Source organism: Poromitra crassiceps, assembly GCF_964638095.1.
Source record: "Poromitra crassiceps genome assembly, chromosome: 1".
Lineage (NCBI taxonomy): Eukaryota > Metazoa > Chordata > Actinopteri > Beryciformes > Melamphaidae > Poromitra > Poromitra crassiceps.
In genome coordinates this window covers 10,035,098-10,106,759 of record NC_139623.1, presented here as the reverse complement: position 1 = coordinate 10,106,759, position 71,662 = coordinate 10,035,098, and the positions used below count along the sequence as shown (strand labels likewise).

Here is a 71,662-nt window from a genome sequence, read left to right as displayed (position 1 = left end):
ACTTTCCATTATAACACTTCCAACCACCATCTCCTCCTTTTTTTTTTTTTTTTTTTTTTTTTAGTACAACTCGAAGTTGCTCAAATGTCCTGGAGCCCTTGGCTCTCTCCGTGGCCGTGTTAGTCTCTGTGAATCTGCCGGTGGGCCTGACCCCACCTGCAGTGTCTCTGGTGCTTCAAGTCTCTGAGTGGGGCCCGCCCGGTCATGGCCGGACGCCCCTCTCTGTGGAAACAGATTCCTTCTTTCACTCTGTCTAAGTGAAACCGCTGGGCGGCCGAGATCTGGGGGAAGGGTGCACCCCCCCCGGTATGGGGCCAACCTGTCTCTGTGGAGTACCTTCTTGCCACCAAGTGGCATCTGCACTCGGTACACCACCTCCCCCATTCTCTCCATGACCCTGCATGGGCCTGTCCAGTGACAGTCCAGTTTAGGGCTACGCCCTTTTTTTCTCCGGGGTGTGTACACCCACACCAACTCCCCCCCCTGGAAATGGTTTCCCTTTGCCCTCACATCATAGTTCCTTTTTTGTTTCATGCCTGCTTTCTCTAGCTCAGTGTATCTTAAAGTGTGGGGCGCGCCCCACTTGTGGGGCGCAGTGGTATTACAGGTGGGGCGCGGGTGAAATCCGCGGAACCAATGTTTTAGCCATTTTTAGGTCGGACTTCTTTTCCCCGTGAGGAAATAAACAAACCCCGCGCTTCCGTAGTGACCCGTTCATTCATCAGACAGACTGGAGGCTGTTTAGTTTAGATTAGTGCACAATGAAGAGACATTTGGCTGGGACAAACAAGGAGTCGGAGGGCGGCAGTCAACTAAAAAAACCGAGACGAAAATATGATGACGCCTATCTTGCTCTGGGATTCACAGTCAATGCGGTAGGAGACGAGGAGAGACCAGTCTGTGTTCTCTGTCTGAAAACTCTGGCAGCGGACAGCATGAAGCCTAACAAATTAAAAAGACACATGTACATTGGAGACAACACACCCCACTTTCGTCAATAAGCCACTCGGGTTCTAGAGGAAACTCGGTGAATACCGCAAGCAGGAAAATCGCTTTGTAAAAGTGGCATCAGTGAACAGCAAAGCACAACTAGCGTCATACAAGGTCGCATACAGAATTGCACAGTGCAAGAAGCCGCACACCATCGCTGAGGAGCTCATACTCCCAGCAGCTATCCATATGGTGTCAACTATGCTGGATGAGACCAGCGCTGCAAAATTGAAGACTATCCCGCTGTCCAATGACACAGTTGCAAAACGTATATGTGACATTTCAAATGATCTCGAGGAACAACTCACGGAAAAACTGACAGACACACGTTTCGCCTTACAAGTGGACGAGGCTACGGACAGCAATAAAGACTGCTTGCTTATCGCCTATGTTCGCTTTGTCACGTCGGAGTCACTGAGTGAGGATTTGCTGTTTTGCAAGTACGTTACAAGCAGAGCAACAGCTGAAGAGCTATGCTTCTGGACAGTTACCTGACACAACACGGGCTGAATTGGGAGAACTGTGTGGGTTTTTGCAGCCACTAATACTGAGAAAACTTGAGTCCTCACCATTATTATTATTATTTTCTGCACAGGTTGCACTTTATTATTCTTTTGAAAAGATTTGCAGTGGAAAACAGGCTCATTGCAGCCACTAATACTGATAAAACTTGAGTCCTCACAAATGTCTGCACTTATTATTTTCTGCAGGTTGCACCTTATTATTGTTTTGAAACGATTTGCAGTGGAAAACAGGCAGCCCTTAATACAGTGATAGTGACTTGAACTCACAATTAAGATATTTGAATTTATTTTGTTTTGTAGAGGTTGCACTTTATTGTTATTGTTTTTGAAAAGATGTGCAGGGCAAAACAGCCAGAATATAGAAATGAATGGTCATTATGTCAATAAAAGTTAAACTTGGACCGTTTTGTTTCAATTTTGTTGGGGCGGTGGGGCCCGAAAGATTTTCTTCCTCCAAAGTGGGGCCTGACAGAAAAAGTTTGAGAACCACTGCTCTAGCTGGTCCCGAGCGAAGTTGTGAGCGGACTCTAATCGATCTTGTAGCCTCCTGGCGTACTCTCTCCCCGGGGGAGCGTCCAGTGCATCCGGTGGCTTGCCGAACGCCATTTCTGCTGGTGTCCGCAGTTCTCGACCTAACATGAGCAGGGCGGGTGTGCAGGAGGTGGACTCGTGTGTTGCGGATCTGTAGGCCATGAGGATGAGAGGCAGGTGCGTGTCCCAGTCTCTCTGGTGCTCCTCCGTGAGGATGGCCAACTGCTTTTTCAGTGTCCTATTGAATCTTTCTACTAGGCCATCGCTCTGGGGGTGCAATGCTGTGGTCCGTGTCTTTCTAATGTTCAGTTTCTCGCACATGGTGGCGAACACTCGTGACTCAAAGTTTCTTCCTTGGTCACTGTGTAGGGTCTCTGGTGCTCCGAACCTACTGAACATGCCTGTGACTAGTGCGTCGACCACCGTCCCCGCCTCCTGGTCGGGCAGCGCGTATGCCTCTGGCCATTTTGTAAAGTAGTCCATGGCTACTAGGACGTATCGATTTCCACTCTCTGAGCGTGGAAACGGCCCCATCACGTCTACCCCTACCCTCTCCATGGGGGCTCCTGCTGCTAGCTGTTGGAGCGGGGCGCGAGACTGGTCTAATGGCCCTTTGTACGCCGCGCAGAGGTCGCAGCGCCGACAGAAGTCCTGTACGTCTCTCCTCATCCTCCCCCAATAAAAGCCTTGTCTGATGCGACGGAGGGTTTTGCTCACCCCAAAGTGGCCCGCCCCTACTGTCCCATGGCAGCTCCTGCACACCTCATCTCTCAGTGTCGTTGGCACTACTTTTCGCCACTTGTTTTCTCCCATTGCTGGCTCTTTCCAGCACTTCATCAGCACTCCACTGTTCATTCTCAGGGTGTCAAACCCTGCCCACAGCCCTTTGGTTGTGTCGGTGGCCCCCGCCACCTCCTCCCATTGCGGCTTCTGGCCCGCTTCTACCCACTGCAGCACTGGTGACAGCTCCCTGTCGTTTTCCTGGTGGCCCTTCCAATCTGCTGCTTCTGCCATCCGCAGTGTCTTGCACACTGGCCCATCTCCCGTGTGGTTAGGGCAGACTCTAGCGTCTTCTTGGAGCTCTCTCTCTCTCCCCTCTCTCTTCTCACAGTACACACACCCCCTTTCCGCGCAGGGTCGTCGTGACAGGGCATCTGCATTTACGTGGTGTCTCCCTGCTCTGTGCTCTATGGTGAAGTTATAGTCCGCCATTCTCTCTAACCAGCGGCACACCTGTCCCTCCGGCTCCCGGAAGGACCATAACCACTGCAGCGCTGAGTGGTCGGTCCGTATGGTGAACTGAGGCTGTCCCAGGAGGTAGTATCTAAAGTGTCTCAGTGCTTCTACGACTGCTAGGAGCTCCCGGCGTGTGACGCAGTAGTTTCTTTCTGCCTTATCAAACGTCTTACTGAAGTACCCCACCACCTGCTCCCCCTCCGGCCCTGCCTGGGACAGCACGGCCCCCATACCCCCATTGCTGGCATCAGTGTCTAGTAGGAACGGCAGTGCGGGGTCTGGTGCTCTAAGCACGGGGGTCTCGGTCAGCGCTTTCTTGAGGGTTTCGAACGCTAGGTGGCATTTTGCTGTCCAGTTGAAGTCTGTGTTCTTTTCTTTAAGCCGGAACAGTGGCTCTGCGATGTCAGAAAATCCTTTTACAAACTTCCTGTAGTAGGATGCTAACCCTACGAAGCTCTCGAGTTCACTTTTGTCTCTGGGGGTGGGCCATTCTGAGACTGCCCGTGTTTTTTCCTCTAGAGTGCGGATGCCCCCCTCGCCGATGCCATGTCCCAAGAACTCTACCCTCTTCTTCAGGAAGTGGCACTTATCTGGGTGTAGCTTTAGACCCGCCGCTGCTATTTTCTGTAGGACCTTTCGTAATGCTCCCACCGCTGCCTGAAACGAGCCCCCGTGTGTCAAGATGTCATCTAAGTATACGACGCATTCTGTTTGGGGAATGTCCCCCAGCAGTTTCTCCATTAACCGCTCGAACGTTGCGGGTGCGTTACACAGCCCGAAACTGAGTACTCGAAACTGCCACAGTCCTCTCTCGGTGCGGAAGGCGGTCTTTGGCTTGGCATCGTCGCAGAGGGGCACCTGCCAGTACCCACTGCGGAGGTCTAGGGAGGAGAACCAGGCTGACTCCCCCACTATGTCTAGTAGCTCCTCGATGACGGGCATCGGGTACGCGTCTTTTTTTGTCACTTTGTTCAACCCTCTATAGTCTACGCAAAATTGCATCTTTGCGCTATTTTTCTTTTTTACCAACACTACTCCCGATGCCCATGGGCTCTCTGACGGCTCGATGATCCCTGCCCTCAGCATGTTTTCTACAGCTTCGTTCGCTATATCTCTTCTTGCTGCTGGAACTCGACGGGGATATGATCTGATGGGCCGCGCCCCTTCAGTGTCTATTTGGTGTTCTACCAGGTGAGTGCAGCCTAGTTCATCGTCCGACATCGCGAAAATGTCTTTGTACTCTTCTAGTACTCTCCACAGTTCGTCGCTCTGTTGTGGTTCTAACCCCTCGCTCTGACGTTGGTGTAGTGTCCTGAGCATTTCTAACCTCTCTCTCTCTCCCTCTGCCTGTTGCATTGGCTGAGGGCAAGTGTTTGGAGGTGGGCTAGGGGCGTGGTTTTGGGGGGGGGCTTGGCCTGCTAGGTGGGGTTCATGCTCTACGGTGACGCGGTACACGGTGATGTTGTTAACGTTAGGCCGTTCCCTTGGAACGGTGGGCGGGTGGCTCATTTGGACTACCGTTCCTTCTGCAAATGTCAATGTGCTTTTTCCTAGGTCTACTGTGCATTTGTTCATCGTTAAGTAGTCTTCCCCCAGGATGCAAGGCCCCGCCATTTCTACCACCCACACCGGAAAGTCCACTGTCTGTCCCCCCACTGTTATCATTACGTGTCCCCTCCCCCTCATTGGCATTAACTCACCGGACACTGTTCTTAGCAGCTGTGCTGCTGGCTGCTCCAGGCGCATCCCCTCGGGCATCATGTTGACGTTCACCAGCGTCGCCGTACACCCCGTGTCCACCAGGGCGGCGCAGTATCTCCCCTGTAGGTAGGCTGGAACATGGCAGCCGTTCATCGCGCGCGGCCCGCTCTGCATGTTGACAGCTCCGGCGATGTCGTCTACTTCGGGGCACGGCGGAGCCCCACCTCTCTGTTGCTGTCGGTGGGCTCCCTCCTGCGACGCTGTGGCTACGGGGACTGTGGCATCGTAGACCCGTCTCGCCCCATCTGGACGGGCCCCGTACCGTTTCCCTGGTTCCACGCTCTCCGGCGGCAGTCTGCTTCCCGATGACCGGGGCGCCCACATCCCCAGCAGATCATGCTCCCTCTAGCCCAGCTGTTGTTCCGCTGGGTGGGCTGTCGAGCGGGGTTGGGCTGCAGGGTCGCTCTGCGGAGCAGTTGTTCTTTGAGCTGTTGTACTGACTCGGACAGTTCTTTCACCATGTTGCCTTGTTCTGCCAAAGCCGTCTTCCACGCTGGCTCTTCTTGTATCGGGCTTTCCGCTGCCATTCTCACTACGGGGACAGCTCTCCCCTCTTCGCTGTTCATGGCCCAGCCCTCCACTGTCTCTCTTTCAAACGCCAGCTCTAGCGCTATTTCTAGTGTCTTTGGCCGTTGCAGCATTACTTGCTCTCGTAGCCCTCGCGGCGCGATAGCCTGGACGAAGTAGTTTCGGGCTAGCTCGTCCAGTGCTTCTGGCGGCAGCCGGCTGTATACACGCCGGCTGAGGATCTCAATGTCTGTGGCTAGCGCCTGCAGCGACTCCCCTGGTCGTCTACGCCTGTTACACAGTTCTGCGACCATAATGCCTTCTTCTTTGCATCGTCCGAAACGCCTCCTCAGGGCCGCCATCACAACGTCTAAGTCTTTGGTATCTGCCATTGCTGCTACACATGTTATAGCTTCACCCTCGAGTGACATTACCAGATGACTGGCTCTCTCTCCCCTCGACCAGCCATTCATTTCCGCTGCTACGTTGAACATTGTGCAATATGGCTCCCATTCGCCTTTACCGTTGAATTTTGGCGGGGTGATTTCCTTTCTTCCTCGCTGCCCGCCGTCCTTTGTCTCCTCGACCCGTGTCCCGTCTTTGTCTCCGGTTCTCCGGCTAGCCTCACCGGGCTGTGGCACAGCCTCCATGGCTACAGCGGTGTTGTCAACCCGCTCGATCTTCACTCTCACCGGCCTCGGCTCTTCCGCTCTCTCCGCCGCCTCGTTAGCCTGCCTGCTAGCCTCTTTGAGCCGCGGGGTAGCTTCCGTGGCTACGGGGATATCGCCGTTTAGTTCGGATTTTATCATCACAAACCCCAGGCTTGCTGCTGCTATCCCCGCCTGGATCTCTGTGGTAGCGGCCGCGTCTACCCAGTCTTCTTCCTCCTCGGATGCTTGGTAGTCCGCCCCGGCTCTTTCTCTTCCCGCCTCCCGTTTGAGTCTTTGCTTCTCTTTCTTCAGGAACTTGTTAACCATCTTGCCGATTCTGGAGGTAATTCACCGTTTTAAACTTCTGACGCCAATGTAACGTTCTTAGTACTTCATGAGGCAGAGGCTTCTTGCTGGTACAGGTTCTTTATTCACAGTTATTCATATTTACAACTCTCCGCTGTTGTCATGCTCATAGATAGCAGCTTTCCCTTAGGCAGTGCGCGGAGACTGACGCGCATGCTCAGTCTCCCTCAGGAAGTGGTCCCACAGCATAGTGCTCCCCAACATAACACTCCCCCACACAGTTCCTATCTGTAGCGGAGACACTACCATTGCTCACCACTATGTGTGTACTGCTGATTCGCTACAGTATGTATGTATGTATGTATGTATGTATGTATGTATGTATTGTTTTGTTTTGTTGTGTGTGGACCCCAGGAAGACTAGTTGTTGCTGCGGTGATGACTAATGGGGATCCGTAATAAAGATAAAGAAAGTCTTTTCAAGGCCCGCCTACATCATTCCTCGGGCCCCGCCTTCCCTCTGCACGGTGTGAAAATAACAGGAGAGCTGACGTTTTAAACTGTTGCTCAGACCCGCCGCTGTCACTGCGCCTCTGGAGCTTATGCTGAAAGGACTATTTTGACCGTCGTGTGTTAGGAAGCAAAATGAAACGAAGCCACAATTATAGTTCATCTGATAGCGACCTGGACGACAATGTGGAGGTGGAGAAAGATAGTGGAGACGAAAATGGGTAGGCTAAATTAAATATCATACACATGTTAATCCTGTGTTAAATAGGTATTTTTTCCTCTGTAATTCATGCACTGTCAGTCATATTTCAGCCTTTTCCCTTGTTGGATTGTATAATAATACAATACAATACAATACAATACAATACAATACAATGCAATGCAATGCAATACAATATAATACAATGTGTAGCCTATTGCTGATGAACCAAGAAATAATGTGTAGTTCAAATATCTCAGAATTTATGAAAATAAGAATTGTTTGCTTATCTTCATTCAGTCAACTTGATTCTCCTCACGGCTCGATGTCACCACCCACAACCACTCAAGTCCAAGCTAGGAAACGGCGCAGAGGGGTAAGTAAACTTATTATCTGCGGTGCGCAATTGCGCACGGATATTTGGCACTGCTGATTTGACTTGTGACCTGAATAACGTTGCTTCTTTTCCCATTTATAGATTATAGAGAAACGGCGACGTGACCGCATCAACAACAGCCTGTCAGAGCTGAGAAGATTGGTACCCAGTGCTTTTGAGAAACAGGTAGCCTATGTTTATTATGCTTCCAATACTGCCTCTACTACAGTATAATTTAGACTAGATAGTAGTCGCCTGATTTGCAAAGTACCAATAGCCTATGCTATGGGAAGTGACATTGTTCTATCAAATCTGTCTTTTCTCAGGGATCAGCTAAATTGGAAAAGGCAGAAATATTGCAGATGACTGTGGACCATCTGAAGATGCTTCATGCTTCTGGTGGCAAAGGTAACTCATTGTTGTTCTTGTAGCTACTTGACTTCATTCATGTTCTATCTAAATCATTATCACGGGATATCCGCCTCCATTACATATTTTCCTAACTCTGACCCTGCTTCCTTGCCTGACAGGTTACTTTGAGGCTCACGCTCTGGCCAAGGATTACCGCAGCCTGGGCTTCAGGGAGTGTCTGGCAGAGACGGCACGCTACCTGAGTATCATAGAAGGTCGGGACAGTGCAGACCCCCTCCGGCTGCGCTTGGTCTCCCACCTCACCAACTATGCCTCTCAGAGGGAGGTGCACACTGGACTCGGACACTTAGCCTGGGGCTCTGCCTACGGGACTGCCCCCGCCCATCTAGCCCACCCCCTCCTCCTACAGCACCCTCAAGGCAGGACACCTGCATCCAAAAGCAGCAGTAGCTCACCCTCCTCCACGTCTTCCTCCTCTACTGAGGCATCTGTGACATCCAGAATAAGTGTGATGCCCCCCACAGAGTCCCTCAGGGTAACCCCCGCCGGCTCTCTGCCCCTCAGTCTGGCTGTGCCAACTTCCAAGCTCTCCACGCCGCTCCTCTCATCCCTCTCCTCGCTTTCAGCTTTCCCCCTCTCCTTCGGCGCTTTCCCTCTGGTCTCCCCGACGGCCCTCAGCCCACTGGGCCCCTCCTCCACCCTGTCAAAGCCTTACAGGCCTTGGGGCACAGAGATAGGAGCCTTCTGAAGCTCACAACTGGACTGAAGGCAACAGCTGAGCTGTGCCCAACCCCGCAGCAGACTCGGCATGGACTACCTGGCTCATCTGTTCTTATAGCAATAACAAATGGGGGGGGGGGGGGGGGGGGGGGGGGGGGAGCTGGCAAACCCAGCTGATTTTATTTGATTAAGTATAAAGAACGAGTGGGAGGGGTTGCCTCCTTGTATGTCAGCACTCCCTTTTTCAAGCAAGGAAGACTAAATAATGTTCATTGATCACTTTTAAATGTAGCTAACATGCACTGTCTACAGGCTGAGGAGTGATACATTGTCTCCAGGCTGAGGAGTGATACAATGTCGCCAGGCTGAGGAGTGATACATTGTTTGGCCCATCAATAGATTTACTGTAAGCACAGAGTTAGAGGTAAAGAGGCATTTTGTAGACCAATTTATGATCCTGAAACGTCTACATTTAGAGCAGGGGTGTCTGTATTTAACATCATGTAGCCTAGTACTCATTAACTCCATCTGCTCATTTAGTGGTATGTCAGGACTACATGAGTATTTTGGATATGCATCATATACTGTATGTGCCAACATTGCAAAACTACTTGATAGTTGGATTTGCATTCATTTATGTATTTGTGATATTTTTGTACCAATAAATTGAATTTAAAATATATAAAATATGGATTTACACCAACGTGTTTGCTTCAACTTTTGGATTTTTGTTTGTTTGTTCATAATATCTGATAAACCGTCGAAGCTGAGTGCATGACAGCCCCCCCCCCCCCCCCCCCCCCCGCTGTAATCCATTCTACATTCATGCTACACATTCCTGTGCACAAACAGACTCTCTCCAAGCAGAAGATTAGAAGATTACAGGACTATATCTCCCCATCTGCAGCTTGAACTTTTGTAGGGACCCTTCAGCAGCCAATAATGAGCTAGCTTAATGACTCAGTTATTGACTGAAAGGCAATCCCTTTACTGTGTGCCAGGCAAGTAACCAAATCTGAGGGCATTGTTGCCCTCATGAATACCCAGGAAATCATTAAGAGCCAGAGGAAATCCTTTACAATGTTCCCCTGACCTCGCTAGCATGGGTCGGTCTGAAACGGAGACAATAGTGTGAACAGGATGGGGAGATGGAGGAAAAGGGTAAGAAGTGGGTAGCACACAGACAGCTGAGCCAATAAATCAGGTCAGCTCCAAGGTGTTGTTTTGGTAACACTTTATTTTGATAGTCCCCCTACTAAGAATCTGTATAAAGTTTTTGTAACATTTCAACCGCTTATTAGTTGACATTCAACAATTCAACTGTTTGGCTTTGTCTGTAGATGTTGTTTTAACAGATGAGATTCAACAGATTGTGTTTGCTTCCCGTTCCAAACACCTGCACCTATAGTGTATGTAAGTATGTTCATGAATTGTCACATATACAGATAATCTGTTAAACAGTTCAATTGTTGAATGTCAATGAATAAGCGATTGAAATGTTACAAAGACTCTCTGTAGGCGGACTATTCAAATAAAGTATTTTGTTTTTGTTGTTGTTGCCAAATCTCTGTGACACATTTTGTGGCCTCGCCTGCCCTATTGGCGCGCACGGGTGTGTGTATGTGTTGCTCACTATTGCATCAGTGATGTCACAATGCCTCCTTGTGTGTGTGTGTGTGTGTGTGTGTGTGTGTGTGTGTGTGTGTGTGTGCTCCATTATGATATCACTGATGACATCATCAGTGTGTGTGTGTGTGTGTGTGTGTGTGTGTGCGCGCCCCTATGACATCACTGATCAGTCATGTCACAATTCCGCCTCACGGGTGCCCTTTACACACCCTGAAGGTTTCAGCCCGATCGCACGTAAAACGGCCAAATTTCTTGAAACAGACAGAAAGAGAAACAGAGACACAAGCCCCTTCTAAACAGAGTCCACATTGTCCAGTCCACATTGTCCAGAGTCCACATTGTCCAGTCCACATTGTCCAGAGTCCACGTTGCCAAATTTATATATAGATAGATCGATGGATGTGCCTCCAGTGGAGAAAATGTAATGTGGTGCCATGGGTTAAACTTGAGGTTCCCTATACAGTAGGTGCCTTTCTGATGGAAAACTTGTGAAGTGCTCTCTCAGATGCCCTTCCAAGTGAGAAAACACAATGAAATGATCTTACAATGGAGAGAACAAATGCCAGTGAAGAAAAGCAGTGCCCTACAGTCAGTCTCCCCTACAACGTGCCCTCGTGACGACAGTCTAGGGATGCCAATAAATACTTTGTCTCCTTTACAATAATTCACTAATGTTTACTATCAGGGAGGTAAACTCATTCAAATATGCAATAATTAAGATCAGTGCATATGATGGAATAGTGGCATTAGAATGTGTCACCAAATTTGGACTTTTTTTTTAAGCCAAACATTTTCTCCGGTGGGAGGAAGGGGGGTATTAGGCATCATTGGGAGGATTGCGCATCATAGTCTAACAACAAATTAGGTTTCTTGTGTTTCTTTATACTAAAATATCAATCCGTTTGAAGCCCAATATTTGTCCAATAGCTACATCTATATTTGACAAACCAAGAGTTGGTATGTGATACACCCCCCCCCCCCCCCCCCCCTCAATCTGAGTTTTCAATACCAGACCATGCTTCCTCATAGATACAACTTTAATACTCAACAGCATTCTGTCACTATTTGTGAGATTGTGTTTCTTGTTATTTGTATTTGCCACATTGTGAAGTTTTGGCCTTACTGTAGGATCTACTTTAGCTTCGGGCCAAATAAATCTTTCACTGCCACCTACTGGAGAAACCTCACTTTGTATTCAGCTTCCCCATGCCTGACGACTAACCCTGGATTTATGTTCTTCATATGTTTATTATGTAACAGTCTTTAGGGTAACCCCAACTAGGGAGATATATTGAATTATGCCAAAACATAAGCTAATGTTCCAAATGAATAGCACAATAGGCTATTTACATGACCACGCTAGATTGAAACAAGTCTGGATACAATTTTAAAAAATCAACTAGTGGAAGACCATACTTCTCAGAATGTGTAGGTAATTGGTTCTTTTATTTGGCAGTTTACATTTTTCCTCATCTTTTAGCACAGAAAATGATTAGATGATGCATGCCATGTTCACAGAACCCCAAATCTTTATTGAGCAAAGCTTTCACAGAAAATATGGAAGAGAAACACAGGCAGCAGAGGATGCAGGCAGATATCTGTGGTACTGTATATTAATAAAAAGAGACTATTTCAGTGTGCTGAATGTATCCAATGCATCCATTCTCTATCTAACCCCCCCCCTAAAGAGGGAAGACGCTAGTGATGCCTCACCTTAAGTACGCATTCACACACACCCACAGACATACTTTATGTTCACACTGCCAATATCAAGGTGGGAGCAACAGCACATTCCACTGTCCAAGACACTATCTAGTACAGAGCCAGTGTGGTGTCATAACATTCAAGAGATTCCTCTCCACATACAGTGTACATAATTAATTAAGCTAAAGACGGATTTGTATAGGAAATGACACTGTCAGGGATAAGTGGGAATCTGCAAGTGTATAAACAGTTGCTCCCAATGGGCAAGGACATTCGTAATCACAATAAAGCACCTATACCAAGTTCACTATCAAGCTCGTTTCAGAGGAGGTGGACACTTTTCAATCTGTGTTTGGCATATTGTTAACATGAGTTCCAAGCGTGCGTGTCGAGAGTGTGTTTGTGTGCGAGGAGATACGGATGGGCTACGTTGATATCTCGAGGAGTCTGTAGTCTAGGTACACCAACCAGCATTCTTCACAAAGACACAGAAACATCGTCATGACATCATCAGGAAACACCGCAAATGTCAGTCTAACAACCAACCCACAACACGGAAAGGCTTTCACAAGAAAACGAATCAAATTTCAAGAACCAAAACATTAATAACAAACAAAATGTTTGAAATTGTACAGTGCAGTACATGAGATTTGTATGCACGTCACCTGTCTACCATCAGATAGATAGATAGAGAGAGAGAGAGATAGATAAAGAGATAGATAGATAGATAGATAGATAGATAGATAGATAGATAGATAGATTAAAAACAAAAGTATTTACAAAATAATAGCCATATTCTCATGTTTTCTCTCAAATCAAGAAATCCATTCAATTCTCAGAGGAGTGTTATCCATGTGTGTATCCACTCAATACTGATAGAGGTGGTGAGCATAGTGGTGTGGGGTAGTGTGGTGTGATGGTGAGGTCCTCCACCTCTCGGCCTCCAGGGTTAGGTGTCTGCTCTGGAGGGGGTGAGGGTGGGGCTAGGGAGGGGGCTGGATGGAGGAACGTAGATGGACTGTGGAAGTCAGGACTCAGGCTCATGCTGTCACCTCTTCCCTCAGCTCTTTGTTCCTGCGCACTACGAGCGCATGTCTCTCCTGAAAACAGCAGAGGACAGATTTAACAAAGCCACACAAACAGTTATCAGGACAACGCCTAATCCAGCCATCCCCAACCTGCGGGCCGGGGCCCAGTGGTGGGCTGCAAAAGTATTGCAAGTGGGCCGTCAAATCATTTGCAAAACATTACTTTTTGTGAGGGGAAAAAAAGTATATAATTATGTATGAGAATGCATTTCTCCATTGTTGAGTGAAGAATGATAGTTTTAATTTGTAATCAATTATTCAGCCTATTGCAGACTGCAGGCAGCCCCTCACTTTTAGTTTCTGATTTCTGTGTGGTGCTGATGGACAGCTCCTTTTATCGTTAAAATAAAAAAGTGCTGTGAGAATACATTATTTGGCCTCCATGCTGCTTACTGTTGTATGTGGTCTGCAAACATTTTTTAGATTTTCAAGTGGGCCATGAGTTGGAAAAGATTGGGAACTGCTGGCCTAATCGTTGACTGACACATCACAACTCATGCTTCAGAGGTGAACACGTTAATTCCGTTTTTTTGACATTTTTGGAATGGTCCCTGCTAGAATGGATTGGTCAGAGGGACATGATGAGCGATGATTGGGTGGTTTAGAGTTAGGTTTAGGCATGAGGAGTGATGATTGGGTTAGCGTCAGAGCAGACTCATAGAGTTGCGTCATCTCCATTCACTCCAATGGACCAGTTTTTTTTATCTCGCAATAGTTCCCGGAAGTAAGGTTCTGGATTAAGCAGTGCTGTAGAGTTGCAGCAGAATGGAACGTTTGTGATGTACTTTGAAAGGCTAAGACATTTAAAAATCAATAAAGATACAAATGGGAGTGCTGCATTGGGTCAAGAAGACATCAATATAGGTTAGCAGAGTAAAAATCAGGTGCTCTTCCAGGATGGGGCATATATAGATACAAGATAAAAAAAAGAGGTAGCTGTCCAGTGTGGTTGCAGGAAGTTCCCCAGGTGTTGAAAGCAGCAAAAGAAGACATCTGAGGCACTCTGAATTATATTAAAAATCCTTTATTCTAGCAGGGATACCAATGCGTTTCCACTCAAAGAGTCTTCATCAGGGTAATGAAGCCTTAATGAAGACTGTTTGAGTCGAAACGCATTGGTATCCCTGTAGAATAAAGGATTTTTAATATAACTCAGAGTGCCTCGGATGTCTTCTTTTGCTGCTTTCAACACCTGGGGAACTTCCTGCAACCACACTGGACAGCTACCTCTTTTTTTATCTTGTATTTAAAGAATCAAATTCAATAGTATCAGCTTTATTTTATGCGTTCAAACATATTATATTTCCTGGAACATATTCCCCCGCACAGACTAAAGCTACGTGAGTCACGTGACTATCACCATTTTGGACCTCCGTTGGTGCCACTCTCTCTTTAAATCACTCTGTGACAGAGGCTGGGTTAGGTCCCTCCGGGCGATCCATTCTAGCATCAACCTTTTGGAAATTCTGCATTCTCACCTTCTCTTGCAGACGCTCCATCATGGCCGCCATATGGGCATCACGGTTCTCCTTGATCTGGTCCATCTTTTGCTGGAGCTTCTCTTCGGCCATCTTGCTGAAGTTGCTGTTCTCCTCCATGGCCTTAAGCAGCACATCCCTCTCATGCTCTCGCTTCTCTGCAAGGGCACTCAGCACATGGGCCTCCTGGGACTGAAAACACAGATTCATTCAGGATGTGTGTTTTTTTTTTATTAAGCACCCAAAGCCATTTGGTGAACTACTCACCCTCCTCCGTTCCTCAGCAGCCTCCAATTTCTTCTGGATGTCCTCCAGGGAGATATCCCTCTTAGGGGGCGAGGGCAGGCTGTGGGCTGCATCTGATACTGGGGATAGAGGCTTAAGGATCACCTCAAAGGCCTGGCCAGACGCTCGCTTGTTTATGGGCTTCACCTCCATGTCTGTAAATCAAGACATGATAAAAAAGAATATTGCCAAAAAAATCTGTTCAATCATGTATCAGTCTATTATTACTAATGCCTGTTTTTAAACAGAAGATAAAGCTTCCAAACGGAGGAGTTTGTTCGCAAAGTAAGAGTTGATCCATACCTTCAAACTCACAGACTAGCTTGCGCTTCTCTGGGTAGAAGCAGGAGCAGATGAGGGAGAGAACAGACAGCTCCTTCATCTTCTCTTTGTATGCTGTGGAATAGAAACACACAATAGCTATTATAATATAATAATATATAATAATAATATTATAATAGCAGTAGTGTCCTTCTCAAAGCCTCTCAGAGCCACCCAGCAACAACAAAAAACGTCAGAAATGACTCCCAATTAGTTCCCAGGTGAAGTTGACAAATCAGAAAACAAGACTTGCAAAGCTGCCACAAAAGATGAATGCATTGGGAATATTCCAAAATCAAGTGATTAAGAGTATAAACAAAAACAAAAAACAAACAAAACAACCCAATTCGCATCAGAGGCCTATACCACAAAGCAAGATTAGTGGCTTAGCGAGGTAACCAGGTTTAACCCTGGGTTTGCCGTGCTACGACGCTAGTTAACTTCTTACGAGATATATTTCCATAGCAACTTGTGCTTCATAGTTAAGTTAAGCAGGTTTAGCAGGTTAAGTTGCAAGGATAAGATTAAACCTTAAAAGGCACCGCTCACCAATGAGCTTCCTGGAAAAGGAGAGAAGAGTCCTTTGCGAGAGCCAAGACCCATTTAATCATACATCTCCAAAGCGCACCGTGTGCGCAACGGAGATGCTGAACATCGGTGGCGATATCAAGCAAGCTGATAACTTACGCATTGAGACAATCTGCATTTTTTGCCAGCCCTCCTTTCTGTGATTATTATGTGCAGCAGTGTTGCCTTTAGTTTTTATTAGCCTTCATCTTTGAATTCTTCATATTTCCTTGAGATTATGGTTTGTTCCTCCAGCGTGAAGTATTCATTTTTATTTGCTCCCAAGCACATTTGACCCTGCAATTGCAGCGGAACGCTGTGTGCATGGAGAAATATCACTAAATCACCTGCGTAAAAAGGTTACCATAAACGTCTCCAAAGCTGCTATTTTTATCAGATATTTTTCTAATTCAATGAAAACTACGCCCGCACCGTGTTGATTCAGAGCCTATATTTCTAACCTTAAATCTATTATCTAAATAGGCCTACGGATTTTGGAAATTTAGACTGAGTTTAGACTTCTACTCACAAAAAACACATGCGGGTTTTATTGAGTAGACCTATATTAATCTGCTGTATATGCACTAGGCAGAAACGGCAGCAGAAATCAAATGACTGATAGAGACACTGCATGAAATAGGCCACGCCCATCATGGGGGAAAAGCTCCGTTCATTTCCACACACCAGCGTCATTTCCTTGAATTAAACATAGCTAAAAGCTGTTGTGATGGGCTGCGCAGACAACAAATGTAAAAAATCGACAATTAAAGTTTTTTTGTACTCCAGAGGAAAACAAGGAAGCCATTGAGAATTGGCGAGAAGAAAATTGTGGATGTTGCTGTCAATGAAGTAAGTTGGAGTGTTCATCTTCTGTATATACGATCTTTTTGTGCAAGACCCGACCATGCACGCTACATAGGGGAACGCCAGGATTGGACGAGAGTTTGTGTTTCCCCCCGTTTCTGAATGATGACGCGTTACGCAGTGTCTCTATGTGAATAAAAGCAGTAACTTTAGACAGTCCTTCAGTAACAGACTTATATCCAACGCAGACTTTGATTGTGACATGCAGTAAAGCTCCGTTAATTTGCCACTTTGATGTGGCTTTCAATGAATGAGGAAATAGGCGTATCTGACGCTGTAAAATCTGAGCTGTCCATATTGCATTGTGATTGGCTAGTTGTTACAAACCACGCCTCTTTTGTGGGGACGAGCTCCTGTTCATGAGCATTTTCAGGTGCACACGCTCTCAACTGGATTAGAAAAACCTGAATCCACTTAACAAGTTGAGAACTAGATTCGTGGTATGACTTTAGCTAGATGGCAATGATCTGGTTAAGTTAAACCAGATCAAGGAACTTATCCTACATTTGTGGTATGGGCCTCAGATGAGCATTTTGGGTAACGCTTTAGAATACAGACCGCAAATGACCCTGTAAGTACAGGGTAACATGATCTGTACTTACAGGGTACCACACCTGTACTTACAGGTAACTATGGGGTAACTACAGGGTACAACATGTGAATTTAGCTTGTAACTACAGGGTAACAAGATCTGTACTTATAATTATGGGGTACCACACCTGTACTTACAGGGTAATTACGGGGTACCACACCTGTACTTACAGGGTAATTACGGGGTACAAAATGTGAATTTAGTCTGTAACCAAAGGGTAACAAGATATGTACTTATAGGTTAAGTACGGGGTACCACCCCTGTACTTACAGGGTAACTACAAGTTACAAGATGTGACTTCAGCCTGTAACTACAGGGTAACAAGATCTGTACTTATAGGGTAAGTACGGGGTACCACACCTGTACTTACAGGGTAATTACGGGGTACAAGATGTGAATTTAGTCTGTAACCAAAGGGTAACAAGATGTACTTATAGGTTAAGTATGGGGTACCACCCCTGTACTTACAGGTTACAAGATGTGACTTTAGCCTGTAACTACAGGGTAACAAGATCTGTACTTATAGGGTAAGTACGGGGTACCACACCTGTACTTACAGTGTAACTACAGGGGCGCGGGTTGTATTCTAAAGCAGTGTCAATTCACCCGCACTAATATAGTAAGTACAGTGTTAATACAGAGGCGCGGTATTCTAAAGCAGTGTTGATTTACTTGACTTACATAGTAGGGGCGCGGGGTGACCCCATACTTACCCCGTACTTACCCCGTAAGTACAGATCTTGTTACCCTGTACTTGACACTGCTTTAGAATACAGCCTGTGCCCCTGTAGATACTATGTAAGTGCGGAGGAATGGACACTGCTTTAAAATACAGCCCGCGCACCTGTATTAACACTGTACTTACTATATTAGTGCGGGTGAATTAACAGTGCTTTAGAATACAGCCCGCACCCTTGTAGTTACACTGTAAGTACAGGTGTGGTATCCTGTAATTACCCTATAAGTACAGAGCTTGTTACCCTGCAGTTACAGGCTAAATTCACATATTGTAACCTGTAGTTAGCCTGTAAATACACGGGTGGTACCCCGTACTTACCCTACAAGTACAGATCTTGTTACCCTTTGGTTACAGGCTAAATTCACAGCTTGTACCCCGTAGTTACCCTGTAAGTACAGGGGTGGTACCCTGTAATTACCCTATAAGTACAAAGCTTGTTACCCTGTAGTTACAGGCTAAATTCACATCTTGTAACCCCTAGTTAGCCTGTAAGTACAGGGGTGGTACCTGTATATACTTACCCTATAAGTACATATCTTGTTACTCTTTGGTTACAGGCTAAATTCACATCTTGTACCCCGTAATTACAGGTGTGGTACCCCGTAATTACCCTATAATTACAGATCTTGTTACCCTGTAGTTACAAGCTAAATTCACATCTTGTACCCCGTACTTACCCCGTAGTTACCCTGTAAGTACAGGTGTGGTACCCCGTAATTACCCTGTAAGTACAGATCTTGTTACCCTGTACTTACAGGGTAATTTGCGGGCTGCATTCTAAAGCGTTACCACATTTGGTTAATGATCGATTGAGTCTTTGAAATTCTATATTGCTTAATAATTTATTAGGCAATAGTGATTGTGAAAACAGGGCCGTAAACTTCTTTAAAGGGAAGCATGAAACATGCCTTAATGTACTTCAATGGATGTTGTTATAACAAAGACATTAGTCACTATCTGGCAATTAATGGAAAGGCGTGACTTTGCCCTTAAAAAGTCTCCAGCATCTAGAGACTTCCTTGTCAATACATTTGTATGTGGCTTTACTCATGTGTTTTTATATTTGATTATGTTTCTTTTTGGGTACGTCTTCTTTTGGGGTGTATTTTAATGTAAAGGCTTGTGGACAGGTGTTGAAAATTAGCATTCCGCTATAAACACGTAACACTGTATCTGATGGTTGTGCATACATGTATGTTACATCTCCAATGCTCTGTGATGTCCATATCAAATAAACTTAACCTAACCTAACCTAACCTAACCTACTTTGGTTAGGTTAATTTCAATCAGGAAAGCAGTTTGCCTTGTCTGACTGCCCTAAGTCATCTGCATAATATGATCGAAGATCATGAGGGGAAACAGGCCTATGTGTCACTCCAGAGAAGGCATTTCCTGTTATATGTGTGTGTGTGTATATATAGGCTACACAGTATATATATATATATATATATATATATATATATATATATATATAGTTTCCCTGTGTGTTGCTGTCATAGTGTCAAATCCAGCTGCAATTTTGTTGATATTGATTTTTATTTTTTTTATTTTTTAAGGTGTGGCGTTTTTACAAGCTCCTTGGGTCTTTTCTTAATCTCGCCTGCAAGGTCTTTAATTTTTTCCTCTGATGTTTGTGTTTTTGTCAAAATGCCTGTCAGCTGACTGGAGAGAGGGCCTCTGCTCTGTGAGGACTACAGACGTTCAGCACTGCTAAGCCTTCTGCTGCAAAGAGGCCCCTTGCTGCAGGGCTGGCCTGTCTCCCATGCTACCATGCTACACCTGTCTGTTACTTCTCCGCCACTGCACACCATAATGAAGCCTGTGGGCTATCCACCATATTGTGTTTTAGTGCAGTCAAATGATGTGGTTATTTAAGACATCTTTAATGTATTAAATATCTGTATACAAAAACTCAATAAAGCCATGAAAACAAATAGCCCAAATGATTTATTTGGCCTATGCCTATCAGAAATGATGTAGGACATTATTTCATTCTCAGCTCATAATGCAACATTCACAGTGGAAATTGCTCGTTGATTCAGCTTGGTTACTGGGATCTGCCTTTTCACAAATTCCACTCAACTGTCAATTGCCAAATATAGAACTATAGCCTATGAGCTAGCCTAACACTAAAGTGCGCCTGTGATGGAGCGTGGCACCTTTGAAGAATGGATGAGAAGAAATGAGCATGCTGTAGGCTAGACATTGGATGGAGGAACAACTCACAATAAATGAACCGATTAAACAATGGTTTTTCAATCACGTTCAGGAGACGTGCACGGAAAACGTTTAACCCATCCGCCCATGTCGGCCTATAGCCTACTTGAAGTAAAGCGGCGAGAGAGAAAAGTCAGAATGATAACGCCCTATCAGGTCTGCTGCTGTAGGCTAAATGGTTGGCAGCCCAGCAGCGTCTTCTTGGGTGGGGTCTTTCTGCATTATGCTGCATGTTGGGGGCGCCGCCGTGTGAACCGCAGGTGCAACGTTGTAAATAAACCGGACTAGGGCCAATCCATATGTAGCCTCATCATCAAATGTGACACAACGTGAGATCAAAGCAATAATGGTAGCCTACAAATACCACGAAAACATAGGATGAAGGATGAAGGATGAAGCAGACATTTGGGTAGCCGATAAGGAAGGATGGACGGATGCTTGGCTATTGAGCAAAGAAAAATCTTGCTGTCACCAGCTTCTTCTCCTGCGGATACAATAGGCCTCTATAATAGCCGATAGAAACACATCAGAATGATGACACGAATAATGTGATCATGCTTACCGGTTGCTGTTTTAGCCATGGCGGTTGTATTTCTCAGCAGAGGATGCTGCAGCTGTGGTTGGGTGGACGGTACAGATGCTTAAGGCACTGAGTCAGCGAATAAGAGCGGGCGGCGATCGACTGGGAGACGGGAGGTGGGCACGGCACGGGAGCGCGCAAGGCAAGCAGACCCTCCTCTGTCCTCTGACGCGCACCTTAAGTGGGACGATTTTCAGCATCCACACCACCAGCCTGAAATATGCACTACTGCACACAAGAAAAATAAAACATAAATAAAACAATTCTACAAAATGAATTTAGAAGGATAACTTGTGAACTATAGCCTACAGTATGTTAGCAAAACTACCCTATAAATATAGTGTAAAAAAATCCTGTAGGCCTTATCATATAGGCCACAAGAGATAAAGAAGACAATATAGGCTTAACTCATTGAGCATACCACAGATATGATTCTAATCTAAGGAATGATGGTTGAGTATCACACATTATTATTATTATTATTATAAGCTTAGGGGAAGAACAATGATGCAAGCATGATATATAAGCATGCTCTTGGGATCTCAAACAGACAATTTTGTCTAGTGGTTTTACAATTATAGGGAAATCAAATGGCACAAACATGTCCATCATCAGAGCTGCAAAGTTTGAAAGTTTAAATCTCATTGTATAACATACAGTGGTGCTTTAATACTCGTGTAAAAGGGAGTTAGGGGTGCCAAAAATGCAGCAGATAAAATGGGATAGTCAATATATCCATGGGTTTTGTGCAGTGGAGACTGATGTGCTGCTGATGTATAAGCTGCCCCTCTGGTGTACTTTGGGGCAGTAATGGCAAGTTTCTACCTTGTGTAAGCCTAATGGCTTAATGTTAGGATACCGAACTCTTGCTTTACACATATTTCAGAGTGCTTCTTCTATACAGGATATATACAAGATTATACAGGATACAGTAGCCTACTTAAAATAATCAACAATCTCTCTAATTCACATGCTAAAGATGTATTTAATTTAGACACAGCATTTCTGAAGGAACACTCATCCACACTTGTAGAACCATTGACTAAACTTATAAATTTGTCCATAACTACAGGACAATTCCATGAACAGCTTTGATCACCCACACTTTCAAGTCAGGTGCAGCTAACCTGGCTATAAATTACAGGCCGATTTCCATTCTCCCAATTTTTGCACTCTAACCCATTTGGCTTTAGACCGTAGCTCAGAGGTCAGTTTGTGCCCAGCTGAGATGTGGTATCCTGCCTCTGGCTCTGGAAACCGGGCGCTTCCACTCAATTCCTGAGGAGGACAGAAAATGTCACCTGTGTGATCTGGGAGAGGTTGAAAATGAAATGCACTTTCTGTTCTACTGTCCGTTATATCACAATCTTAGACATAGGCTTTTCTGTAAAATTTCTTTTGATGAAGGTCCTGATTTGTTTTCTATGTCTGATGATTGTAGACTTCAGTACTTGTTTACTGAAAAAGTGTTCCAGGTTGCTCAGTTTGTGTTAAATGCCTACCAACAGCGTAGGATGGTACTTTATGTTTGAGATATAATCTTTTCTTTCATTGTCTGACATGTTTGGAGATGTATCATATTCTGTTCTTTCATTTTCTTTTTCTTGCTCCTGTATGCTTTGAAACTAGTGTCTTGTAAGCCCATGTGGGCTGGGCACCTTAAGGTGTATGACACTTTGAAAAATAAATAACTAACTAACTAACTAACCTAAGCACTCAACTGAAATAGCTAATTGCTATCGAATTGAAAATATCAAGAGCTTTTTGGATAAGGGGACACATACACACACAAACTCACCCCCCCCCCCCCCTCCCCATAAAACTGGACCTCCTAATTGAATGCCTGTCTAACTGGGACTGTAAATGTCATGCTCAGTCCACGGTGTGGCCTGCTCTGCCTGCTGAGTGACTATTTACAGTGGACATTCAGTAGTATACTGTACAGAAATTAGTTATGTTAGGTTTGTTCCTTGTGTAGCCTCTTGTCTGTTCCCCACCTGTTCCATGTATCAGTATAAACTTAGACCTAGACTACCTAGACCTGAATTAGCAGTATAATATTAGTCATCCTAAATAATCCTAATAAATTTTGATTTGACCTAATTTTATTGTTGTCTATAGAGTTAGTTCCACCTCTGCGCAGATTCCCCCGCTCTCTTCTCTCTCTCCCCCTCAGGTGTCCTTCATTGGCCTGACATACACCCCACCGCTGCAGCCCTAGGTCCGGCCGTCATCGCCCTAGCCACCTGTCGTCACTCTAGGCCATCTACCCACTACTCCTTCTACTGTCTGACACCCCGGGCTCATCACCATCACCGACCCCTATCCTCATCATCCTGGTCACCTGCTTGCCTAAGGGAAGGGGGGGGGCGCCCCCCCAGCCCCCCCCCCCCGCCGCCTCATCATCACCTCCAACTCCTATCCTCCCCTCCTCTTAATCATCACCTCCGACTCCTATCCTCCCCTCCCCTCCTCTTAATCCATGTCACCAACGCGGACTCATGGATTCCTCAGATCATCCTCATGGAACTCCCAATCTTGTTACCCCTTTTTGTCACCTAGCTAATTAACTAGTATTCTCTAAACCTACGAACACTTAAAGACTGCATTTTCTATTTCTTTTTGGACTCTACTTTTTAGATTTTCAACTCCCTTCCCTGATCTTAGGATAATTTAAAAAATTACATTTTTATATCCCTTCTGTTGGACTCTTTTTTACATTTTCAATTTTCTGTTCTCTTGTACATTTTATTTCCATAATAAACCATTCACAGAGTTTCATTATCGGAAACTCTGTGCATGGTTTAGCCCGGCATCTCTCGGCCTGTCTCGGAGGGGAGTCCCCAGATGGGGGTCCGCTGCTGTGGCCTGGGTGGGCCCGTCCCCCGCGTGGCCTGCTCTCACGCTCTCAGTCACTATGCTGGTGGCTGGGGGCTGGGGGGGCGGGTCGCGTGGGGGCTGGGTCCGCCCGGGCCGCAGCAATTGGCCCCTAGCACAACGACCTCACAAGGTTCCTCCTCAGCCAAGTCACTGGGGCAATCCATGCGGCGATCCATATGGTGGAAAGGTTTTCTTGCGTTCACTGGGGGTGAGGGGGTGCCGCTGTGTCCCGGCCTGGCCTTCCCTCCCACGCCTTATGTGGGCGGGGGCCGGGTCGGGGGGCATCGGTGCTCTTCATCACTGGTCGAGGGCTGCCGGTTGGTTTAGAACAGCTTAGGTAGGCGATAGATTAGCTACAGCCTAAGGCTGACCTGTTAGTGTTCAGGCTAAAATCAGACTAGAGCAGGGTAGGATAGGCCAGATTAGGCTGTAGATTAGCTAGATACTATGTCCCAGTTAGCTCTGGTTAATGCTTAGAGTAGTCAGTTGTCTGATCTTCTCCCCCCCCCCTCTCTTTCCCCCTTCCCCCGCTTCTTCCCTTCTTCCCCCTTCTTGTTCTCCTCTCTTTCCATGCTCTTTCCTCCCCCACATCCCACCGCCCCCCCCTCCCTTCTCCTGCTCTCTCCTCATTCTCCCCCCCTCTGCTCCTTCTCCTCTTCTCCCCTATTTTCCTGAATCCCTGCCACTTCCTGCTCTCCCTTCTCTCACATTCCCCCTGCTCTCCTTCCCCTGCACCCTCCCACCTCTCCTTCTCTGCCTCTCTGTCCTCCCCCCTCTCTCACATTCCCCCTGCTCTCCTTCCCCTGCACCCTCCCACCTCTCCTTCTCTGTTCTCTCCTCCTCCACATTTCCCATTTTCCCCCCACCCTCGCCCTAATCCGGGCCCGTATCCTACTCCCTCCCTCCACCCTAGACCCTACCTCTACTCTCTGTCCTCCCCCCTCTCTCACATTCCCCCTGCTCTCCTTCCCCTGCACCCTCCCACCTCTCCTTCTCTGTTCTCTCCTCCTCCACATTTCCCATTTTCTCCCCACCCTCGCCCTAATCCGGGCCCGTATCCTACTCCCTCCCTCCACCCTAGACCCTACCTCTACCCTACCTCCCCTGTACCCTTCCACCTCTCCTTCTCTGTTCTCTCCTCCTCTCTGTCCTCTCCCCTCTCTCACATTCCCACTGCTCTCCTTCCCCTGTGCCCTCCCACCTCTCCTTCTCTGTTCTCTCCTCCTCTCTGCCCTCTCCTCCCTCTCACATTCCCCCTGCTCTCCCTCCCCTGCACCCTCTCCTTCTCTGTTCTCTCCTCCTCCACATTTCCCATTTCTCCCCACCCTCGCCCTAATCCGGGCCCGTATCCTACTCCCTCCCCTCCCCCAACCCTAGACCCTACCCCTACCCTGGCTCTCCCTCCCCTGCACCCTCATCTCTCCTCCTCTGTTCTCTCCTCCTCCACATTTCCTATTTTCTCCCCACCTCCCCCCTCTCCTCCCTCCTCCCTCTCCCTCCTCCACTCTCCTGCTTTCTTCAAATGTTCAAATGTTATCTTTATTCTGTATATTCTTGTTACTGTGTGTTAGCTAGAATCAGCTAGACATACTTTCTGTGAAGCCCTCTGAGACATGCTTGTGAATTAGGGCTATATAAATAAACTTGACTTGACTTGACATGTTCCCTCGTTAGTCTACCTTGATTCCTCCCACCTGTTGCCTATGTGTCTGATTAGTCTGCCCCATTACCTGAGTTCCAATCACCAATCAGTTCTCCCGTTTTGCCCTGTGTTCCTGCCTTCCCAGCTGTTCCTCATGTGTCATTAGTTAGCTGTCTATATATTGTCTGAGTCTGTGTGTGGTGTTTGTCGGTTCATTGTCTATCTGTTCCATGGTGTGGTATGTATCAATCCTGTCCCTGTGATCTGTTTGGTTTTGATATCCTGTTCCTGAGTAGAGCTATAGCCTCGGGCTAGTGCGTTTTGTTCATTTTGTATTTTGATTCATTCAGTAAAGACTTATTTGCTCCTCAAATCCATGCCTGCCTGGTCTGCCTTGCCTGCTGCCTCTCTCTCTGCATTTGGGTCCACACACACCATCTAACCATACCAAACCCTGACAGTAAATCCATGTATATTCCCTGCACATTTAATGCCTATTTAACTAGCCTGTAAATTTCATGTACATTCAATATAAACTCCTATTTAACTCCGACTGTAAATTCATGTAAATCCACTGCCTATTTAACGTCTATTTAACTCAGTCTGTAAATCTCATGTAAATCCAACGTAAATTCATATTTATCATCCACACAACACTTCACCACTCATGTACATATTGTATATATTTACTCGATTTGATTGCACTTGCAACTTTGTGATTGTCTTTAGTTATCTTCCTACTTCTTACCTCTGTATATTGATGTGACCGCTACGCTGCATACAGACACTAAGAAATTCCTCGTATGTAACTTGCATACTGTGGCAATAAAAGTGATTCCGATTCTGATTCTGATAAACCATTAATAATAATAGTAAAAAACAACAACTATATACTGCACTTGCATGCAGTATTCAGAGTCTATAGGAAAAATAAGCTTCAGACTGTTTGTTCTTGGATTTTAATAGTGATAAGACATTCCTGGACATTTGTTCTGTCAAGCTGAGATGCAGAGTTTAGAGTTTCTGAATGGCACATCTGAGGGGGGGTTCCGAAAAAACAACTTAATATGCATCAATAATAATAATAATAATAATAATAAATATAGCCGCAAGTGGCGATTGACGGGGTCCAAGCTTCCGGGGGCCTGGGGTTAAATGTGACATAGACACCAAATAGTGCACATTTAGTCAGAGTTGATATGTGCAAAGGGACACCAATTTTGTGTTCTGGTCAGTCAGGGCGTTGTGGTCAGTAAGGGTGTTGTGGTCAGTCAGGGCATTTTGGTCACTAAGGGCATTGTGGTCAGTCAGGGTGTTGTGCTCAGTCATGGTGTTGTGGACAGTAAGGGCGTGGTGGTCAGTCAGGGCGTGGTGGTCAGTAAGGGCATTGTGGTGAGTAAGGTTGTGGCCAGTATGGGCATTGTGGTCAGTAGGCATGTTGTGGTCAGTCAGGGTGTTGTGGTCACTAAGGCTACGTTCACACAGCCATCTTTAGTGCTTGAATCTGACTTGATGCTCACATCTGATTTTTTTGTGTGGCTGTTCACAGACTTTTTAAAAGTGGCCCATATCAGACTCCAGACTCCAGTGTGAACAGATCACGGACATGAAGTGACCCGCATGCGCAGAACAATAACGTCACACGCAGCACACTGCTGTTCTACATAAACCCGGAAGAGAAGACAGCAGTAAACATGCGGTAGCTGACGATGTTGTTTCATCTGTTGTTCACGGTTTAATTTCAATGCCCGCGTGTTGGTCCTCCCCCTCCCTCCCTCCTCCCGCCAGTGCAGAATAGTGACGAATGTCGCTCTGGAATGACGTAAAAGTCACATTGAAGTGGTGGACGCTGCCAGGAAATTTTTGGATATTTAAGACATTTCAGGAGATGACTTGACGAAAACGCTGAATGAAGCGTTCGCTTCAGCCTAGACGACTGGTCTGGGCCACAGTATGGATATTGGGGTGAATGGGCGCATTTTGGGTGGACACTTTTTACTGATATTGCATTTGCACTATAGTTTTAGCAATACAGTAGGTGACGGTAATGCACCATTTAAGGATGCCAACTGCCATAAAACTCAACAGAAGAAGAAGAAGTCACATTGAAGCATTAAGTCAGATATGGGCCAGATGTCTGTCCACACCGGAGTCACTTTCAAAAACATCAGATTCGAATCTGATGTTTTACCACATTTGAAAGTAGCCCAGGTCGTCTTTAAAAAAGTCACTTTCAATGTGAATGTACTGTTCACACAGTCATGAAAAAGACTGACCTGAGTCACTTAGGGGGGAAAAGATTAGATTCAAGCACTAAGGATGGCTGTGTGAACGTAGCCTAAGGGTGTTGTGGTCAGTCAGGGGGTTGTGGTCAGTAAGGGTGTTGTGGTCAGTCAGGGCGTTGTGGTCAGTAGGCATGTTGTGGTTAGTCAGGGCATTGTGGTCAGTAAGGGTGTTGTAGAAAATGCTCCGTAATGGCCCACCAGCAGGGCTGTTCTTGGGGCAATTGACGCCCACGAACCAAGGAGCCCACGACGCAATGATGTCACTGCCGTGTCATCATCGGTGATGATGTCAGAGTTCACCTCGTGAGGTCATCGGTGATGTCAGAGTTTTCCCTGTGAGGTCATCGGCGATGTCAGACGGTCCAGGCTGACTCCAGACTGTGTGATGGCAGACGTGACTTTGTGAGGTCATCGATGATGTCATACCTCCCGGGACGTTGTGACATCACCAATGATGTCATACCTCGAATGTGGGGGGTATAAAGGTGTTGTTCTGTTATGTTCCCTTTCTGCAATCTGTAAGCTACTCTGTATACTGCTTCTGCCTGATATCCCAAATAAATTAGCCTGAAAGACATCTCTGTGGTTCTAATCGATCACTGCCCGTGAGCTCTTACCTAAGATCCAGCAAACTTCACACAAACTTCCTAACAGGTGTTGTGGTCACAGTATGGGTGGTGTGGTCAGTAAGGATGTTGTGGTCAGTCAGGGCGTTGCGGAACCAGAGTTGGGGTCCGTTAATCAAAAAAGTAATGTATTACATATTATACATTACTTAAAAAAAGTAATGCCTTACTTTACTTGATTACTCCCTGGAGAAAGTACCGTAATTTGTTACACTACTCGTTACATTACTTTTGCGTTACTCCGTAACATCGCCTGAGATGCATTGTCACGTAATTTGCCAGTTAACAATACAACATTAAACCTTACATATGCCGATATATTAGCACAAATCTCTATCGTAATAAGGTAGGTTGCAAAACTTTTCCTGCCTGATGGCTGTCCGTTCCCTGCCATCTGTATTTTGCTCAATATGTTTCTGAAAAATTGCGATTCTACTGTTGAAACTGGCAACATTTCCTCTATCATGTACGAGGCAACAAGCCTGTCCATCTCTTGATTTGTGCTTGGACCCTTAATAATAATAATAACACTTCGGAGATACAGTGATATAGGTTTATAGAAGTTTGCTGAGAGGGTTTTACAAACTTGTGACAGACACAACTAAAATACTGTAGGTGTATCAATTTTGTCACAACACTGTTGTGAGCATAGATTTGACCAAAAGTCATGAAGCGGTTCAAGTTTTAGGATAAGTAACTTGACACAGTGCACAAAAAATAGAGGTAGCATTAAAGAAGAGGCATTTTAGTGACCATAGACTTCTAAATTGATTATAAAACATGCACTCTCCAATTAAATGCGCTTAGGAAAATTAAGAAAAAGCATACAAGTGAAAAAGCATAATAGTGGAAGCAGAGTGTAAGGAATGTAGACAACATGAAATGCATAACTTTAAAACTCAATGATTATTCAAGTCACATCAAGTAAAGCCCATTGTATAACAGTAAAGAATTCATACAAAAATAATAATTTAGAGATTAATTATTACATTCCAATATGTTTCCAGTGTTACAGCTATAAGCTCACAGTGATGACCCCCAAAACAAGATTCACGTTAGTTTACCAGTGTAGAAACAGTTGCGAGTAACCTAGGTTCTGCCTGCGGCACTCAACTGCTTTTTGATGAAGTCGCCGACCAGTATCTGAGGGCGTTGCTGGTAGCTACGAAGAACTTCATGAGAGCTGATCAGCTGATCTCCTTTCAACCGGTCCAGTAATGTCACACACACCACAGCCGCTTCAGACAGCAAGAAATGAACATTAGGGACTACTACTCCTATACACTTATACTGTAGGTGTCAAGAAAATAAATGGTGTTCTGAGGCTTTGAAACATGAGTAAAAAAAGTTGATGTGGTTTCTTACCTCGTAAGCCGCTCAGCTTGCACATGGCGGCAAACACTGAGGACTCCATTTCGATGTTGCGGACTCCTGCTTCATGGGCTGTAGCCAGGTAGTCCTGCTTATCCTGCTCAGAGTAGGAGCAGAAAGCACCATCCAAACGGGCTTGGCCTGTGCAAATGTTCAATAGATGACAGACCAGGCTGAAGACATACTGTACATATCAGATAGACCAGGCTGAAGACATACAGTACATGTCAGATAGACCAGGCTGAAGACATACATGTCAGATAGACCAGGCTGAAGACATGCATGTCAGATAGACCAGGCTGAAGACATACATGTCAGATAGACCAGGCTGAAGACATACATGTCAGATAGAGCAGGCTGAAGACATACTGTACATGTCAGATAGACCAGGCTGAAGACATACATGTCAGATAGACCAGGCTGAAGACATACAGTACATGTCAGATAGACCAGGCTGAAGACATACATGTCAGATAGAGCAGGCTGAAGACATACATGTCAGATAGAGCAGGCTGAAGACATGCATGTCAGATAGACCAGGCTGAAGACATACATGTCAGATAGAGCAGGCTGAAGACATACTGTACATGTCAGATAGAGCAGGCTGAAGACATACATGTCAGATAGAGCAGGCTGAAGACATACATGTCAGATAGAGCAGGCTGAAGACATACATGCCAGATAGAGCAGGCTGAAGACATACAGTACATGTCAGATAGACCAGGCTAAAGACATACATGTCAGATAGACCAGGCTAAAGACATACAGTACATGTCAGATAGACCAGGCTGAAGACATACATGTCAGATAGACCAGGCTAAAGACATACATGTCAGATAGAGCAGGCTGAAGACATACTGTACATGTCAGATAGAGCAGGCTGAATACATACATGTCAGATAGAGCAGGCTGAAGACATACATGTCAGATAGAGCAGGCTGAAGACATACATGTCAGATAGAGCAGGCTGAAGACATACTGTACATGTCAGATAGAGCAGGCTGAAGACATGCATGTCAGATAGAGCAGGCTGAAGACATACATGTCAGATAGAGCAGGCTGAAGACATGCATGTCAGATAGACCAGACTGAAGACATACATGTCAGATAGAGCAGGCTGAAGACATACTGTACATGTCAGATAGAGCAGGCTGAAGACATGCATGTCAGATAGAGCAGGCTGAAGACATACTGTACATGTCAGATAGAGCAGGCTGAAGACATGCATGTCAGATAGAGCAGGCTGAAGACATACATGTCAGATAGAGCAGGCTGAAGACATACTGTACATGTCAGATAGAGCAGGCTGAAGACATGCATGTCAGATAGAGCAGGCTGAAGACATACATGTCAGATAGAGCAGGCTGAAGACATGCATGTCAGATAGACCAGACTGAAGACATACATGTCAGATAGAGCAGGCTGAAGACATACTGTACATGTCAGATAGAGCAGGCTGAAGACATGCATGTCAGATAGACCAGGCTGAAGACATACATGTCAGATAGAGCAGGCTGAAGGATATATTACCACTAAGTCGCATCAACAGTCAATATGTCAATGAACCAGGCATGGAATTTTCATTTCAAAGGTGGGGGGGACACAATTGGTACAGGGCAGGCCCAAATCCTCAGAAAGGCTTTAGTTATTTAGATACGCCTACCCGAGGTAGAACGAAACATGACCATGTTTTTTTCCCACATAAGTTTGATATGTCCCCATTCCTTCTATAATTTATAGAATAACATAATGTATTTATTTATAGAATAACCCTAGAAAATCAGGTACAATATGCTCAACTCACGACTTTGCACTAGGCTAACTGGGTGCTGCTGGATCCCCAAAATAAACCATAAATCAACTAAGGAAAAGGACAGCACTCCAAGTTGATGAATGTATTGCCACACACACACATTGTGTGGCAATACATTTAGGGACCCCAGTATGCAGAAATATTCAAATAGAAGAGGCAAAAATAACACATTTATACTGCATGCAAAAAAATGCATGGCTTTTCCCAAAAATGGCATCGCATTAGCATGTCTGGAAAGGGGAGACTCGTGGTTACCCATAGCACCCATTCTCATTCAGATATCCGGACCACGACTCGCTACAATTTGCATACCGCCCCAACAGGAGCACAGCGGATGCAGTAGCACACGTGCTCCACACCGCCCTGTCCCACCTGGAGGGGAAGGACACCTATGTAAGAATGCTGTTCGTGGACTACAGCTCAGCATTCAACACCATAGTACCCTCCAGGCTGGTACGCAAGCTCAAGGATCTGGGACTAAACACAGCAATGTGCGACTGGATCCTGGATTTCCTGACAGATCGCCACCAGGTGGTGAGGGTGGGCAACCTCACCTCCTGCCCACTGACCATCAGCATAGGAGCGCCCCAGGGGTGCTTCTCCAGTCCCTTCTGGTACGACCTCTACACCCACGACTGCGTGGCGACTCAAACTTCGAACACCATCGTGAAGTTTGCAGACGACACAGCAGTCGTGGGGCTGATCTCGGGGGGGCGACGAGACGGCCTATAGAGGCGGTGGGGGCCCTGGAACAATGGTGCCAGGACAACCACCTCTCTCTGAACGTCTCCAAGACCAAGGAGATCATTGTAGACTACAGGAGGGGGGGGGGCGCACACCCCCCAATCACCATCAACGGCACAGTGGTGGAAAGGGTGGACAGCTTCAAGTACCTGGGAGTCAACATCCACCAGGACCTGACTTGGGCCGGTCACACCGCCACTGTTGTCAAAAAGGCCCAACAGCGACTACACGGACTCAGGCGCCTAAAGAAATTTGGGCTAAGGCCAGAAATCCTTAGGGACTTCTACAGAGGCACCATTGAAAGCCTGCTGACTGGCTGCTTCACCACCTGGTACGGGAACTGTACCACCATGGACCGCAGGGCGCTACAAAGAGTGAGACGCGCGGCCCAGCACGTAACAGCATGTGAGCTGCCAGAACTGCAGGAACTGTATAACCAGCGGTGCCTCAGGAGGTTCCTGAAGATCATCAAAGACACAAACCATCCCCACAACAGCCTGTTCTCCCTGCTACCCTCAGGGAGGAGATACAGGGTTCCAAAAGCACGCACAAATCGCTTGAGGAACAGTTTCTTCCCGCAGGCCACGACTCCTTAACATACACAAATAGTGTAGTAGCTGTACTGAACCGTACTGTAGCTGCTACCATTATGTATGTCTAATGTTTAATTGTATGTTTAATTAGGTATATGCTATTTGCACCTGTACGTCAAATACGTCGAATTTAAAATGTTTAAGCACGTCTAAAGTATGCACATGACATGTGCACCTATGTGCAGTGAATATGCCACTGTCTCTGACTTGTCTTATCACTCTACTGCTTTATTGCTTGTTGTGTCTCTTGTTGTTTTTGCACTCATATGCCCTGTTATATTTGTACTATGTTGTAAACGGAGTCCACAGCACAAGAATTTCACACGTGATACTTGTACCACGGAGTGACAATAAAAATCTTGAATCCTGTTTGAGAGGTCCAGGAACCAGTTTTCCCTCTCCAAAATGTTGCCTAACTTTGAAGTGTTATTTCGCCCCCTTCCGGACAAGCTAGTGTAACCTGTGTTGTGTTGACAGCACTGGCAGCAACCCATGTTAAAGGCTTGCCCAGGGGTGGAGCGGGATTCGAACTGCTGACCTCCCGCTTTCCAAAGCACACACGCTAACCACTATGCCAAGAGAGCTAGCTCCATTTGGCGCAGCTGGTTAACGGACCTTTATACTGGGGAGTGAGTTTAACCAACCTACTCCCACTCGGGACTCATGGTGACTCACATTCATTGGGTTACACTAGCATGACATGGTTGGTACCAACGGATGCCTCTTCTAGTTTCATATATCAGTACCTTCACTCTAGCTTTAGAAATGGGACTGTTACAACCTCTAATGTTTGACAGTAATGATCGATGACAGTAATGTTTAAAAAAGTGCAGGGGTCCAATACTGCCTTCTGAAAAAGTGTGTGTGTGTGTGTGTGTGTGGGGGGGGGGGTGACATGTAATGTGACATGTAATTTATGGGGCACGGGCCCACAGGGGACATGATGTCCCCTGATGTCCCCTCCCCATAAATTACATCCTTGCAATGAACTACTTAATTAGCACATCAGTGCAGCAGAGCTCGTACCTTCATAGAAATCCAAGGTACACATGGTGTTGGCTATGACCGTCTCAAACTGGTTCAGCTGCTTACTGCACTGTAACAGCTCCTCAGTCAGACCTTGGTCCAGATCCGTACTGCGCACCACTGTCCGCCCCAGGATCACCTGCTCAAACTTGGGCAGGAAGGCGGCATCCACAGACTGCTTGGTGACGACAACAGTGCCAGGTTCAAGCCCTGGAAACCAAAAAGGGTGAAAAAAGTCAAAGGAGATATAGACTCAGCTCTCAGTCTTAATCCGTTTCACTACTGGCGCCGCTCACCAAACGTCTGGAAACCGAGACTAAAGGAGATACAGTGAGCCTCAGAAGCAGTGGGCAGCCATGACACATTTTGATAGTGTCAGAGGTATGAGTATGGTATATTTACACTGATGTCAAGGTCAGAATTATTTTCAATAACTCTTCAGAAGAAAAAAACACTGTCAATCTTCTCTTATTCAGGGGGGTACGGTGGTGCAGTGGTAAGCGCTGTCGCCTCACAGCTCGAAGGTCCTGGGTTCGATTCCCACCTGGGACGCTGTGAACGCTGAAGGAATGCGTGCCCGTCCGCATGTCCTCGAGTGCCCACCGCCCGGGGGGGGGGGGGTCGTCAAAAGGGCCTTTCTGTGTGGAGTTTGCATGTTCTCCCCTTGCCTCCCGGGGGTTTCCTTCATATAGGAACCCCCTTCACCAAAACATGCAATATCCTGGTTGCTAATGTGGTTCCTCCTCTGGTCGTTAAGGGCGCCTGTTCAGAGGGAGGGGAACTGGTTGGAATAGCGTGAACCTCCCACGTGCTATTTCCTACTGGTGAAGCTTCCTCTGTCAGGTGAAAAGAAGCGGCTGGCTAACTGGCCATGTCTCGGAGGAAGCATGGAGCCAGTTTCGGCTCTCCCCAGATCGGCAGAGGGTGGAGTAGCAACCAGGATAAATAAATTAAATTAGCACTAATGGGGGATAAAAATGGGATAAAAAAATTGGGAAAGAAATGTTAGAAAAAAAAAGTTATTTTATTCAGGAAACCCCATTGGAGAAAGACTTTATAATCAGCCATAGAACATGAGATGAGCTCCCTCTTGTGGCGTAACTCTTTCCCAAGATTAGAATATACACTATGGACAGTCCCATGTACACAGAGATGGGCAGTATTTTAAATACATGTATTTAAAATACATATTTTAAATAAATTTGTGTATTTTGTCATTTGTATTTGGCTGGACCAAGAAAAATAAGATGTAATTTGTATCAAAATACTTTCAGACCTTGTATTTTGTGTATTTTAAATACATAAAATACTTTTTTCTTTAATTTTATGTAATTTTATTATCAAATTGACACATTTTTACCATCGACACAGGTTTAAAATGTGGAGAATTTTTTTTCCACTTCTACTCTACCTCTGATTGTCTTACCCTCAGAACAAACTCAACCACAAATCAGAGGCAGAGTAGGGTGGGTCTTGAGTCAGACTTCACATCACTTCTTCATCTAAACTAGTATGAAGCCTTGTATTGGTGGAAATTCCTCCAGAGATAAATTACTACTATAAATTGATGATTAGATATTGCATGCGCTGGCCTATCTGCAAATGAAACGGTTTACTGCATATTCAAACCAATGTATCATATAGGTTGAGGCCACGTCTCGTCATAGACGCTGGTTTAGCTGGCTCAGCCTGGCTGGGGGTGTGGTCAGGGTGAGGTAAAAACCCCCGTTCTATCCATTCAGCAAAGTTAGAATTTAGCTGATAGCCCAGCCCAGGCAGACACGATCGGGGATTTAACCACCGCAGTAAACGTACATCTGAGCAGACGTCTTGTGTTCTGCTCTAGAACCCCCAAACCTGTAGTTTAGAGCCGCAGCACCGTCTTTTGGTGGGTCAGCCCATGAGATATATGGGCGGCTTTACCCCACTCGCACGCCAGCCGTTTAACATTTTGTGGGCGTTCCCAGACATGTGGACTGTCTCTATTAGAAAGACACAACTAATTATCTTCTTCTTAATTAAAATTGGCAAAGTGGGTAGCAGTGTGTGTGGCGGCAGTGTGGGTCACGATTGTGATGTCATCAGTGATGTCACTTGAGCAATTGTGATGTCATCAGTGATGTCACTCGAGCAACTGATTTCTCAACCGTGATGTCACTCAGGCAGTTGTGATGTCATCAGTGATGTCACTCGAGCAACTCTGATGTAGTATGAGCCGATGGCGCACAGTTGCACGATGGCGCCGAGGTGCGTGGGCGGTGTCTGTTTGTCTGTCAGTCATGATTTTGGGAGCCCGTGGAGCCGGCGATTTCCATAACTGCAGCCATGGCGCATCATCTCCAAGGATACAGTTATGATGTCAGATATTCCAAAACTTGAGGTTAACATGTAGAAATGCTGCCTGTAAGTCAAAAGCCCTCACAGAAGGTGATTAACAGCTGAAGTGAGGGAGAAATTAGCTGTGCTGAAAAACAGCTAAAACTGAAATGGAAGAACTGTAGTGTGTTAGAGGGTACACAAAGAAGTATACTGTCACAGAGGACTAAAGAGATGATTTACCATCTAAAGACACCAGAAGATTTCACATTTGAGTATGTGACAAGTATTAGGACATTTTGCTTACATAAATGGCTCAAAATGATTAATAGATCATAAAAATAGGCAATTCATGTAATATTTGGCAATTAATCGATGGATTGACTAATTGTTGCAGCTCTTTATCAGTTTTTATAAAATGTATTTTTATGTATTTTCAAAATACAAAATACATATTTCTATTTCAAATACATTTTTCAGACCAGTATTTTGTATTTGTATTGTGATAAAAAAAATTTTAGCAAGTATTTGTAATTTGTATCAAAATACTTTATGATGTATTTTCGCCCATCTCTGCATGTACACGTGTAATAGCCTCTCCTCCACACTAAACCATCTGATGCTAAGGATATGTGACCATGCAGGGAGTCCAAGGAGTCTACTAATTTATTCTTATCATGATGTTGATTCACTGGATCATGGAGATGCTAATCCTAGGAGGTGCAGCCAGTATGCACTTGTGGTTTTATCAGTCAACTGCAGTATAATCAACTTACCTATTCCACCGGAAGTCCCAATGCGAAAGATGGTAACATCTGTGCAGTGTGCATGGTGAAGGAGCTTTATCAGCTCATGTAACATGATGGAAATAGATGGGATACCCATCCCATGCTGCAAGACAAGCAAAGTCATGTCACAGACAGTTTTCCCCACATCTAATTAGTTTATCCACTGGAGGGAGACGCATATTGATTGTTGCTACTCTGGCTTCTCACTGGAACTTTTCTTATACTATAGTATGACTTGTATCATGTATAACAGTATTTATCGGTGTTCATTCAAAAGCCACAAAATGAATATTACCTTTCATAATCTGACATGTTATAATGAAGGTGTGGCATATACGGTTTAGTCTAGATGGCCTATTTGTTTACAATATTCTTATAGCATATTATCTTGAGACTTTTATTCTTGCGATGGCATAGAGTCATCTTGAGATCTTTGCTCTTACGTACACTGACAGACAGCACTGGGCCAATTTTGTACATGGCATAGCGGTCCGTGCCAGCACAGATATTTGGGTACTCCGATTTAGGGTCTTCCAACCCCAGCTCAGCAGCAATGTACTCAATGAAAGACTTCATTCTCCAGGGACTGCCACCAACACAAACGAACTGAGAGAAAGACACAAAGACACAACAAGTCAATGTTGAGTCATAGATGACCACAAAGGTATCAGTTTAACCCATTTTAAATTCAATTAAAATAATTACTTTGACATTGCCAAACATAGCTGGCAGGTTGTGAGTTGCGGTTCCCAGATTGAAGTGGTAGAGAACGTCATCTTTCATTCCGTCCAGGTGTGGATTGTGCACATAAACAGGGCTTGGGGGGGGAATAGAGGGTTTAATGGGCTTTCATAATAAAGCTATAGACAACTGTTTCTATTCCATTGCCTGAGTTCAAAGGCTGAGTGTAGGCTAATATAAACTGAACCAAGTAGCTACCTACTGACGAGGCTAATCCCATAATTATTGGAACTGTTTGACAAAATAAAAATATTCTTATGTGGTAAATAGCTATTAAACAATGAAGTAGACCTAAAATGTGTAGCCTAATTACTTGGGTATAAAAAGTTTCTAAGAAAACAAGTTTGTATATTGTCTGGAAGCAGGGTGTGGTATCCTGACACATTCTCTAGTTTCATCACTCCTGAAGTGTGGTCAGTTTATGACCTTATAAAATTAGAGAGATAACGAGCGAGAGAGAGAGCTGGGGGGGGGGGGAGTAGTCTTTTCTAAATAGCCTACATTGGGATAGTAAATTCGGGGTTAGTTATTTGAAATTGGATCAAAACTTCTCACCTGCAGTTTTTCTTGTCATCATTCGAGCCCATCTTCCTGGAATTAGTGCATTTGTCGGACCAAAATTATGAAACAGAAAGCAATAAAAACAAATGTGATAACATGTTAGCGTCAGCGTTACATATTGACTTCAGTGTACAGGTTGTGAAGGCGAAACAACACCCAAAACTCAACTGGCAAAGCAATTCATATTAGCCTAAAACGCACTTTTCAATTAAGAGCGCTGGGCTCAAATCCAGTTTCGATCCTCTACGCTAGTAGTATCAGTCATCAAGTGAAAGCATTTCATCGCCACGCAACAAGAAAGAGAAACGGTAACACATCTTTATCTCCATCATAAGCAAAAAGCCTACAGCCGAAGCCAGTGAGGTGCTTCTTTAAAACAAGAGATAGGCTACATTTACCGATACGGGATGTAATCAGCTGGAACTCCCCGCGTTTCTTCAGAATTCACTTTGATCTGTGAATAACTGACCAATGTTGCTGACGTGAGACTCGAGCTCCTGCCTACAGTGACACCGAGTGACGTCACGGGCGTCATAGCGGCAGCCCACTGCGCCTCTGTCACGTAGGCTGCCGCTCTGCTGCAGTTACCGATGGGATGGTCACTGAGAGGAAGCACCATACTATTGAATATAGGTCTATAGGGTCGAGTATGTATTGTATAAACACATCCCACTGCAATAAAGCTGGTTAAATGAAACCTTAATTTGATTATAGGGAATAGCCTATCACATGAGTTATATAACAATATCAGGCCTACTAAATACGCAGGCCAATATTAAAAACTTCACATGAGCATTTCTCAAAACCTAGAAGTAGCCTACACTACAAGTAAGATAAAAGCATGCCTAAATAGTTATTAAGTATTTTACTCATGTCAGGGAAGCTCAGTGTTTTTACTAGATCCAGTGGTGCTAATGCTAACCTGTGCTTGTATAGGCCTACAGTAGGTTCAAAAATATTTTTGGCAAAGGTAGCCTACCTTTTCTTACATTGGACTCGGAGCCTCCGAGTGGAATAGCCTAGACTTGCACATCAAATCTGCTCGCATCCTGTTGGATAAGGTGCCTCTGTAATGTCTCCCTGTTTTATATAGTTCTCCCATTTTATAATCTTGTATTGCTTTTTAATTGACTTTTATTGCTATTTTTTCTAATTCTTACTATTGATTGATTTGTAATGCTTCCTTATTGACTTTTATCTGCCTATTTTCTAATTCTTACCATTGTTTGATTTGTATTGCTCCCTTAATGTTGTATGATTTCGTGTGTCTCGTTTTTATAAGACCAGGGACCGTGCTGGAAATAAGTGTTCGCACTTTAGCATGTTTTTATCCCTTGGATTGAATGTCTTGTACTGTATATCCATAATAAATCAAATCAAATAAAAATGGGATACATTCAAAGAAATCTAAATGTCAAATGGGCTAACAAAAACTAATTTAGTGGACACATGGCTCAGGAAGAAGCACTGCACCCCTTCAGCATGTTATGTGCTATTATCTATCCTATACGTCACTGACGCCCCCCCTCTCTCATCTCAAGAGGAGCGTCATCATATCACGGAGCCATACGCCACACTTAAACTGGTTATTTGTTCAATAAAGTTTGTTAAAACTTCCTACGAGTCTCTCATGATTGAAGTGTGGTCTTTGACTGAATTTCAATCATGGAAGACTAACCTCTACACTACAGCATAGTTTAGAGCACCCCATGCGTACATGCCCCTCGTCATTCAGTGTGTAACTCCTTAGTGACATCACTGATGACATCACAATTGCTCGAGTGACATCACTGGTGACATCACAATTGCTCGAGTGACATCACTAGTGACATCACAACTGCCCCTTCTCCATTTCCCAATATCCAATCAGCTAAGGACATCTGTCTCTCCTGATCTGCTGAGCCAATCATCTAAGCGGTGGTGGTGGTATATAGAGCCCTTGCTACGTCATTACTCACATTTGTGCCATCATCCTCAGCTGCTGTTCATCATCACTGGAGCAGTTGTCTCGCCCCACCCCCTCCCCTGATCACCACCAACGTCATGGCTCCTGTAGAAATCCCTATGGGGGGGATTATCTATCCTATACGTCACTGACGCCCCCCCTGTCTCATCTACTTTTCAACAATTTAATGTATCAATAACACACCTCATTTGACTAAATGTATGTCAGAGCACAAAAACTCTGGCAGATTCTAGCCTGCCCTAGACTGTTTTAAATTTGGTTAGTTCTCTTTCTTGACATTGGGATTTACAGTGATCATGGTGTATGCACGGCTAACTTTCAGTGTAGAATATTTAGCACACCATGGCTCACTGCATATTAAAGATGTGTCTGAAAGGGAAACCTAACACAACAGGCATGAACATATTGGGGGGTAAATATAGGTTTATAGAGATGAAACGCCTGTAATATGAGATTTGTAAACTAATGTTTTTTTGCTGAGACCACTTAGGTTTGGCTTGGATTCAATGGTGGATGATGTATGAGTCTCTCTCTCTCTTCCTCACACACAAAAACATCAACAGACCAAATTGAGGGTCAAATAGTTTTTATCGGTGAAAGAAAATCTAAGACATCTTGAGTCAAAATGTACAAAAATCACTCAGCATTCTTCACTTCAATGTTTGTTTTTTACATTCCTCAAAATAGTCTGCGATACCATTCAAGTCCTGAGTAAAACAGCAACAATTGTCCAACAATTCCTTCGAAGAAAATTCAAGCAAAATGCCATACTCATAAGCACACAAAAGTGGAGTGGTTAGTTTTAGTATTAGTAATTTTACAACATCAAACAGGCTCTTAAAAATGTCAAAAAATCAACACACAATATAAAGTTGTAGACAAGAAAATATCAATTTCAACAAAAACAAAACAACACTCTGGGGTGAACAGAACACCTGTGCAAAATTATTAAGATGAGTCAAGCATTTTGAACTGTACGTTCATACTTGTTGGATCATCCCATTCAAAGACTGACCACGTCTTTTCAAGCACTGCAGCAGGTTTATTTGGAGTGATAGGACATTTGCGCTATATAATCAATAACTCTGAACAGTACACACAGACCTAGTGTGCACCAGAGATAGCCGGAAGGCTATTTTACATCTGCTGTCCCTCAAGTGAGTATCAACATTCAATTAACAAAATCAAAACTCTCACAGCACTGTTGGTAAAACGGGATCCAACTATAGAACCTTTGAGGTTTACTCTCTTTACTATTGAAAAAGGGATCCAACTACAGAACCTTTGAGGTTTAGTCTCTTTAGTATTGTGGCTACATTGCAGCAAAACCAGGAACAGTCCAAACTTTCATATTACGCCAGCCTAAAAACAGAAACAAGTATTGACAGACAAAATCAGAATTTTCTTTTCTTTTTACTGTTCATGTCTGTGACTTGATTGTGTTTAGGCTACATACTGCACTGAATTTAACAAGGCATCCACAGACAAGTACTGTATATGACAGGGATATCCAGGACAGCCAGTAATGAGTCAGAGCACAGCCCAATGATGTACGAAACTGTATATGTTATAACAAAGTGTAAAATAGTGCTAAAAAGTATTCAAATAGGCATTTGGACTTCAATAATATGCATAATAAACACACATTTCCATGTGCTCTGGCTTATTTTAGAGTATCAAAAGAGAGCTTTCACGCCAAGAAGACATTCTAAAAGTATACTCACATTTCTTCCTATTTCACTTCTTATTACTTACTTCTTATTGGGAGCCTGGCTGGGATCTCTCTGTGAAGACGTTTTGTTGTTGTTAAATAAGAATAACAATTAGCCATGCAAATAGCATAACAGCTACATGTTTGATCAGATAGTGATGATACTGAGGTAAAGCTGAACACAAACACCCAACTTACTGGCTTTTCTAAGACTATGGGATGGTCTGGCAAGTATTCCGGCTTCATCTGGGCCAGAGGACAGCTTTCCAGTTTCATTAAAAAATCTCTTGTGTAAGATATTCTTCCTACAAGAAAAAAAGAAGGGGAAAACAACATATTCAAATCAGCCTGATAGCAAAATCAAATCAAGCGAATACCAAAACCTACATAACCTTTCTGGCATTTAGGCTGTTTACTTGCTACTGCTACCTATCCCTTGCCTTGGTCCAGGCCTTGGAATCCGCCCGCTCCATCCAGCTGAGATTTGGCTGCTTCTGATGGAAGATAGAAGATGGAAATGGAGTGCAACACTTACAAGTTGACAATTCAGTCTGATAGCAGGCTAAGCTATCACTAAAAAGTCTCTTCCTATGGCTCCTTCATGTGCTTGATGTTTGTCATTGTGTTGTATACTGTCAGTTCACAATTACTACAAATTAATACTTCAGTAAATAAAGGATGCAATGCAGTAAAATACAAAGGCGCCTTTCAGGCGCAGTTCAAACAAGACTGTTGACTACGATAATTAAGCAACCAACATGATCAGGGTCATGTAGCATTTCAAAAAAGCGCTGGACAGACCCAGTTTGACCCAGACCCAGTAGTCCATTATGTTGGCTACCCCGGCTCAAAGAGGAGACGGCGGTGGCTCAGAGCGGGCCGGTGTTTCTGTGACAAAGACTATGAAAGTCCCTGATGTTTCATGAGATTTGGGCCAATAGGTTAAATTTCACAGGTCACAATTAAGGCCCTGGTACACTGTCCGTGTTCTGTGCCCGCTGACAGCTGCGGACTACCGGTCACGCGGTTCCATTCATACTAATTGGAGGGTCCGCGGTAACCTTGCGGGACAGCTGGATTCGTGTGATATCATGAGATCACAATCACACGACTGGTGGTTTGGATTCGCAGTCGCACCAATCAGCGCCCTATGAGGCAGCTACGGGTGGGCTTTAGGTGTGACGCCAGCAAGACGCGAGCCCATGATAAGACAGATGGTTCATCCAATCACCTACTTGGTATTTTTTGAAAGTGCCTTCCCCTTTGAAACAGTTTCCCGAGCGAGTTCCCATCTCCGTTTCTGCCAGATGCCTTTTTTCCCCTTCTGATTTCCCCCCCATTTTTCTCCCCAATTGTACTTGGCCAACTTCCCCCTGCTGCCCCGGTCACTGCTCCACCCCCTCTGCCAATCTGGGGAGAGCCGTAGACTAGCATCATGCTTCCTCCGCCACATGCGTAGTTGCCAGCCGCTTCTTTTCACCTGACAGCAGGGAGCTTCACCGGCAGGACGTAGCACGGGGGAGGATCACGCTATTCCCACCAGTTACCTTCCACCCCGAACAGGCGCCCCGACTGACCAGAGGAGGCGCTAGTGCAGCAACCAGCACACATACCCTTAATCTGGATTCCCACCCGCAGACACAGCCAATCGTGCCCGTATGCCCAACCAAGCCGGAGGTAACACCGGGGCGCGAACCTGTGACCCTCGTGTTGGTAGGCAGGGAATCTACTGCTACACTACCCGGACGCCCCTGTTCCTACCAGATGGTTGTGTGAAACAAACCATCTGACAACTTCAGGTTAGGTCCGTGGCAGGGTGTGAATTTCACGACGGCCACGGTGTTGCCCCTCCCTGCCCTGAAATCCCTCTGGCCACCATGGCAGCTGTGCCCTGCTACCAGCCTGCTAATGTCAACATCTTGAGGTTGATTTAAAAGCGTCAGTGGTCAATAGAACTCTGCTTCGAGTTCAGCCGACAACACATAGCAAAATAAACAGTGGTGCACTAACATGACAGGAAACATTATGTTCAACGTGGAAACCCCACAGATTGAACACACCCCTGTACTGGCATTGTAATGTAGCTGCACGGACACTTTCCAGTACTTTGTATCTTTTATTTGTATTGTATTTTATTGTTTTTTTTATTACGGTGTGATGCTGCTGTTACTGCTGCTATTGCTGCTGTGATTTTTAACCACGTGTAGGCTGGTCACCAATCTGACTGTGTTGTTCTTTTAGACCACTGTACCCTGCAGGCCACTTCCCTCCCCTTTGCTGTACTGTTATGTCATGTGCTTTGTGTGTTCTTGTTGCAAACCAAATTGCCCCCCGGGGACATAATAAAGTTGAAGTTGAAGTTGAAGAAGTTGACCCCTGACAAGCGAGGCAGTTGAGAAAATGGCATTTCTCTGCCTGTATTTCCATGCACTTTCCAAAGTATTTTGACAAATTTCTTGTGTTTCAAGCTAACGTTGCAGCACTTGTAGCAACCAGCATCTATTCTACTGAAGTAACCTTTTAGTAGGCTACGATCATGTTTATTTACTTTATTATGAGAGTGAGCATATCTCTCTCTCTCTGCTTGCGTGTGTGCACCTGATCGTTTCTCTGGCTCTCTGTTTAGACACAGACTGTAAAATCTTAAGTTGAGCCTAAAGGTGCGTTCACACCGACCTATTAAAGGTTTTCCCTGGCATCGAGTTTACATACAAAGTCAATGCAAACGAGCGATTGAGCGTATATTCGCCCGGGAGAAAGATCACTGAGCGACAGCGACAGAGCGAAAATTCACTCGTCGCCCGAGATGAAATATCCCAACTCGACCGAAATTTCGCTGGCATCAGTCGCTGATTGGCTGCTGTGTGAGAGTGAGTCAAGGATCACACTGGCTTGGAACAAACCGCTGGTTTATTGTGTGGCAACAAACCGCATTGACAGCTGATTGACAGGCTGACAGCTGACATGAAGTGAAGTCTGTACTACCAGTATAGAGCTCGCGTTACGCTACGTTCACACGGAGAACCTACGCCTTGCCTTGCCTCAACCCACGCCTACAGACCTTGAGCTGGGCGTGAACTTATTACACGCTTTTGCGATCACACCGCACGCCTTTGCACGCTGAAGATGGAGTCAAGTCACAAGCGCCTCTCCTCTCTCCCGACTGTATTTTTTCACGTGTGGTCCCGAATTATCATGGGTAGGTAAAATAAATCTGATATATTTAATGTTCTATTGATTGGTCTGACTATAGTCGGACTTTTTAGAGAGGTAATCTTGCAAGAATAACATTGTCCATCTTGCTTCTTCGGTCGCTATTCTCTCTCCTGAAGATTTGTTTGCCGACAGAGGGAAAGCCCCACGTGATAGCCACCCGTCAATCTCTCTCTCTCTCTGCTCAACACTGTTGTAGTAACACCATTTTATTTTGAAATTCAGTTGACTTTGCCATTTCCCACGGATATTGTCGCGTTTTTCTTTCATGGCTTGACAGAAGAAGCCTGCCTGCACCGCCTAGTCGGCTTGAAAATAGAACTCACGCCTAAACGATAAAATCGGCAAGGCACAGGCGAGGCGTGGGTACACGCAGGGTTCACGCTCAGGCGCCCGGTGTACACAGCCTCGTTGACTAAAACGGACGCCTATTTAAAAGCGTGGGTAAAGGCAAGGCGTAGGCAAGGCTTGGGTCCCCGGTGTGAACTAAGCCATAGGAGCATACTGATAGGCTTAGCTTGTAAACAACTATGGTGGCTCGTAGTGGACAAACATCATGACATTGCGTAACGTTATAGCCCTCCGATGTCCCGTCAATTATTGTGCCTGTTGACGAGCGATTTAAACACAGCGACAAAGCGATTCCAAAGGGTTGAATCGAGCGACAGAGAGACAAATAAATATCTCGGTGTGAACACAGTTTAAGCAAAGTCAGTTATTTATTTGTAGGCTTCAAATCTGCTTATTTCACTCAATGGCCTTTGTTCCCTGGCATGTTGCCTTTATGGCCTAAATAAATGGTGTGACTGAAGGCCAAATGGCCTTTGGCCCTAAAATGACAATTCCAAGCCTGGGCCACGGTTTCAAGCATGTGCATTTTCCCGGGCTCCAACCTCACCAGAGTCAGTAACAGACCTACAACAACCTCACCAGAGTCAGTAACAGACCTACAACAACCTCACCAGAGTCAGTAACAGACCTACAACAACCTCACCAGAGTCAGTAACAGACCTACAACAACCTCACCAGAGTCAGTAACAGACCTACAACAACCTCACCAGAGTCAGTAACAGACCTACAACAACCTCACCAGAGTCAGTAACAGACCTACAACAACCTCACCAGTCAGTAACAGACCTACAACAACCTCACCAGAGTCAGTAACAGACCTACAACAACCTCACCAGTCAGTAACAGACCTACAACAACCTCACCAGAGTCAGTAACAGACCTACAACAACCTCAGTCAGTAACAGACCTACAACAACCTCACCAGTCAGTAACAGACCTACAACAACCTCACCAGAGTCAGTAACAACCTCACCAGAGTCAGTAACAGACCTACAACAACCTCACCAGAGTCAGTAACAGACCTACAACCTCACCAGAGTCAGTAACAGACCTACAACCTCACCAGTCAGTAACAGACCTACAACCTCACCAGTCAGTAACAGGTCTACAACAGCCTCACCAGAGTCAGTAACAGACCTACAACAACCTCACCAGTCAGTAACAGACCTACAACCTCACCAGAGTCAGTAACAGGTCTACAACAGCCTCACCAGAGTCAGTAACAGGTCTACAACAGCCTCACCAGAGTCAGTAACAGACCTACAACAACCTCACCAGTCAGTAACAGACCTACAACAGCCTCACCAGAGTCAGTAACAGACCTACAACAACCTCACCAGAGTCAGTAACAGACCTACAACAACCTCACCAGAGTCAGTAACAGACCTACAACTACTGCAATTTCTGGGCAGGAAGGATAATAGAGAATGCTTTTGGTCACCTGACATAACGGTTGAGGGTGTTTGGTCGTCCAATGAAGTGCAGCCCAGAAAACACTGCATTTAGTGAAGGCTTGTGTGTTGTGAATCTCCTCACGCAGCCTCTCTTCAAAACAAGCTAAACGTTGTTAGCTGGAGCATGCGCAGTTCGCACGCTTGCTATATGCATACAGTCTGCACTGTCACAAATTTTGGGATACACAGATATTAAATCATATCCGTTTAGAAAAATCAATAACCGTTTACACGTCTTTTTTTGTGTGTCCTTTTAAATAAAGTGTTGACAATGATTTTACTGTGTTCTGGACTCGCAATCATTCATTTTTCATCAAAAATAAACTATGCATGTGTCCACTAGGCGAATTCCTGAGCATGTATCAAAAACAAGAAATGTGATAGGAAACAGCTTTAGCGAATTTGTAACCAAACCAGGGGTTCCGCTAGACATTTTCCCAGAGGGCCAGTGCAGCCGGTAATGTTCCAAAATTCCGGTCCTATCGAATATTTACCGGCCACTATGTTTCCTAAATAAACGTTTTGAATCCATTTATTTCTCTATAGTCCATTCTTTATAGCCTCTATAGTCGTAGTCGATCTTATTTATTCCAGTGTTGTCATTAAGAGGCCGATTTCGCAGCAAGAATATTTAATTGGTCGGCACGTAGTTCTCGGTAAGGACGCTTTCGTTATTGAAACAGACAACATGCATGCATGCTCCTACTGTAGCCTATCTATCTGCATTTGCAGAAACTCATGAACCCATATCTTCTGGACATTGCCTTGATGAAAAAACAACGTAGCGTTAGCTAAAAGTAATAAGTGCGACAGCGCACAACTTGAATCTCCAGCAATAGGCTACGCACCTTAATCTCTCCCACTCCACACCTGGCACCTGCGTCAGCTCTCTTGCACTGGTTCTCGGCTCCCATGTGGCTTTATTTCTGGTAAGCATTTTGATTAATATCCTCATCATACGAACCAAGCGCGAGCCATTGATTGATTGATTGATTGGCCGAGTAGGTAAAAAGGCTTTTTACCTCCGCTAAATTGACAGCCTACGTCGGGTCGCTTTCGCTTTTGACGGCGGCAGGCACGCTTCTGTTTATTCCCTGCCGTCTTGCTGGCCTCGGCTGAAGTAGGCTACTTGTTGCATGATCTCGATAAAAAAAAGGACTGGCCTAGCAAGGGATGTCTGTTATGACATTTCAGGTTCCTCCTGTGTGTTTCCTCACAGCGGGTCCAGCGCTGGCCGGCGGGACTGATGCTGCTTGTGTGGCTTTTAAACGGTGCTCTACACTAACGAAAACGTCTGCTATATTTTTATTTTTCACCAACACTAACATACACGGGGCGGAAAAACTAGTGATAAACTGCGGATAATGACCTGCCACTGTTTAACTGCAGCTCCTTTTGCGCTAATCCGGATCTTACACCGGCGAGCGAGGTGAATAAGATACGGACTCGCGGGAGTGCGCGTAGGCCGGCTAATTGTTGTTTAACATGCAGGCCAACCGGCTAGGAGCGGGTTATAATACGGATTCCACTGCCTGTTAAGAAGTGGCTATGGTGTTGGCTATGACCGTCTCAAACTGGTTCAGCTGCTTACTGCACTGTAACAGCTCCTCAGTCAGACCTTGGTCCAGATCCGTACTGGGCACCTTGGGCAGGAAGGCGGCATCCACAGACTGCTTGGTGACGGTGCCAGGTTCAAGCCCTGGAAACCAAAAAGGGTGAAAAAAGTCAGAGGAGATACAGTGAGCCTCAGAAGCAGTGGGCAGCCAGTGACACATTTTGATAGTGTCAGAGGTATGAGTAGGTATGAGTATGGTATATTTACACTGATGTCAAGGTCAGAATTATTTTCAATAACTCTTCAGAAGAAAAAAACACCGTCGCTCTTCTCTTATTCAGGAAACCCCATTGGAGAAAGACTTTATAATCAGCCAATGGCCATAGAACATGAGATGAGCTCCCTCTTGTGGCGTAACTCTTTCCCAAGATTAGAATATACACTATGGACAGTCCCATGTACACAAGTGTAATAGTCTCTCCTCCACACTAAACCATCTGATGCTAAGGATATGTGACCATGCAGGGAGTCCAAGGAGTCTACTAATTTATTCTTATCATGAAGTTGATTCACTGGATCATGGAGATGCTAATCCTAGGAGGTGCAGCCAGTATGCACTTGTGGTTTTATCAGTCAACTGCCGTTAGTGGACATCTACTACCTGTAAGCTACAGATGATAACTTTATCGTTAAAGTTTTCACACAAGTCCAGTAGTTGCACCTAAGGACACATTGGTCACAATGCACAAATGCGGTAAAAAAACAAAACAAACACATCCGGTTAACCGGTTCCACGCTGCCAGACGGTCCAGTGTACACGTTAACAAAATGTTGTAACCGTTGACATCCCTACTCGCGCATGTATGAATTGAGCTTTGGGGGATGGGACGCTTTTCTTTGTTGCAGTCCAACTTTGTGACGAATGATTTTGACATAAAGATCTTGTAGAGCATAGCATTAAGTGGTCTGAAGAGTCATCCTTAACACTGTTATCATTACCAACAGCAGGTGCAAAATAGCCTACAAGCCTGAATGCTTGTTTCCCAAAGTGAAGGGTTCTAGCTGCTGTTGTGGTAAACCTGCTGTTTTAGTTAGTTTGGTTCCTTTTAAGATTTGACTTACTGTGAAGCACGTTGTGAACTGTTTTAGAAAAGAGCTAATAAAGTTCATTTGTATGTATTACTGTCTGGAGTGCTTAGCCAGTTGCATAAACCTAGATGGAATGGTATGGTATGGTTTAGATCTACTGAACCTCTTAGCAGGCCAGGTACATGCCAGTACATACAAAGGCCTTCTGAACGTTCATGTTCAGCGTGGAGCCTTCAACGATTACATTGTAAATCATACACTATGGGCGCATTTTCCGCCACCAGACAAAATATCTTGTGTCTTTTGAATCAGACATGGAAGGGTTGGTTTGGAATTGTGGAAGGCCCACTGACACTGCTCTGTTTGAGCTGTGCTCAATGACCTATTAGCAGACTTCATGTCGGTGATTTAGTTACCGACTTGATTTTAAACCGTATCTTGTGTTTAGCATTGTCTTCAGACTCTGGTCTCAGTCTGTCCATGGCTTTCTCTAATGTCCTTCCATGTTGTCTGCCTGTCTAATTATTTTAGTTTTACTCCACTTTCCATCCAGTGGCGTTTTGCCAAGCCACCATCATAAATAAGAAATTGTAGGAACAGTTAAAATAAACATACGAGCACTAGAATAAAGGCGTCTGTCGTTCACAAAAGCTTCCAGCATGAGCTCTGTCGTGTACATTCTCCGTTATCAAATGTCTCATTCAACGTTTAGATTGGCTTACCTTCTTTCCGTTTGTGGAGGTGGACAATCTTGATGAATTGCTCGATACCAATAGTTGTCTTTGAAGAAGAAAATCAAAATACACACATGATTCATTTCCAACAGTCATTGAAAAGTAGAATAATTGACTAGTGTGCATGAGGCGATCTTGTTTGGACACCAGTTGCTCACCTCTTGGTTCTTGGCCTCCATCAGCGCCTGTGCACATGTCTCGCCAAGTCTCTTGGGCTCTGAATGAAGTAATATGTAAGGGATAATGTATATTGAGGCAGTGATTACGGGGGAAATAATGACCGACAGGTGAATGATTGAGCCCGACGCGCAGCGGAGGGCTTAATCATTCACCTGAAGGTCATTATTTCCCAGTAATCACCGCCTCAATATACATTATCCCACTTAGAACACGGCCTACAACTAAATCATTCAATAATCTGACAAAAATAATTATTCAAATAGATTTTTTAATAGCGTTTTCAACGACAAAGCGGTTTCATTCGTAATTGGCACACAAGACACCACAGCTGCAACTGGTTGGCCTAATTAGTAGTGTTTGATGACAAAAGGCTCTTATCAACTGATTAATCCAGGTGTGGCAGAGCAGCGGTCGGTTGTCGAGAAATAATGACCGGTGAATCTTGTTGATTGACCAATCAGAATCGAGTATTCAAGAGAGCCGTGTTCTAAAAGGTGATATAGTTCATAGATTGCCATGATATAATCATTTGCAAGGAAATAAGAGCACAAGAAAGTCAAGTTGACATCCTTGATCCATCCTGACAAGTTCCAAGCTTGTGCCAACTGCTTACCCGTGTAAATGTTGGTGTGGCAGCGGAGGGGTCTTGCAGGCATCAGATGTTTTTGGAGGAGCCTTCTCTTTGATACTTCCATTCTGAAGTCTGGTTTGGCAGTCCCTGATTTTGGGATGTCAAAGATGTTATGTGGCATTTCCTAAGCTAACTTGAACTAAAGTGGGTTTTCATGTTCTTTTGTATATTTCAGTTGAAATGCCAGCAAAGTTAGCTTCTTTAGCTTACATAACATTTCCACTGTAGCACATTGACATACAAATATGTACATTGTACAGTCACTGCTGTTTCTTTCTGACTCTGGGGAAGTCGAAAACAGTAAACTTCCCCAAAACTACTGTATCTTTGAACTATCTCTTTACCCAAACACATTTAACATCACACACATTTATGCTATTTGATAACTAATGTAATATTTTTCACTTCCATTTACTGAACCTCCCCTGAAACCGTTTGGAGCCCCCCTGGCCACCTCACATAAGGCCCCTCCTTGGAAAATAGGTCACTTTTCGTAACATTGGTGGGCAAAAATGTTACATTAGCCGCCAACATAACATTTTCGTTGTTAGTGGCACAACTCTTTAAATTAGAGCAGAGATTTTCAAAGTGGGAGGGGGGCCTCCCCAGGGGGGCTCCAAGCAGTTTCAGGGGAGGCTCAGTGAACGGAAGTGGAAAAAATATTACTTTAGTTAGTTACATTAGCTATCAAAAGGAGATTACATAGAATAGCCTAAGTGTGTGTGATTTGACTAAAGATAGTTAAGAGATACAGTAGTTTTGGGGGATTTTACATCTTTCCCACCTTCCCAGAGGTAGAAACTAATAAATGTCACCAGACAGACACTTTTCTGTGTATTTGGTGAAGTCTGAAGTAAGCAGCCTATGTCAAACAGCAATATCAGGCCATTTTGGCTCAATTGTTGAGTGTCTATGAGATCAAATGAGGGGGCCGCCTTTTTCCAAGCTTTGTCTGGGGGAGGCCCACAGTCCCACTTTGAAAACCCCCGAATTAGAGCTAACGTTATATTCACGAATGAATCACTGTTTAACGTTAGTTAGCTGAGCTGCTGGTTATTTCGCTAGCAGCAAATTTAGTTTGGGAACCTGACGAATTTGCCAGCTAGCTCATGTTTCATTTTGCAAAAGCAATGCCAGGCCACAACTTCACACATTAACACGACATGCTACCTTGTTAGCACAAGTAATGTTTCAAAGGCAAGGTTACCAACTGTGTTGTCTTGTCATCAACTGTCATTTTACGTTTCAAAGAAAAAGCTTCACACAGTCTATGCTTCACACTCACCCATCCTTTTTACTCCCAGCGCGTGGTTCCTCTTGGAGCTCGAGTTTGCCTCGCACCTCCGGTGTAAAGCCAGCCAGAATAATCACACCACTTCCGGTATCAGCTTTCAAAATAAAGCCTTATAGGCCCTTCTCACGGCAAGTTTTTAGGTGGTAAAGCATGTGTAACCTAGCCTGGGTAAACCCAGCCTCCACGTGACCTCTATGCGCTATCAACATCAGTCACTTGAAACTTGAAGGCTGGGTTTACCCAGGCTAGAACCAATGAGAGCCCTGGCACTGGAAACGTCATTAATGGGGGGACTGCCCCCTAGTCCGATACCTCACGAGTCCGACACCTCATGGTTTTGGGTTAGGGTCTGGGGGAGGTTAGGTTTAGGCGTGGGGGTGGGAGAGGTTAGGTTTTGGGTTAGGGTCTGGGGGAAGTTAGCCTCTTTTTTCGGACTCGTGAGGTGTCGGATTAATGGTAGGCTATTTGTTACACCTGCTTTACCACTTCAAAATGGTTGCTGCAAACATTTAGTTTTTCTAGATTTAGAAATCTCTAGTAAATGTATAGACCAAATCAGCGGGATGTTTACATTTACTTCCGGGTACCCCTGGGTCCACACATTATAATGGCGGTGAACGGCACAAACTGACGTGTTGAAGACAAAAACAGACAAAGAAGACAAAAATGGTTCGTCCGTGTTGTGTTGTTGTTTAATATCATTCATAACAACACTTTCACTAACGTTAGTGGAGACCAGACTAGCTAATTTACCTGTTGGACCAGACCAGAGTAGACTTGACGCTAAATTAAATTAACGTGGCGTCGGTAGCTCTGTCTGTAACGTTAACGAGTCTGCAAAAAAACAGCGAGTTTGACAGACAAACAAACGTTATTAGCTAGCTAACACTACATAAAACAAACACAGAAGAAAGGCTAGATACGTCGGACAAGCATGTTTACCAACCGTTTAACCATTTAAATTGAAAGTAGTCGGCCGAAAACAACGAGAGGGTTTGACAGCATTTATTTGACAACACGCACATTTAAACCTGCCGCCTTCCCCAAGTGGTACCCGGAAGTAAATTTGTTTACATGGTGACGTCACGGTGATTTGGTCTATAGAGAGGCAAAGTGGAACGTCACTTCCTGCTTCAGCATTGTACCATAGATTGTCATCCACCATTTATTTTCCCATAGACATTTCGTAAAATGCTTATAAAATAGTTGTACTATAATCAGGACCAAAACAAAAAAAAACAAAAAAAAACATGTTTTTCTTTAAACCCACATTTTTCTTACGTTTTGGTCCCAGACAATGAAATGTTATGTGATCTCTCCCGTTTCTAAATATATCTACCGTTTGGTTTGAACCAGTAAAACTATTTTTATACGCATTTTACAAAATGTGCATGGGAAAATAAATGGCGGATGAAAATCTCTGGTACAGTGGTGAAGCAGGCGGTCACTTTGCCTCTCTATAGCGGTAATTGGCATTTACCGACATGTTTTTATTTTATTTGGAAGATAAAATGTCCAACTTCCGGTGATTCTCTCGCCACTAATCTAAAAGATGCTGCACTTTACCAAATCCCCAAATGTGATGATATTGCTCCTGTAGACCAGTGATTCCCAACCAGGGGTACGTGTACCCCTAGGGGTACTTGAGCAGCTTGCAGGGGGTACTTGAAAAGATTTGGGATTACAATTTATTTCCAAACTGATGAAAAACATAAGCCCATTGTTAAAATGGCATGTGTGCACGCCACAACTAGTTCCCCCCGACAGGTGTCAACTGTTACTTTACTGATAAATGGCTCAAAAACGTCCAGTTGCTGTTGCTCCAGATTCAGGTTTAGGGGAGTCTGGTGCATGACAAAAGGAAAAAGAAGGCCATGCCCACACACTGGCAGTTCAGTGAAAAATCTATTTTGTATGGATTTACTTGTACGTCTGCATATTACACTAAAAGTTATAGAACAAATTTAGGAGCATCATCAACAGGCATTAGTGAGGGGGTATTATTGGCCTGGTAAAACAGCTCAAGGGGTACATAAGACAAAAAAGGTTGGGAACCACTGCTGTAGACAGGAACACTCTTTAATCTGGGGTGGGGCAATGTGGGGTAGTGCCAAAGTCACGCCCTCTTCCGCGTTCAGCATACACACCAAAGGAGATAATCCGCCACTCATTTTTCCACCTACATTTCGTAAAATGGAATACATACTTGCAAGCAATTCAGCTATATTTAGAATAAGGGGAGACCATATAACATTTCACAAAAAAGAAACGCATTAAAAGTTTAAAACTTTTTGTCCAGGTGAAATTTGATATGGCCTCTCCTGATTCTATAGCTGAATCGCTTGGTTTGACCAAGTAAAACTCTTTTTTATAAGCATTTTACCAAATGGGGAGGAACAAAACAAAGGTTGGCCTACTCAGACATTGCAGTTACATCTGTTGTCCTTTCCATTCAAATCAAGTATGATACTTTTATCTTCAAGAGCACCTCACATCCACCTGGTATGATACGTTGCACTTCCAAAACGGTTAGGATTTTCCTAATAATTAAAAAAAAAAGTGTAGCCTATTTGTATTCGTATACTGGAGTCAAATTCCTTGTATGTCTACATAGCTCGCCAATGAAGGTGATTCTGATTCTTCTATTATAACAGAATTTACAACGGCCTTTATGGCCATATGAAAATCTCTGGTACAGTGCTGAAGCAGGAAGTGACGTTCCACTTTGGCTCTCTATAGCAGCAAGTCTTCATGACACACAGACACACACGTACGTACGTACTGGAATGTGTTTTTTTTACCTTTGCCCAATAGAAAAGGTGAGAGGAAAAAAGGAAACTGATGCACCTGTTTTTTTTTATTTAATTTTTTTTAAACTGTATTCACTCCAACAGACAGCACCACACATCATTTGAAAGTAGTGTGAAAGACAGTTTGGTTTTTATGACAATAAAGGTAACAGACATTGCAAAAAAAAAAGAAGATAAACTTCAATCAAACACAGCCAACACTTGAGGCTAAGGGTTAACAGTAACTGATTTTTATGAGTCATCACCGGGGGTGTAGTGGAGCGTAAATGCAGTTTACCCACCTCTTTGGAATGAGGCATAGGGCTGCAACTAACGATTATTTTCATAATCGATTAATCGATTAGTTGTTTGGTCTATAAAATGTCAGAAAATGGTAGCAAATGACGATCAGTGTTTCCCAAAGCCCAAGATGACGCCCTCAAATGTCTTTGAGACATTTGAGAGCGTGTTTTGTCCACAACTCAAGGATAATATCAGTTTACTGTCACACAGGAGTAAAGAAACCAGAAAATATTCACATTTAAGAAGCTCGAATCAGAGAATTTAGACCTTTTCTCTTACAATTGTACTCAAAACGATTAATCGATTATCAAAATAGTTGTCGATTAATTTTCGGTCGATCAACTAATCGATTAATCGTTGCAGCTCTAATGAGGCAGATAGTTTACTCAACTATTTTTAGATAAACTATCAATCAATGAGGGGAGACAAGGTGGGTCAACTCCTCAACTTGGATAGTTTACCCACCTCTGTATTTACCACTACACCCCTGGTCATCACCCCACCTTTTATTAGAAATCTGCTCAACACAGAAATAATGTTATGCAGGTTTAAAAGGATCATTTTAATTTGAAATAATAGACCTGTGAATAAAGGAGTTAGGTGACAATTCAAAACTATGGATTTTTACAATAGGAATTTGTACAACAATGCCCACATGAAATGGATCAATATTTATATTCATAGAGATAAAAGAAAAACGGAAAAAAGAAAAAGCAGTCACTGTCCAGCTCAATATGAAGGTCCACAGGTACAGGTGGCAGTCAGAAATAGCATTCGAGGCACTATGAATTAGTTTAAAAATCCTTTAATATAGCAGGGATATTAACCAACACGTTTTGACTGACATAACTTCTTGTCAATGAAATAATGACCCCCACTGGCCCCTGCACAGGAACAAATCTCACTCCAAGCTGACACTTAGACTAGAGTATACCCACTACGACAATAAACTAGACTACACCAATGAACAACCCCAACTATGGCACAGCACTACAAGACTGTGGGCCACACCAGTCTGGACACGTCGAAGTCATTGGTAATAAGAGGTCATCCCTAAAAATGTAAGAGGAGGTGACAGACTTAAACATCATCTTAAAGGTGAGACTTTTTGGTTCAATACCCTCCGAGCTACTTCTTTTCTAGGTCTAAATGAGGACAATGACTTCTTTAAAACTTTTCTTTCCCTCCTATAAGTGGAAGATTATGTATTTTGTGATGCTCCTGCTACTGTGCTGCTTTTGGACTGTATGACCTAGCACTCATATTTCCATATGCAAGTATTTCTGTGGAAGTATGGCTTGTCTATAGTTAAATATGATAATTCCCTTACAGCCATTTTAAGATGTAAGATTTACTTTAGTGTTTTTTCTTTGCTTGGTTTTTATTGTGTGTTTCTTGTTTTCTACTGGTGGCTCCTTTGAATAGGTAGCACCTTTTACCCATGTGACACTTCACCACATGACCTCCTGGTAGGCCTTAAATTCAGCATCTGTATGTGATTGCATTTATACCCTGATAAAGACTATCGTTCAAACGCGTTGGTAATATCCCTGCTATATTCAACGATTTTTAAACTAAGTTCAGAGTGATTTGGATGCTATTTCTGACTGCCACCTGCACATGTGGGCCTCCTTCATATTGAGCTGCCCAGTCACGGCTTTAAAAAAAAATCTCAACTTCTATTTTTGACGCATCCTCGAAGAGCACCTGATTTTTAATCTACAAACTCTGGTTTATTGACCCGATGCAGAACTCCCATCTCTATCCACAATATTTATATTCATTTGTCAACACGATGCTATGAACTATGCAAGCTGAACTAAACCCCACACACACATTGTGTTTTACTAATGGCCACGTATCCCATAAAAAAAATACTGGACAAACTATATCGCCTAAATCACAATAAAGCAAATTTTAGTAAAAGAAAAATATATAAAATTGGTCAATCCTGGAGCCATGCCACAAAAAAAGGCAAAGCGCTCGCTTTAATCAGCCCCCATTTCAGAAGTTTGTAACTACACTGTTAAAGGAACAGTCTTTAACTGATTTTCAACCAGCTTTGTGTATCGTTACAAAATCAGTAGTATATCTGAAAACTGTAAACAGTTTTGCAGCCATTCATTTAGTTTGACAGTAATTGAGAGTTGCCTTGAGTCAAGTTGTGGACCAGTGATCTCATACATGCACAAATGACATCGCTGATGACTCATCACTAATGATACAAAGCTGGTTGAAAATCGGCACTGATCCTTTGAGTGTCGAGTCATGTCTGATGCCATGGAAGGCCATCTCATCTTCACTCCAACACTAGCTGTATTTTTCTTTGGCCTATTGGTCTTCCACTCAGTTCCCTTACTGCCGTTAATGCTTCCTGGCGGGATTCAAAGACTACAGTTGCCATGCCTTTAAACCTTCTATCCATGTCATACTGAAAGTGGACAGATTCAGGGACAACACGATATCCATAGCAAAAGTCATAGATTTCAGGCTTTCTGATTTTAAAGGGTAGGTTCTCTAGCGTTACACAGGTGGGACCATCAAACTGTTGCGCGGGGCGGTCAAAGTCTCCATGAAATGATCCATTACCTGCATCACGTGGAGCACGAGGGTCTGCATACGGCTCGAAACTGCTGCCTCCATGGAGAGTATCAGGAGGTATTCTCAAGTCTGGGTAGTCCATGTCACCAGGATGATAGGATGCTTCGCTGCTCCTGGCCAAGTACTTCTCCTCCCTTACCCTTGGCATTGGCTCTTGCACTGCTGGAGGCTCAATACCAAACTCCTGCATCTGAGACCGTGAAACGCATTTCAACATGACTTCTGACCCAAGGAACCTTTGCCCATTTAGAGATTGTGCATTCATAGCCTCTCTCTCATCCCGAAAGACAACCAAAGCCTCTCCAAGCCCAACTCCGTTATGGTCACGCAGCAAGATCACTTTGTCCTCTGTGATATTGAACCCAACGAAGAAGTCCATGATCTCAACTTTACGCACATCAAACGGCATATTCCGCACATAGAGACTCATTTTCTCACAGTCATAAGGATCACTGTGCTGACCTGAAGGACTCTCTTGAAACCTACCGAACCTCCCGGGAGGTTCATCCTTCATGCTACCTGATTCCAGAATGGAGATCATTTTCTCTCTTGAGATGGGGGAGATATGCACAACACCATTGACAAATTCTTCTTTATGATGTGTTAAGGCAGCAGCATAGTCCTTCAGACTCGTGAACAGCACAAATACAGATCTTGTTCTTCTCCCTGCATTGTCAAGTAGGTACAGGATCTGCTCATCCTCAAGTCTTGCATGACGGAAAAGTTCTTTGATGTGCTTTTTCTCCACTCCATAGGACAGATTTTCCAACAAGACACAGAACTCCTCAGTAGGAGACTTGGACATAGGAGCCAAAGGTGATCGTGATCTCACCTGACGCTGTGGTTGCCTCGGAGAGCGAATCGGTGACCTCCCTCTTCCAAACCTGCCATTACTGTTGTCACCCATTGCCACATGACCACCAGCCTTAAGAAGCCATTGATCTTCCGTTGCCAAGAAGATTTCCACATACCTTGACCCAAGGTATTTCTTATCCTTCTTCAGACCCTCCCTTGCATCCTGTTTTGTTCCAAATTTGACTAGAGCTGTCCCATTGTTTTGGCCACGTGCGTTTTTCACTAAGATGATGTCATCAACAAGCGAACCATGAAAAAAGTGACGGACATCCATTTCAGTCGCAGAGAATTCCATTCCCTTCAGAAACAGGTACCGGTCCTGAGAGAGAACAGAATGATCTGATCTGCGAGCAGATCTTCCACCTGCCTCAGCGTTGTCAGCTCTTCTACCACCCCCTGGAACATCCATGTCAACCCATCTTGAACTTTCCTTAAGGGCCCTCTTTTGATCCAGCTCTGCACTTCTTGCACTTTCTTCAAGAATACTCTGCATTTCTGATTTACTGCTTAGCAGCAAGTTAACGGGGGAACCCTTGATGCACCCCCCTGACCGTACCATGGCTCTTCTTGCATCTTCATCAGAAGCAAAGATAATGAAAGCCTCCTCTTGCTCGCCGCCAACAATATGCACCCCACCATCCGGAATTTTGAGGCCCGTGAAGAAATTGCGAATATCCTCAGAACCTGCTGTGATTCTCAGTCCCTGTAAACGGATGACCACCGCCATGCCGAAGCACAAACAACAGCACCTGCAGACAGAAGGGTACAGAATAATATTATTGCCGACAGAGCCACTATAGCTCAGCTTTAATTCCTTGGCATACGAACATAACAGCACTGAACCTGAACAGTGATGTAAGATCGTAACACAGGACATTAGAAGCAGGGAGAAAACACCATTAAAATGTATCAATGGCCAGATCAGCAGCCTTTAAAATATACTAGATTAGGCTCCAAATTCAGTAGAGGATGATGAACAAATGACAAAGCAACATAGTGTATAGGCCTAGCTCTCACTCAGGCTGATAGTCTCACTCAATAAAAACATCAGCCATGTATGTGTTGAAATGACCGCTAGATTAGTCAAGTAAAATCTCTAGACTACAAACCGAAACCAGTCCCAAGACACAATTCCATCTGATAGTTCCATGCATGTCATCATTATTCAGATACTGTATTTGAGAAACCAAATAGAATGACATTCAAGAGTACATGCAAAAAAAAATGCAGTCAGTCACTGGCCAACAAAGGACACTATGGCTAGAACTAGTAATAAATTAACAAATATCCAAACTACTGAAATCATTAAAAGCAGGCTGTCCAACATCATCAATCCAGCACAATCCCTGGTGGATCCATGCTCATGATAGATAACGTTATATGGGATTTCAGATTCCAGAATTATATTAAGAAGTTTTTTTATATTGTAACAATAACATCACAAGCATATAAGGAGAAAAGAGTTGTGCTTAGATCTTTATCTATTCACATTGATCACAGATAACCCAGCAACACTAATCAGTTTGCTATCAAAACATGTCCCAGGGAGAGGCCTATCTCCATTAAAGCAGGTAAGATGTCTATTCCTCTCACTTCTGACTACACTGACCCTCCTGTCACAACAGAGGTTTCAACACTGAGCACACAAATACATCAATTTACTGTAGAGGTGCCTGGCTGTTGTCTTCAATTAGTATTGTTAAGTAGCTTCAATTCACATAAGGCTAAAATGAATGTTATATTTAAATTACAGTTACAATTGGTATCTATAAGTACTTTTTAAAACGCTTTTGTTACAAAGAAGCGACATGTGCTCTACACCTTTAAAATTGTATTGAACGATCTGTTGTCATTGAAAGCAGTTACGATTTCTGAATTAGAGAAACTGATACCTCACCAACACTGCCGATACAGCACAGCCTTTTGCAAAACTATTTCCAGGCCAGGACACAACACTACAACACTAACACCCCCACACATCATGCTATAACAAGTTGACAACACCCCTGCTACGGTGACACACATAATACTAAATTTAACAAGACATTAGCTATATCAGCACTAGGGCTGCACAAACGTTAATTTGACTTGCCATCACCACAAAGCCTGTAAAAGTATGTCTATAATCATGTTTGGATACTATTTGGAGACCAACAGCAAATTAACTAATGCACATTGCACACATAGGAAAAATCAGTTGGTTGCCTATTCTCTGAAGTATGTTCTTTCATTTGGCAGAGGCATTCCTTCAAAGGTCATATGACATGTTGGTGTTAGCGTGCTTATCCATCCATCTCCCATAGGCTTCAATATAACTCGCACAAGTCTGGCACCAAACAGAGCATTAGAACATTGGTACATTGGCGTGATTGACAGGTTGCCTGTCCAGTGATCGGGCAGCTCGCCGATCACAAACCAATAGCAGTCGGCATTGCAGCTCTGTGGGAAGCCCCTGGTCTTGCAGTCTCGGGAAGCAGGAGGCGCTGCAGCTCTGTGGGAAGCCCCTGGTCTGCCACGGTCTCAGGCAGCAGCCCAACTGCCAATCTCGAGATTTCAAAAATGGGAGTCCACAAACTTCATGTGTGACGTCACACTCACTCCATCCATCTCTCTCACAACCTATGGTAATGGCTCTTCCTTCTTTTATAGGTTCCTTGTCCAGTTCCAGGAAGTCTGGAACATAGCCAACCAGCTAGAAGATGAATGGTGACCATAAAACATTTGATTCTGAGCAAAAAAAAAAAAAAAAAAACTAAATTCCCTTGCATCACACCCCTCTTCCGGTCCCTCCACTGGCCTCATATCTCGGCACGCATCAAATTCAAGTGTCTGGTATTCCCCTATACGGCAATACACCAGACTGCCACCCTATCTACAAATCTATGGTCAGGTTCCAAACCTCGTCTTAGTTGCCTCCGCTCCTCCACCCTTGCAAGTCACCTTGCCCCTCCTCCATCGCTACATCGGCTCAAAAGTCACTCATCGGGACTCTTCTCATCCTTGGCGCCACAACGCCCCTTCTGTCAGGATGGCCAAATCACTGCCCATCTTTTGGCGGACTAAAAACACACCTCTTCAGGCTATACCTGGACCCTTCTTGAACTAACCATTGTTCTACTTGGAAAAGAAAACTCACACCCAGGTGTTAGAAAGTAGGTGCTAGTGCAGGTGTGCAGGTCTCAGGTTTGCAGCAGGTCCGTCCTACTCTGCTTTCTCCTCCACCCCACTCTCGACATACTGTGTGTGGGTGTGTGCGCACGTGTTTCAAGCCACTCTCTCCATAACATGCCAAAGTCTTGCCAATGAGGAAATTAATTCTCCATTAACTGTCTGAGGATAAACATGTTTTAGACAATAACGCGGAACAGGCTAGCCTAATGAAAATAACAGGCAAGTTATACGACATGACATGTCCACCACTAACTTGCCTCAAATAGGCTATCAGATTCAGGTGAGATGAAAACATGTGCGCTACTCAGAACAGTGTGCATGGGCGCCCGCCTGCCTGGCCAATCCTGGCACTTGAATGATGCGTAGGGCGTGTTCTGCCCACAACTGCATTGGGATCCATAATAACAAATTTTCTCATAGCCATGAAGATTGATTGACAGCTGTCATGTCATGATATTATTGGTTGAAATGGGGTAAAAATGCGGTGTCCGGATAGTGTAGCGATAGATTCCCTGCCTACCAACACGAGGGTCACAGGTTCGTGCCCCCGTGTTGCCCCCAGCTTGGTCGGGCATCCATACAGGCACGATTGGCTGTCTGCGGGTGGGAAACCAGAATGAGGCTATGTGTCATGGTCGCTGCACTAGCGCCTCCCCTGGTTGGTTGAGGTGCCCGCTGAGTAGCCCGTCTCTGCAGAGCCGGAGAACCCAGCCAGCAACTCACCTAGCTACCACAGATTTACCAACCTTGTCACTTGGGGGTCCACCCGCTATGCCGACCACCCGCAATGCCGACCTTAGGTTTAGGCGTGGGGGTGGGAGAGGTTAGGTTTTGGGTTAGGGTCTGGGGGAGGTTAGGTTTAGGCATGGCATGGGGGGAGGTTAGGTTTGGCGTGGGGGCTGGGAGAGGTTAGGTTTTGGGTTAGGGTCTGGGGAGGTTAGGTTTAGGCATGGGGGGAGGTTAGGTTTGGCGTGGGGGCTGGGAGAGGTTAGCTCCACCGACACGCTGCACGCCGCCTCGCTCAGCTGGTTCTGCTTGTGGGCTATCGGCATTGCGGCCTGTCGGCACATAGACGCGGCACCGTCACTTGCGACATTGCATGACAAAGTACTATAAGAGATAATTCATTCGCACAGCACAAGCAAGATGTGAAGAGGCGAATGTGAATCAAGTTGTATTGTTTAACCTTTAAACAATCCTGGTTTCTAGTCAAAGTGTGAGTTGGTAGGCACTACACATACATATCCATAAATTAGCTTAACGCTAGGGAAATGTAGCAAAACGAACTGTTAGCCTGGGAGAATAACGTTAGGGGGTCTCGGACCCCAGGCACTAAACCTAACCTCTCCCAGACAGCGTTATGTGGTTAATTTGAAATTCAATGACTTTTAAGCACCTTGTTTAAAAAAGGGGCTATTTTCAAGGTATTCCAGGAAAACAAGAAATCCCCGTCACTCTAGCTAGCGTTATCTGGCTAGCTAGGCCTAATAGCGTTAACGTGTAGCTCATTTAACGACAGATGCAGCGGTTAGCTCAAAGGCAGTGGAAGGGGTAAAAAATCATGAATCACACCATACCTAAATAACAGTAAAAGTTTCACGGGTACTGTACAGAGAAAACCTCTCAGGCAAAAAGAAAACAGGATGAAAGCGTGAAAAGTGGACGACGCAGGCTTCTTCTTCTTCTAGCGTTTAATGGCGGTTGGCAAATAACTTTCGGGTGCATTACCGCCACCCACTGATCTGGAGTGTGGACTCAGGCTTCTTCTTCTAGTGTTTTATGGCGGTTGGCAAACAACTTTTATGGTGCATTACCGCCACCTTCTGAAATGTACTATACGAGGGATCAGCCGAGCAGCATTTTGGTAAACAAACCACATCACTGGGTGGCAACGGCAATAGAACACCATGGAGCGTGGCACTGCGAGACTAGTTTCTACCCAATTGAGTGCTAAAAGAAAACCTTACCCGGTTTGATTGTTTCTACCTAGTCACATGTATAGTCAGACCCACCAGCTGGCACTGCGAGACGCGAGGTAAGCTCTGACTCGTCAAGTCATGACGGTTCTTCTTTTGATTTTGAGGGTATTATACCATCTTTCGGTGCATACCGCCACCTACTGCACCGGAGTATGTAGAACAGGGTCAAATCTCGGCGGGGGTGCAAAACTCAGCATGACACCGGTAGTCTAGGAAATAATTTGAAATAAAATGAAGTAAACTACTGTATTATATTAAACAATCAGGTGTTTATTAAAACAATTCCTATTACCCCTCTGTGTTACCCACACACCTTATATTGTTCCTAGTATCCAATCTCTCAATAGAAATTACATTTGATTTAAACCAGTGTGATCAAATCTTAAAACTGGATAGAACCACCATCTCTATTCTGCTTCTCCCTATAACACCCTCACAGGGTACCCCCAGGGTAAGTTACATTTAATACTTTTTAAGACCTTAATACCACTTTGAAAGAAATTTAATACCGGCGAAGGTTTGAAGGATATATAATAGAAAAACTAAGCCCTAGAAATGATTTACCAAGTACTTTTTTTGTACTCCGTACCTTTTAGACACAAAAGCTGCAAATCAGGTAAAACAATTTAAATAAATATGTGCATAGCGTGCAGTAGATTAGTATCATGAAGTGCAGCAATCCACTCTAACAAGGCTGTGCTCCAACTATCTTTTGCACTGTAGTATGTTCTGCTCTTACTGTCCTCATTCCACCAAGTTCGGATACTCTTTTTAATTAGTCCTTTACCATTAGGCTATGTGGCTCATATGCATTTTATTTAGCCATCCTGTATGTCTGCAGCTTCTTGCTCTTTAAAGCCATGTGCAGGTTACCCCCCCAATAAAAAATAAATAAACCCACACCAATTAATTCCCAATGTCCAAATTCTAAATAAACATTGACAATTTTCAAACAAAAGATCTTCCCTGATTGATTGCTGCCCCCCCCCCCCCCCCCAGCAATGTCATCAGAATCACATGGTTGCAAAGAAGCTATGCTGTAATAGTGTATTAGAGCAATGGATAGTACATTTCCCTGGATGCAAAACTAATTTCCCCTAGTGGGGCAATAATCTAAACCTTGAACCCTGGAAGAATTAATAAATAAATCCCTTCTCCTAGCTTGCTTCTTTTGGTGTAACGGGGGAAAACTCATGTGGAAGTGAGGGAACTGATGGAAGTAAAGGAAATCTACAACGATTACAAGTTTTGGATTTTTATATTTAGTAGAATTTAAAAGGAAAATGTAACAACTGGAATGTATGTTTACCTTTGTCCAATAAACAAAGTTGGGGGGGAAACCGATGCACACACCTGCTTGTTACACTGTATTCACTTCAACAGTTTGCTTCTTAGATTGACAGCAATGGTTGGTTAACAGACATTACAAACAAAATAAATCAAACAAAACACTTGAACCCATCTCATGGAGCTTAAAAAATAAAAATAAAAACATGAACAGTAACTGATTTTTATGAGTAATCACCCCCCATTTTATTAGGAATCTACTCGGCTCAAAACAGAAATACTGTTATGCATGCTAACAAGAATCATTTGCATTTGAAATAATAGACGTGTGAATAAAGGAGTCAGGTGACGATTCAAAATTATGGATAAGAACTGCAATTTTTACAACAATGCCGACATTAGGCGAAACAATATTTAGATTTAAACACGATGAACTAAGTTGAACTAAACCCTAGCATTCCAGTGAGGAAAAATATCTGTCATGTCAAGTAGACAAAGGACAAGTATTGGACAAACTATCGCTTAAACACAATAAAAAAATAAAAATAAAAAAAGCAAAATAAAATATAGGTAAATCAACTTCCTGGAGCCATGCCACAATATAAAAGGAAAAACATTTGCCTCGCCTAAATCTACCCCATTTTCAGAAGAAGTTTATATGTCCAAACCACATGTTAAGAGTCGAGCATATAAAATATGACGTAGCCACCGTGACATCACCCATTGGTTTTTGGACTCCCGTTTTGAAGCCTCAAGTTTGGCATTTTCACCGTTGTTGAATTTGGACGAGAAGAGTTGCAGCGTGGCCTGCTATTGGTCCATGATCGGCAATCTGCGCAAATGCTGGACAGGCGACCTGTCAATCACGCCACAAACGTCTTTGTATCGTCTATGGGACCATAATTTACAAAATGAACATCATGTTGTATTTAAGACAAGAAACTGGCGATTTAGACCATAAACTCACTAGCAAAGTATTTACTGGGGCAATAAATGAAGGGAGAAGTCACTTCCATGTAACCAGACTTCTTTTTGCAGCCAGTGGAGTTGCCCCCTGCAGGCCATTCAAAAGAATGTAAGTTACTTCTGCATTGGCTTCACAAACGGAGCTACAAGCTAGCCCCTTGGTGTCGAGTCATGTTTGATGGCATGGAAAGTCATCCCATCTTTACACAAACATTAGCAGCAGGTGGCGGATCTTGAGAAATATTCATGGTGTGGCAAGAAGGTAGCATTGAGATTTTAAGTGGTGGCAGAAATAGACTGTTTCAACTTAACATTGAAATTGGCCCTAGCCTTACTTCCTGCTGAAGTGTTTGCTTATACAATAACTGGCAGGAAATGAGTCCAAACTGTGTCCTAGAAAGAGAATTCCGGTGAAACTGTCTATATAGCCTATATTTGCTGATTCAATCGCAATCACGTAAATATTTGCTTGGAAATGCCCCAAAATTAAGATGTGACTCAAAAACATTATTGTAACACGAGTAAAGCATTGAATAGAACTAGGATATCTCAAGATGGCATCAAGGGTGGGGAGTACGTTACATGTTATTTTTTAACCTATCCCACTCCACACAAATTTGTCTTTTTTCTACACTTTTTTTTCCTCAGCACTGTGTGTCAATGTTTTCTAGTTATAAATCAGTAAAGATTGTTTTTATTAGGCGTCTATTCAAATGTTGAAAGCCATACACCAGCCACACCCATCCTCAATTATGTCTCAAGTTGTTGCAGCAATTTTGGGGTTGATACCATTTGTTATTATTAGATTTGGTGCAAAATCTATAAAAAAAAACAATCACCATTCAAGAATTTATAATAATAAAAAAAAATCAACACCATAACAACATAGAAAAACTCGTGCCGTGATCTGGTATCAAAAACATTTGACAGTTGGTGATTCCTGGAGCATTACTCCGTTCCCGACAAGCCAGCATGACATGGTTGGTAACAATGGATGCATTAGGTCTTCTGGTTTCATATACCACCAGTATCATCACTCTGGCTTTAAAAAATGACCCAGATACAGCAAGTACGGTCGGCCGGAGAGGCAAGACTCTTCTGGGGTGGCAGCTGGGGTGGCAAGGCAATTTTTAGAGGAGGGCTCAAGCAAGGTGTATTCTTATTCTTCTTTTGCCTATTGGTCTTCCACTCAGTTCCCTTACTGCCGTTAATGCTTCCTGGTGGGATTCAAAGACTACAGTTGCCATGCCTTTAAACCTTCTATCCATGTCATAGTGAAAGTGGACAGATTCAGGGACAACACGATATCCATAGCAAAAGTCATAGATTTCAGGCTGTCTGATTTTAAAGGGTAGGTTCTCTAGCGTTACACAGGTGGGACCATCAAACTGTTGTGCGGGGCGGTCAAAGTCTCCATGAAATGATCCATTGCCTGCATCACGTGGAGCACGAGGGTCTGCATAAGGATCAAGACTGCTGCCTCCATGGAGAGCATCAGGAGGTATTCTCAAGTCTGGGTAGTCCATGTCACCAGGATGATAGGATGCTTCGCTGCTCCTGGCCAAGTACTTCTCCTCCCTTACCCTTGGCATTGGCTCTTGCACTGCTGGAGGCTCAATACCAAACTCCTGCATCTGAGACCGTGAAACGCATTTCAACATGACTTCTGACCCAAGGAACCTTTGCCCATTTAGAGATTGTGCATTCATAGCCTCTCTCTCATCCCGAAAGACAACCAAAGCCTCTCCAAGCCCAACTCCGTTATGGTCACGCAGCAAGATCACTTTGTCCTCTGTGATATTGAACCCAACGAAGAAGTCCATGATCTCAACTTTACGCACATCAAACGGCATATTCCGCACATAGAGACTCATTTTCTCACAGTCATAAGGATCACTGTGCTGACCTGAAGGACTCTCTTGAAGCTTACCGAACTTCCCGGGAGGTTCATCCTTCTTGTTACCGGATTCCAGAATGGAGATCATTTTCTCTCTTGAGATGGGGGACATATGCAGAGCTCGTTTGAAAAACTCTGCTTCATGATGTGTTAAGGCAGCAGCATAGTCCTTCAGACTCGTGAACAGCACAAATACAGATCTTGTTCTATTCCCTGCATTGTCAAGTAGGTACAGGATCTGCTCATCCTCAAGTCTTGCATGACGGAAAAGTTCTTTTATGTGCTTTTTCTCCACTCCATAGGACAGATTTTCCAACAAGACACACAACTCCTCAGTAGGAGACTTGGACATAGGAGCCAAAGGTGATCGTGATCTCACCTGACGCTGTGGTTGCCTCGGAGAGCGAATCGGTGACCTCCCTCTTCCAAACCTGCCATTACTGTTGTCACCCATTGCCACATGACCACCAGCCTTAAGAAGCCATTGATCTTCCGTTGCCAAGAAGATTTCCACATACCTTGACCCAAGGTATTTCTTATCCTTCTTCAGACCCTCCCTTGCATCCTGTTTTGTTCCAAATTTGACTAGAGCTGTCCCATTGTTTTGGCCACGTGCGTTTTTCACTAAGATGATGTCATCAACAAGCGAACCATGAAAAAAGTGACGGACATCCATTTCAGTCGCAGAGAATTCCATTCCCTTCAGAAACAGGTACCGGTCCTGAGGGAGAGCAGAATGATCTGATCTGCGAGCAGATCTTCCACCTGCCTCAGCGTTGTCAGCTCTTCTACCACCCCCTGGAACATCCATGTCAACCCATCTTGAACTTTCCTTAAGGGCCCTCTTTTGATCCAGCTCTGCACTTCTTGCACTTTCTTCAAGAATACTCTGCATTTCTGATTTACTGCTTAGCAGCAAGTTAACGGGGGAACCCTTGATGCACCCCCCTGACCGTACCATGGCTCTTCTTGCATCTTCATCAGAAGCAAAGATAATGAAAGCCTCCTCTTGCTCGCCGCCAACAATATGCACCCCACCATCCGGAATTTTGAGGCCCGTGAAGAAATTGCGAATATCCTCAGAACCTGCTGCGATTCTCAGTCCCTGTAAACGGATGACCACCGCCATGCCGAAGCACAAACAACAGCACCTGCAGACAGAAGGGTACAGAATAATATTATTGCCGACAGAGCCACTATAGCTCAGCTTTAATTCCTTGGCATACCAACATAACAGCACTGAACCTGAACAGTGATGTAAGATCGTAACACAGGACATTAGAAGCAGGGAGGAAGCAAACACCATTCAAATGTATCGATGGCCAGATCAGCAGCCTTTAAAATAGACTAGATTAGGCTCCAACTTCAGTAGAGGATGATGAACAAGTGACAAAGCAACATAGTGTATAGGCCTAGCTCTCACTCAGGCTGATAGTCTCACTCAATAAAAATGTCTGCCATTTATGTGTTGAAATGACAGATTAATCAAGTAAAATCTGGACTACAAGCCACAGTCCCAACACAGAATTCCACCCAATAGTTCCATGCATGTCTTTTTCATTTAATCATTCAAATATTTCTGAGAAAGCCAATATTATGACATTCACGAGTACATGCAAAAATGCAGTCAGTCATTGGCCAACAAAGGACACTATGGCTGGAATTACAGCCATAAATTAACAAATATGCAAACTACTGAAATCATTAAAAGCAGGCTGTCCATCATCATCAATCCAGCACAATCCCTGATGATGATAAATAACTATATGGGATTTCCGATTCCACACTTATATTAAGACGCCTTTTTCATCAATCACATGAAACAATATCACAAGCATAAGGAGAAAAGAGTTGTGCACACCTCTTTATGGCAGAAATATGTCCATTCCTCTCACTAACAACAGACTACACTCCTGTCACACCAGAGGTTTCAACTCTGAACACATGAATACATAAATTGTCTGTAAAGGCTCATTTCCACCACATATAACAGCACAGTACAGCTCTACTCGATCTGGTCTTACTCGGCTCTACTTGATATAGACTGTTTCCATAGCAAGTTTACTCGCCTCCGCCCACACCTGGTCGTCATAGCGACCACATATCTGCCCTCCGCCCATAGCCGAAGTAGGCTATAACGTATAATGTTAAAATTAAATCCATACACGGAACTTTTAAACTGATTATGAAATACTGGTGCCTCTAAATGACCTACAGTGTACATGGGCAAATGTGACAATCGGCTAGGAGAATGGATATCACCTTGTTGTTACTCAAACTCACATGCATGCACTGCGCGGGGGACGGGAGAGGCGCTACGGGGAGAACCCCAGCGGCAACTCACCAGGCAAGACCGCGGCTTCGCTAAACCCCCGCCTGCGGCCTAGCGGAGCCAAGCGGCTTCCAGAGGAGCTGACTTTTTCTCTCTCAAAACAATTGAAAACCACCGTCATGTTAAAGCTGAGCAAGGAGATCGATTTTATTTCACCAGAGCCGAAGGCAGCAACACAAAAGAAATAGCTTCTGGAAATAACAGAAGAGAAGGTAAGCCCCAATGAACTGGTATCCAGCATTGATAGTAGATGCCTACAGTAAACACGATTCTGCCTGAACAATCAGTCGTCTGCAGTGTTTTCACATCACCATATGGTACCAGGTCCACAGCCCTGGAACCTCAACAGAGCAGGGACCAAAAGCAGCACGACTCAACCCCGACTCAACCCGGGCTGTCCACGTTTTTGATCGGTGGAATGAGACAAAAAAGCGAGACGAGCTGTGCGGGGCCGCGTTGATACCAGCGGTGGAAATGGGCCATAAGAGGTGCCTGCCTGACTTAAATTAGTATTGAGTTAAGTACCTTCAATCCAAAGGTTGATATCACACACACAAAATGGTTAAAAAAATGCAAAGTGCGCATGCTTCACCTCTACATCCATATAGGGGAAAGTGACCCCTGCCACGATGACACATAAACACTAAATATCTTTAACACAAGACATTAGCTCAGCAGCACTAGGGCTGCACAATAGTTCATTTGACTCACCACAAGCCCTGTAAAGTATGTCTATAATCATGTTTAGATACTATTTAGAGACCGAAAGCAGATCAAACTAATGCACACATGAGGAAAAGTCAGTCAGCAGCGTTTTCTCTCAAGTGTGTTCTTTCATTTAGTAGACAGAGGCATTTCTTCATCAAAGGTCATCCATGCATGTCCCATAGGCTTCAATAGAACTGGCACAAAAATCGGGCACCAAGCAGAGCATTAGAATGTTGCTACATTGGCGTGATTGACATGTTGCCTGTCCAGTGATCGCACAGCTCGCGGATCACAGACCAAAAGCAGTCGGCGCTGCGGCTCTGTGGGAAACGCCTGGTCTGGCGCGGTCTGGCGCCGCTGGACCAAAAATCTCAAGGGGTACATTCCATTTCTCTTATCTGATATCTCCTCGCTCCTCTATCCTCGCATGAACCAGTAGTTGTTCTTGGTCCGCCATCTTGAAGA

The 71,662-nt window shown here is 44.4% G+C and overlaps 6 protein-coding genes across 6 annotated transcripts; 1 reads left to right on the top strand and 5 right to left on the bottom strand.

Moving 5' to 3' along the window:
• The first annotated feature begins 7,097 nt into the window (after positions 1-7,097).
• hey1 (hes-related family bHLH transcription factor with YRPW motif 1) lies at positions 7,098-8,711 on the top strand. Its single transcript, XM_083637926.1, has 5 exons — positions 7,098-7,235; positions 7,514-7,589; positions 7,692-7,775; positions 7,916-7,997; positions 8,120-8,711. Exons 1-5 carry the CDS (start codon positions 7,150-7,152, stop codon positions 8,707-8,709), a joined length of 918 nt encoding a protein of 305 aa, XP_083494052.1. The 5' UTR covers positions 7,098-7,149; the 3' UTR covers positions 8,710-8,711.
• A 4,343-nt stretch (positions 8,712-13,054) lies between these two features.
• stmn2a (stathmin 2a) lies at positions 13,055-20,746 on the bottom strand (the record flags this gene model as incomplete). The annotated part of the gene is made up of 5 exons (XM_083643917.1): positions 13,055-13,114; positions 14,581-14,772; positions 14,848-15,020; positions 15,169-15,261; positions 20,728-20,746. 5 exons carry the CDS (start codon positions 20,744-20,746, stop codon positions 13,055-13,057), a joined length of 537 nt encoding a protein of 178 aa, XP_083500043.1.
• Positions 20,747-28,741: 7,995 nt separating this feature from the next.
• upp1 (uridine phosphorylase 1) lies at positions 28,742-38,156 on the bottom strand. The gene is made up of 7 exons (XM_083639046.1): positions 38,126-38,156; positions 37,535-37,646; positions 37,277-37,435; positions 36,818-36,932; positions 33,726-33,935; positions 29,544-29,690; positions 28,742-29,416 (listed from the first exon to the last, which is right to left on the bottom strand). Exons 2-7 carry the CDS (start codon positions 37,610-37,612, stop codon positions 29,268-29,270), a joined length of 858 nt encoding a protein of 285 aa, XP_083495172.1. The 5' UTR covers positions 37,613-37,646; positions 38,126-38,156; the 3' UTR covers positions 28,742-29,267.
• Positions 38,157-41,386: 3,230 nt separating this feature from the next.
• On the bottom strand, positions 41,387-51,136 carry gra (granulito; the record flags this gene model as incomplete). The annotated part of the gene is made up of 7 exons (XM_083649268.1): positions 41,387-41,459; positions 41,853-41,881; positions 42,007-42,113; positions 48,418-48,525; positions 50,193-50,250; positions 50,363-50,421; positions 50,998-51,136. The coding sequence occupies 7 exons, from the start codon at positions 51,134-51,136 to the stop codon at positions 41,450-41,452; spliced, it is 510 nt and encodes a 169-aa protein (XP_083505394.1). The 3' UTR covers positions 41,387-41,449.
• Positions 51,137-55,325: 4,189 nt separating this feature from the next.
• Positions 55,326-63,703, bottom strand: LOC310783518 (RNA-binding protein 12B-like). Its single transcript, XM_083644401.1, has 2 exons — positions 63,606-63,703; positions 55,326-59,606 (listed from the first exon to the last, which is right to left on the bottom strand). The coding sequence occupies exon 2, from the start codon at positions 59,582-59,584 to the stop codon at positions 57,701-57,703; it is 1,884 nt and encodes a 627-aa protein (XP_083500527.1). The 5' UTR covers positions 59,585-59,606; positions 63,606-63,703; the 3' UTR covers positions 55,326-57,700.
• A 3,341-nt stretch (positions 63,704-67,044) lies between these two features.
• Positions 67,045-69,286, bottom strand: LOC310787624 (RNA-binding protein 12B-like; the record flags this gene model as incomplete). Its single annotated transcript, XM_083649102.1, has 1 exon — positions 67,045-69,286. The coding sequence occupies one exon, from the start codon at positions 69,284-69,286 to the stop codon at positions 67,403-67,405; it is 1,884 nt and encodes a 627-aa protein (XP_083505228.1). The 3' UTR covers positions 67,045-67,402.
• Between the last annotated feature and the right edge of the window lie 2,376 nt (positions 69,287-71,662).

Bases quoted from the DNA above. Each gene is read 5' to 3' on its own strand.
- hey1 (XM_083637926.1), top strand. From the start codon at position 7,150: ATGAAACGAAGCCACAATTATAGTTCATCTGATAGCGACCTGGACGAC. The intron at 7,590-7,691 runs GTAAGTAAACTT...TCCCATTTATAG, and splicing joins CTAGGAAACGGCGCAGAGGG to ATTATAGAGAAACGGCGACG. The intron at 7,776-7,915 runs GTAGCCTATGTT...GTCTTTTCTCAG, and splicing joins CCAGTGCTTTTGAGAAACAG to GGATCAGCTAAATTGGAAAA.
- upp1 (XM_083639046.1), bottom strand. From the start codon at position 37,612: ATGAAAGATGACGTTCTCTACCACTTCAATCTGGGAACCGCAACTCAC. The intron at 37,436-37,534 runs GTAATTATTTTA...TCTTTCTCTCAG, and splicing joins CTATGTTTGGCAATGTCAAA to TTCGTTTGTGTTGGTGGCAG. The intron at 29,417-29,543 runs GTAAGAAACCAC...TGCTGTCTGAAG, and splicing joins CAAGCTGAGCGGCTTACGAG to CGGCTGTGGTGTGTGTGACA.
- LOC310783518 (XM_083644401.1), bottom strand. From the start codon at position 59,584: ATGGCGGTGGTCATCCGTTTACAGGGACTGAGAATCACAGCAGGTTCT.